The following is a 71,229-nucleotide window of genomic DNA, read 5'->3' on the forward strand; positions in this document are numbered from 1 at the left end:
AAAAACCAACTCTGTTCACTAAGGAGGGCACAGATTAAAGACAGCAGAGTGGCAGCAGAGAGGACCTGAGAAGGTCCCTGTGATGGTCTAGGTGCAAAATGGTGGTGCGTGGACTGGATGTTAGTAGAATTTTAAAAAAAATAATAGCTTTATTGAAATATAATGTGCATAACCATAGTGCTCACCCTTTAAAGGCAGATAATTAAGATGTTCCTATCTGCTCATGGAGCTGTGCAACCATCACCATGATCTATTCCAGAACATCTTCATCACCCCAGAAGAAACCCCAGACCCCTTAGCAGGCACTCCCCACCCCCACCCCAGCCTCGGGCAACCACTGGTCTACTTTCTGTATGTTCGGACTTACCTCTTGTGGACACTGCATACGGATGGAATTACACGGTACGCGGTCCTCTGCAGCTGGCTTCATTCGCCCAGCATCATGTTTGCAAGGGGCATCTGTGCTGTGGCCCGTGTTCCTTTTCATCGCCAAGCAGTATTCCACTCCAAGCAAACATTTTGTTGCTTATCCATTCATCAGTTGATGGGCTTTTGGGTTGCTTCCACCTTGGGCTGCCGTGAATACAGCTGCGGAGAGCATCCATACTCAGGTTTCCGTGTGCTTATCTGTTTCCCGAGCTCTCGGGGATACATCTAGGCGTGGAATCGCCGGATCCTGTAACCCTGTGCTGAATTTTTAAAAAAATATTTTATTTATTTATTTATTCATGAGACAGAGAGAGAGAGAGAGAGAGAAAGAGAGAGAGAGAGAAGGGCAGAGACACAGGCAGAGGGAGAAGCAGGCTCCATGCAGGGAGCCCGACGTAGGACTCGATCCCAGGTCTCCAGGATCATACCCCGGGCTGCAGGCGTTGCTAAACTGCTGAGCCATCCGGGCTGCCCCCTGTGCTGAATTTTTTGAGGAAACCCGAGACTGTTTTCCAAAGTGGCTGCGCCACTTCACGTTCCCACCAGGAATGTCTGAGGCTTCCCATTTCTCCAGCTCCTCACCGACACTTGCTATTGTCTGATCTTTTTGCAGACAGCCGTCCTCCTGGGTGGGAAGTCGTACCTCCTTGTGGTCTGGATTTGCATTTCCCCAGCAACGAATGATGGGGAACATCTTTTCATGTGCTCATCACTTGATGGCTTCCTCGGAGAAATGTGTCTTCTCTCCCTTCACTGGCTTGCCAGGCTGCTGGTTTTCACAGCTGCTGGGTCTGTGTTGTTTTTCAAGGCTCCCCCCAAGCTGCGGAGAGGGAGATGGGGTTAGGACAAGTTAAAATTGCACGAAGCTTGCTGTTCTTCCTAAGAGTCGGTCATTTTTCTTGCACAAACACTCCTATAGTTGTGAGCGTTCAGTTTCTCCCCAGAGTTCTAGACAGGCTGGTTTTGACAGTTTGTCAGTGTTCTCACTGCTTTTATGGAGGAGTCGATTTTTGGAGGTACTTACGCTGCCATTCCAGAATTGCTTCTAATTGAAGTATCACTGGGATCTTAAGGGCTTACTAGGTGTCAGGCACCTACTGAAGTATGGCATCTATGTAATGTCCCTATAGCCCAAGGAGGGAGGGATTATTACCTCCGTTTTAGACATGGGGAAGCTAAAGCATCAGGTGATAAAGGGTTGTGTGACTTGCTAGACTTGCTAAATCTCTCGCAGCAGGTGGGCTGGTGGGAGTGGGGGCAGGAGAGACGCCAGGCCCACTTCCCTCCTCTGGGCCCCTCCTAACCCTGGCACCAAGGCCAGCTCTTCCCTAGGGGGACATGTGCAGCTGGGAAAGAGAGCAGGATACTCCCCTTGGAGCATCCCTCACTCTGCTGGCTGGGCCACAGGCTCCCTTCCCACCCCACCCCCACCCATCACATCAGTTGCCAGCAAACCAGCCACTCCAGCCTCTGCCACAGCCCCAGGAGCACCCAGCACTGGGTTTGTTGAGATGCTGGGAGGGTCTGAGCCAGAAAGCGTGAAGTTTTGAAGCCTTGTCAAACTTTAATTTTTATAGAGATTTTCCTGGGGCCATTGGTCCGCTTATGGGTATCTCACACTGGCCACCTTGCAATTTGCAGAACATCTCAAGCACTGGACAAGTGGATGGATAGATGGATGGATAGACAGGTGGATGGAAGGATGAATAGATAAATGGACAGAAGGATATATGTATGGATATATGGATTTCTGGATAGATGGACGGATGGGTGGATGGAAGGATGGATAGATGGACAGAAGGATGTATGTACGAATATATGGATTTCTGGATAGATGGACAGATGGATGGATGGATGGTACCTCATTATGCGATTACTGGTCGTATGAAAGAGTTTACCAGACTCTTCCCTCACAACAGGCCTTGTGAGTAGAGCTGGAAGGCAATGTGCAGACCTTTAGCACCAGGGCCAGGAAGGACATCGGGCGACCACAGCCCTGCCGTCAGCTGGAATTCCCTCAGGAGCAGTGGCAGATGAGCCCAAGGAAAATCCTGCCCCAGAAACACGTGTCCTGGAGTTGCTTTCAGGAAAAGTGACATGGACACACCCAGATTCCTGCAGAATCTGGCAAGCTGCTGACTTTTGGGGGCCTCTTTCTCCAAATGAGGTTCATAACAATGGCCAGTCCTGCTCCTAGACTAGGAGTACAGCCACAGGTGAGGATGGAGGTCTGGTCTCCGTGGCCAGGCGGTTGGGCTTCAGATCCCTGCTGTGCCTCTTGGTTTCATAGCCTGGGGCAGGTACTTCACCACTCTGCCCCTCAGAGAGGCTCTGGGGAGGATTCCAGGAATGAATAATGATGGAAAACTCAGCCCAGGTCTTGCATGGCATGTGGTCAGCTCCCAGTAAACATTCACTCTCATTCTTAAGTGCTTGGAGCCGACACTAGCATGCAGTAGGTACTCAATAAGTGTTTCTAGAATGAATTAATTGAATGGATGCTCACAAATTTAGTAATATCATTATTTCTATTTTCTAAACGGGAATCTAGGGCCCGGAGAAAGCAAGGAGCTTGTCTTTCCAGTGGGAAGAGGGCCCCAACCTCCCACTGTCTGCCCAGCTCACTCACAGTGACAATCTCATACACGACATCCAACTCAAACTGGATCAGAAACCAGAGATTTCCAAATTCAGGGCCTGGGGGCATCCCATACCAGCTTCTTTCAAATTCCCCTTAAATACCCTTCCTTTGAGAACCCCTGCGGCCTTTCTGGAGGTGGAAGATAGATTTTATGCAGATAGCTCCAGGCTGGAAGGATTCTCAGAATAGCTGCGCCCCTGCCCACCCCAGACCCCTCCAGCTTCTCACCATCTGGTCCCAACCAAGAACCGGCACCATCCCCAGCTGTGCTCTTCCCTCTGGTCTGGAGAGATTGATGGCTCCCAGGCCTCCACTGTCTGGCCTCACAGACGTGGTTTTGCTGCAGCCCCTACGCCCCATCCCTCCCTCCTTCTGCCTCATGGCTCCCAGAAGGCCACTTAACCAATGTCCATAATAATGGTCTCTCAGCTTCACCGGCCAATTCTCTGATATCTCATAAAACTGTCTGGAATTTGGCCTCAACAACAGTGTTGGAGAAAGGGGTGCAGGTCGTGGGAAAATACTTGGGAGCCAGAGCCCACATCAGCTGCCCCACCTCCCAAGCCGTGGGCTCACAGCCCACCCCCCCCACCCCCCACCCCCGCCACTACTCCCACCCACTCCCACCTGCTGCAGCAGCCTCCAGTCATACCTCGGGGTCACAATCCAGTTCACTCCCACCTCAGGGCCTTTTGCCCTGCTGCTTCCTCTGCCCCTTGGGGTGCAGTTCAAATGCCAACTGTCTTAGTCCACTTGTGCTGCTATAATGAACTAGCTTGGACTGAGTGGCTTATAAACAACAGAAATTTATTTTTCACAGCTCTGTGGGCCAGGAAGTCCAAGATCAAGGCTTCAGCCCACTTTCTGGTTCATAGGTCTTCTTTATCTTATGTCCTCACCTGCTGGAAGGGGTGACGGACCTCTCTGAGGCTTTGCATAAGGGCACTAATCACGTTCACGAGAGCTCCATCCTCACGACCCAAACACCTATCTCCCCAAAGCCCCGTCTCCTTATACCATCACATTGGGGAATAGGTTTCAACATATGAATTTAGGGATGAAAATATTCAGTTCATAGCACCACCTCTCTGGGACCCCTTCCTCAAGCACCCTTCTGAGCACAGCCACATGACCATATCATCTCATCCTGAGTGATCTTCAGACGTCTCACGGCTTGGCTTGCTGGGTCTGAATGTCAGATCTGGGAGGTCAGCCCACCGTGGGATCCCCTTTACCTGGAACCACCTGCATGGCACACAGCATGTCCCCAGTGACCATTTAAAAGGTGGGAGAATTGCTCCATTCACTTAGAATTAGTTTGTTAAGAATAGGCTCACCCAAGACAATAATGTTTTAACAAGGGAATAATAATAATAAAATAATAATAATCACAACCAAAACCCACAGAACGTTCACAGAGTGCAAGGCTTTGCATCTATCATTCATTTAATCCTCCAATGATGTGTTACTTTTACATATTATTATGCCCATTTCACACCTGACTCCTTGGTGTGAGATGGGCATAATAATGAGCATTGGTGTTTTGAATTCCTGTGGAAAGAGCCAGGCGGTGCTTTCATCCTTGGTGTGAGAGCCACTCCCTTAGTTTGCTCCCCTAAGCCCTCGCTGCAGCGTGAGGTGCCATGGAGGTTTCTCCTGTAGAGGCCCAGAACCAGCACACCCGCTCCTTCTACCACTGGCTCCCAATCTGCCTTTCCGTTTGCAGGAAGACTGAGACCCGCCCTGGGGAGGGTCTGCTTCTGATGGCTAAGGGCTCTTTAAAGCACAGGACAGAGGGACCTGGGTGGCTCAGTGCTTGACGGTCTGCCTTGGACTTAGGTCGTGATCCTGGGGTCCTGGGAATGAGTCCTGTACTGGGCTCCCCCCAGAGAGCCTGCTTCTCCCTCTGCCTATGTCTCTGCCTCTTTCTGGGTCTCTCATGAATAAATAAATAAAACCACAAAACCATAAATAAATAAATAAATAAATAAATAAATAAATAAATAAATAAATAAAGCACAGGACACTGACAAGGGCCCCAGCTTGTGCTAAGTGCTTTCAATGCATTCACTCATTCCTTCACAGAAACCCTGCGGAGTCGGTACTATGATCCCTGTTTCTTTAGACCAGGAAGCCGAGGCATAGAGCAGATGAATGTCTTGTCCAAGGTTACCCAGCAGACAGTCTGCCTTGCTGGTCTGCGCTCTGCACCATGCTCCACTGAGGCTGACTCTCGCCCAGAATGTGACAGGGCTGGACAGAGCGACAGGCTACAGTGTGTCGGTGAAGCCATCCCCCATCGGCTTCGGCTAAACAGAAATGCCAGCAATCCTGCGACTTCAGCTATCTTCCTTCCGCCAAATCCAGAACCCCAAGCAATGGTATGAGGACTAGGGCTCTTCCATCGTCCAGTTCTGATTGTCTTTGTGTTGGCTGCAGTCTGCAGGCTCCACGTGGTTGCAGGAAGGATGCCAATGGTTCCCAACCAACTAACCATTGTTAGTTCCATCTTGAAACCCAGCAGGAAGGAGAGAGCCTTGTATCCACTCCCTCCAGTGAAGGGACTGGAATAGCCTCTCCTGCAATCTGATTGGATAGACTTGACCCATGTGCCCACCTGTCAACCAGTCACCGCAGCTAAGGGCATGATGCACGTTCACTGATTGGCCAGTCAGAGGTGTTCTGTCAACACCTGGGGGGTCACCTCCTCCCAAGGCAGAGAGAAGAGCTGGTCTCTGGGTTGACACTCATGCCCTGGTCAGGAGGAAGGGAGGTGGCATGGGGCACCCCGTCTTCACTGCAGTGCCACGGCCCACACGATGCTCACACTAATGGAACGGGAGTGCCCTCTCTGCTGCATGTGCAGGTATGGCAAATGCTATATTGCTTGAATTTCATGAAGTTTACAGAGTTATGGTGACACAGACTTTTATTTTTCTCTATTCTCCATAGTTGTCTCTTGAATGAATTCCAAAACAGGGCATTTGTGGTCTTACTGGTAGATGTGTGACTAATGGGGACTTCAGGCATCATGACAAGGGGCCAGGGGAGGAGAAGTTCTACAGGAATACTAGGGTTACAATCATGTGAGTCCATCGGACCAGGGGTCCCTGTAGGAACAAGAATATATTAGCTGACAGTGATGAGGCTTCACCTGTGCCAGACCCTATTCTAGCCCTTTAGGTGGATCTTCTCATTTAAATGTTCCCACAGCTCTCCATGCCATTACCCAGCTTTTAGGGACAGTGAAACCCAGGCACAGCAATTTGTGCACCCGTGGCCTCACGCTGGGGTGCGCTTATGACCAGCATGGGTTGTCACCTCCCACAATCCTGCTTCCTGCTACCAACACTCCAGTTTCCCCCCTATATTCCTGAAGCCGGCCCAGGGATGAATAATGGGGACTCTAAGGCCAGCCATGGGACTCTTTCCCTTTGCTTATGATTGGTGGACGATGACCCACTTCTGACCAATGAGGTGCAAAGCCTCTGCTCTAGAGTATTCTGGAAAAATCTTTTCTCCCCGAAGTGAGGGAGCTCATGAGGAACATTTCCTTTCTCCCTGTGCCCTTCCTTCCTGCTCTGGATATTGGACACTAGGATACGTCACTCTACTGCTGCTGTCACCCTGGTCCAAACCATCATCCTCTCCCTAGAATATTCTATGCTCTCCACTGGTTTCCCTGCTCCCACCCTCTTCCCTGCATGCCATGTTCAGCTCTTCTGCCTTTCTGCCCAGACGTTCTGATGCTTTCGGGGGGGGGGGGGGGACTAGTGTCCCAGGTCACCCCCTCCTGGGTGGGCCTCAGCCAGCCTCTGCCCAGCATGCAGGGAGGCCACTGCCCAGTCCTCCTGCTGTCCTATTTCCCTTCCAGTACTTTCCACGTCCATGTTTCCAGTGCAGGGCTGCTCCAGCGTCCCCACCATGCAGCCCGTCCCTGCTACCCTGGGTTCAGCCTCCAGATCTTTCCAGATCCTTCCTGCCCATTCACCCTCTCTCCAGTCAAAGCCTACCCATCCTCTGTCCCCCTCCCTCTGGCCCTGCTCCCTGTGGAGGGACATAGGCCTCACAGTGCCGCCGGAGTAATGGGGAGACATCCCCTAGTTACCTATTTGTGCTTGGCCAGGACCTCCCTGAGCCAGGGCGGGGTGAGGGGGTTCAGACACCATGACGATGGAGGGGGACGAACTGTTCCAGGAACGGCACTCCACAGGCCAACAGGCTGGAGGAGGGCAGCCCCGCGGGGGCAGCACACACTTGCCACTCTCCTTTCTGGCTTGGGTTCAAACAGCTCTTTGGCAAAGACCACGGGAATGGCCCTGGCAGGTGGGACTTGCTCCCACGGGGTGTGGCCAACATCAGGGACAATGGGGAACAGCCCGCAGAGGTACCAGGGAGGCTTGGGTGTGGGTGGCAGAGCTGCCCCCCATCCCTCACACCCCTTGCTGTCAGAGAGCTGCCGGGGGGCCCAGGGGATGTTGCCCCGGGGGTGGGGGCAGCCCAGGGAGGGGCCCCCACGTCTGTGCCCAGGCGGCAGCCAAGCCAGACTTGGCTCTGTCCGCAGAGACTCAGCCGTAGCCCGGGGGCCAGGAACACTCTGCCACCCTGACCCCCAGCCCTCTTCTGCTTCAACGGGTCCGGCTTGGTGGCAGCTCAGAACGTCCGACTCTGCCTCGTGGTGGAGCCCAGCGTGTCTGACGGCCTGAGCCGGCCCGAGGGGCATAAACGGACCCCCAGCCTCCTCCGAACTGACAGATGGGAGGGATCCCAGTGCCCCCCTGGGACCGAAGAGTCAATCTGATGTGTGTTCACTGAACACCTCCCGAGTGCCAGCCCCGTGTTCGCGTGAGCATGTCACCTCCCTCACCCTACAGCAGCCCTGGGGGGCCCCGGATGCACCGCCTCCCCCAATGCAGAGACGAGGGAGGCAAAGAGGTGAGGGGCTCACCCAGGGTCCCGTGGGGAGGGCGTCAGAGCCGGGATTGGAGAGCGTGACGCCTGGTCCCAGGTGCTCACCCCAGCCCTCAGGCCTGCCCGCTGCTCATGGGATGGGAGAGGCCTCCGCCGAGGGCGGGTCAGAGAGGGGAGCCCCGGGAGGCTTCCCCCTTGGGGGGCTGCTGGTATACCAAAAACGGGGGACATGCCAAGACGGGGTGACGAGGCCCCCGGGCTGGCTGAACGTGAAGCGGCCAACGCCTGGTCACGGTGCTGCGCCAAAACCCGGACCGCATGGATCTAACGAGAGGCTAAGTCCAGTGCACTGAGGCATGAGCACAGGGTGGGGGGCGGGGGGTAGGGGATGCGGCCTCGTGGCCAAGTACTGAGCTTTGTGGCCAGACTCCCTGGGTTCGAATGGCTTCTCCCGTGCCTCAGTCTCCCCGTGGGCAGCAGGGCTCTCGGCAGTGGGCTCCTCACGGGGCTGGAGTGGGGCTGGGGGGTGAGCCCGGATGCCTGTGCTGGGCACTGGGCCTCGGGGGGGGCTCAGGAGGCCGCGGGGGCGGAGGGGGCGCCCAGACCAGGGTTCCTCTTCCACTCTCCGGGCGCCTCATTCAGAGAGAGTTCCAGAAGTCTAAGAGTCAGGCCTTTTGTGCAAGTGAGGCCCGGGGCCTGTGTAGCCCGGGCCCTGGGGACGGATTGCATCCATTTATTTTACAAAGCGCTGTGTTTATCTGCATTTTCCACCTGAATGCTCCAGGGAAACGTTCATTTGTGAGGATGCTGCTCCCAAAATAACCGGTGATTTCATTTGAAGAGCTAATTAGGCAGAATCAATGTGGTTTACTCTAAAGAGGGTCCATTTCAGACGGAGAGGCGGGGAGGTCGGCCTGGATACCCTGGGCTGGACGCAAAGCGGGTGGAGGGTCGGGGCCGACCCAGAAGCTCCCTGGGGATGTCACCGCGGCCACCAGGAGCTGCAGGATCAGGGCCTGGGCCCCGCTGGCACCGGCGCTCCTGGCCGGACCCTCAGGGGCGGGGTGGCACCTGCGCTCCCCATCTTGCCCCCGGCCCTCGGGGTCCCCACCAGTGCCCCGAGGGGGGCTTCAGCATGAACCCCAAGTCAGGAGTCGGATGGGCCTTGGTTCAAAGCCAGCTGTGCCCTTGACTGGCCGTGTGGGCCGAGGTCCCTGCATGACCCCGCCGAGCCTCAGTGTCCCCATCTGTCCCGTGGAAATAAAGCACAAGACTGCCTTCCCTCGGGACCCGTGAGGCTGCGAGAAGTCGCCGTGAAGCGGGGCCAATGCCCGCCGGGTTCGGGGTGCGCGGGGTTCAATTATTCCTCGCTCCTTCCTGAAATGGGGAGCGTATGGGCCGCCCCGCTCCGCCCAGGTCGTGTTCTTCACACGGAGGGACGCATGCCTGGCACCCGCGGGGCGCCGTGAACAGAGCGGCTCCTCTCTGGGCTGCATCGGTCTGAACCCCCCGACGCACAGTCAGGCGAGGCCGGCGATGCTGCACCGCAAACAGCCCCCCAAGAAGAGGCCCCGCCCCAGAAGGCGGATTTCGGGCTCCAAGTGCAGGTGCACAGAGGGGCGGCCTCACCCCGGGGGCTGTGCTCAGGAGGCTCCTCACCTGCGACCCGGGGACAGGGCAGCCCAGCCCCTGCGTCCCCAGCGCCTAGGCCCTGAGAAGGGAGGGTGGCGGGGGTGGGGGGCCCTGCAGGGCAGTAAGGTGCCCAACCCCGGGTGTGAGGCCACCTCTGTGCTTGCGGCTCATTGGCCAGAAGTGGGCAGTGCAGGGGTGAGCCCGTAGGGGGGATGCGGCCCCGGCCTCCAGAGGGTCCCCAGGAACCCGTCCGCGTAGACGCTGGGTCCTGCGCAGCCGCGCCCTGCTGAGGGCGACACTTGTCCCCGCGGGCCAGCTGGGCTCGGCCGCAGCCCCTCCTTGGAGAGCCGCGGGCTCGGAGCTGGTGCCCCTGGGGGCTCCTTCCCTGGGTCCTTCCCCGGCACCCACTAATTCGTCAGGAGGGACAGATGGGGTCTGTTTGGGTCTGCAGGAACCGTGCGTCTGTCTGTCTGCATGTCAGGTCCCCAAGACGAGAGTCTGCTGCACAAGGGCCTCGGTCTCATCACAGCAGTTCTCAACGACCGGTCTCGCTCGTGGATTGTGTGTGTGTGTGTGTATGTATGTTAATGCATGTGCTTGTGTGTACGCATCTATATGTGTATATATGCATATGTGTGAATGTATGTGTGTGCATATGGATGCATAAGTGTGTGTGTGAATGTGTGTGTGTGCATGTGTACACGTGAGAGGCCTTCTCAAGCCTTCCAGGCTCGCACAAAGCTCCCCGTCAGTGTCCCCGCCCAGGGGCCTGGTTAAGCAAACGCAGGATCCCCCAAGAGCAGTGATGGTAAAGGAGCCCGTGGAGCCCGTGTGAATTCCTGCTCACGCTGGACCGTGTGGACTCTGGAGCCTCCGCTCTGCAGGGGGTGCCGGCTTGGGCGGAGGAGATTCCAGGGCAGTGGTGGTTCAGCCTGGCTCTGGGTGACCCTGTGCTCCTGCCAGGTCTGATGGGGCCCACATTTCAAGCCCCCCGAGAAGTCTACCGGAAGGGTTAGTCTCTGGCCTCGTGCGCCCAAGGGCCCCCATCTTTCTGCTGTTTGCTCCTCTCCCCAGACTTCCAGGCTCCAAGGGCCTTCTCAGAGGCCCAAGTTCCCCGCAGGAGGGGGGCCTGTGCCATTAGCTGGGTCTTGGCTCCTCTACCTGGAGGCCTCACTGACCACCCTGTCTCCTCTGAAGTCGCTTCCTGTTCCCTAACGCCCTACTCTTTCCATTGTGGGGTTTATCAGTCCTCTGATCATCTGGCTCATGTGATCATTGACCGTCTCGCCTCAAGGAAGCCAGGTCCGTGACGGCAGGAACTGTGGTGAGTCCTGGGCCGTGATTCCAGGACCCCACACCGTTGGAGCACATTGGTGCACTTTGCCGGGGTTCTCTGTGTGCACAAGTGTAGGGACAAATGGATGGAAGCTCACCCTGTACCATGCCCGTGATATCTAACACGGGTCCCTATGGACCATGCTTAGTGTTCCTCCCATTATACTCAGAACTTTCGGTGTGCCCCGCAGGCTTCCAGCTGACTGTGCCTGAGGACACCTCCAGAACCCTGGAAGGCTACTCTGCTCTTCAGGCAGCCTGGAAGGTTTGGAGGCTTGCCACCTGCAGGAGCAGCTCCTAACCAGTGACTCTCAACAGCTGGTTAAAGAATGTTCCAAGGCCTCTCACGCTTTAGGGGATAACTCAGAGGTGTGTGTTGTACATGCCTGTTTGTATGTGTATATGTGTTTCCCAGAGATCCCGGCCTGCAGGGATTGAGTGAATGCCAGGTGCCCACAGTGTTTGCCTGCTGGATAACCCCCTGTATTGGTTGCCTCCCTTCTCTCTCTCACTTCCCCACTCTCTTACCTGGGTTGCCTGGATCACCTGCCACATGATCACTTGCCCTTGAATCCTTACCTGTGGTCTCCTGGGGAGCCCGATCTCAGATCATCCTTCCCTTTTGCCAGCACCCTCTGTCACATTCCCTGGTATTAGAACCTTCTAGGTATCTAATCTGGAATTATCTTGTTTATGTGATTGCTGCCTCTGCCTACCAGCTTCATGAGGGCTGGCATGGTGGCTGGTCTTCTGAAGGTCAGAGCATAGTGCCCAGGGCATGGGACACATAGGAAATACCTGTTGGATGAATGAATGAATAAACAAATGAAGACATGAGCTAATGGAAGTGTACTCTGGCACCATGATTAGACTTTACCCAAAATTTACCTGTCCTATTTCTTCCCAATCCTACCACCTCTGAGACCTAATCTGAAGAACTACTTCACGTGGGTGGATGTGTGCTGCTTCTCTCTAGTTGATCCATGCTGATATAACAAGGAATGTCCAGACATAGAGTTGTTTAATCCTGGAAGTCACCCCAATAATGAGAGTGTAAAATGATGGCAATGAGGGGATGTGGATATTTAGGGCATGGAGGCCTGAAAGAGCCATGGATCACAGAATTGAGCAGGCCTCCTGGATGCAGCGTGTGTGATCAGGGAAGCTCCGTAGTGGGATTCAGCCCAGGACCTGGTCCCAGCTCAGCTACCACCAGCGCATCTGACACTGGAAAAGTCACTCTCCCTCCTCCTTGGCCCCAGAGTCCCTATCTGTAAATGGGGATTAGAACCCACACCTCAGATAACAAGAAGGCGTGAATACACAAAATCCTAGCACTTTGTAAATTGCAAAGTCTTGCTCACCAAAGGGGAGGGACTGTGCATAAAGGGGAAAGTGGCAGGTGGAGTGCTTTGGGCTGCAAGTAATAGGAAAAAAATCCAACGAGAATTGGGTTGTATGATAAAGACAATGTACCACCTCACTTTTCATTGTCTGAGCTCATTCAGGCCATGCATTTGCTCCCTGGGGTCTGTTCTTTCTGAGTTCCTGGGGGCAGGGGCCTAGCCTGCCTTTTTTCTCCAGTGTCCGGGGAGCATAGGCCGGGACCTGTCAGAGAGAAGGCACCCAGTCATGATATCATCCAGGACCTCATCTCATCCTTATAACCACATGGTCTATTAAGTTGTGATCTTCCTAATGCCACGTGAAGAAACTAAAGCTCAGAGAAGGTAAATTACCCGCTCAGAGTCACACAGAAATCCTGCAACTCTGCTGTCCTTCCAGAGCCTTCCATCAGCCAATTGCCCCCAGTTCAAGGAGCACGGGGATGGGCCAGATAGCACAGGGGTCTGCAAAGACAGAAGTCCAACATCCTCCTCATCTTGATAATTGCACAAAGGACATAAATTCAGCAACATGTGCCTGGTCAGCTGCCCCCGTTTCCTGCTAAGTAGCAAATTTATGGGGCACACATGCACATGGGTGATTATTTCCTGATAGTTTATAGTATCAGGGCTCCTTTATTTCCCTCCAATAAATCTAATTTATATGGATTGACAGATCAAACAGTGCATTTCCTGGCATCGGGAGGTTGTGAATCATTCACAGTGATTTAGGAAACTTGGGGAGATTAAGGTTTTGCATAATGCAAATAGTGATGGAAACGTATTTGGTTGGACTTGCTGTGGATGCAATTAGAGCAATGAACACCAGGAGAAATTCGTTTTCCCGGGACAGAGAAAGGTCTGCTTGATATGCAAAAGAGCACAGTTATTTGCAACACAGGAGCCCAGAACGTGGTTAGCAAAGCATCCAGTGACTGTTTGATTTGCAGCTTTAAAGAATTCAAGGATGAATAAAACATTGAATTAATTGCCAAAGAACTGTCGCCAGCCTGCATGTGATCTAAGCGGCTTAGAAAGCACAAAATACCCCGAGTCCAGGCCTGTGGTTTCCCTGTTCCTGGCCCCAGAAACTGCGTTTGGCTCACAGTACTTGGTTCTACCTGGAATTTCTCCCTTCAGAACTCTCCCTCTCTCAGTCCAACTGGTCCCACCCCAAGTACCCTCCCTCCAAAAGCCCTCCCTGCTTACCCTGCCCTGAGGTGGGTGCTCTCTTGTCTGATCTCCTATTGCAATGGCCTCATTTGTTGAGTGACTATTTCCTGAGCACTTGCTATGTGCCAGGCATGCTCTGTTCTAGGTGCTGGGGAAACAGTAGTGAGCAAAGCAGAGGGTGACTCCTGCCTGTGGGGAGTGAAAAATGACAAGCAAAAATAGAGAAATTAGTGCATGGGAAATGACAAGTGCTAGAGAGAAAAGCAGAACGCAGGAAGGTGGAAGGGAGGGTAGGAGATGCCAGGAGGGTGGATCTGGTGCAGATCTGGGCAGAGTAGGCAGGGAGGCCCGAGACCCCTGCAGGCGGTAAGGGCAGGAGCCGTGAGAAACATCTAGGGGAGGAATGTGCCAGCCAGAGGGAAGAGCATGAGCAAAGGCCCTGAGGCGAGAAAACTCCCTGGAGTCTGAGACATGGCAAAGGCAGGTGTGGCTGGAATGACCCAGAAGGACGTGCTGGGCAGCGAGTCCAGACAGGTAGCAGGGCCAAGGTCATAGAAGACCCATTCATTCCACTTCCCAGTTTGTTCATTCACTCAACAAATATTTTTGGAAGCCCTACTACGTGCCCGGCACCTGCTCCCCTAGGCCCCGGAATCCAACACTCGATGAGCAGGTCCTGTGCTCTCATGGGGCTCACATTCTGGCAGAAGATAGAGAAGAAGTGAATGAGTAGCTTAAAAAAGGTGATTTCAGAGAGAGATCGGGAGGCATAGGGAGTAAGGCGGTGGAGAGGATGGGCCCGGCAGGGATGAGAGGCGCACCCCGGGGTGGGCAAATAGACTAATTTTGGGGGTGGTAGGGGGTGACTCTCCTGAAGTGGGCAGGACCCCTGTCCCCATTGACACTGTCCAGGCCCATGAGCCCTGCAGAAATTCCTCATTGTTCTTGAGTGACTCTTATCTTCTCCCTAAGCCCATGTAGCAGATGGGAAAACAAAGTCTCCTTCGGGGCTGGGAACTTGGCTTCCACTGTTTGACCTCTCCCCATCCAGTCTGGCAGGTGATGGGGGAGAGAATGGGGTGGGTGGTCCTCATGGAGCCAGCATGAGGGAGGCTCGCAAACCGTGGGTGGGGTCTTACACACGCAGCCTCCTGCAGACCCCCCGCCCTGGGCTGGCCGCCCCAGAGGAGCCACTGGGTTTGGAGAGGGAGGAGCACCCATAGTCAGGAAGGAGGAGCCCCCTCCCCTGCACTGCAGGCACTCTGGGGGCAAGGGGCTCCAGGGCTCTCTGGGTACCAGTGGGCAGGCCCCCCGTCCTGGTTCCAGAGGGCAGGTTCAGGTCAGGAGCAGGGGCCCGGTGTGCAGAGAGGGCAAAGCAGGCTGCGTCTCTCTCTGGCAGCCCGGCTCTGACTCAGGCCCCAGGAAGGTCTCTGCGCAGCTACTCTCCCTTCTATGGGAATCTCCTTCCTGCCTCCGCCTCCACCCACCCTCCATGGAGCCATAGAGATCCCAGCTCAAGACTTCCATGACTCCCACGGGACCCAGGTTGAGAGGACGCCCTAGTGACCAGGCCCTCTGACCAGGCCAGGCCAGACCCTCCCAGCACTTTCGAATTAATCCTCCAACGACCTTGGAGTGAGGACTGCTGTCATCCCTACCTGTTGAGCGGGAGCCCCCTCCCCAGCATTTGTTGAGGGAACAAAGGAACAGGGGGGTGACTCCCCCTCTCTGCTGCCCCAGGGTCTTGGGAGGGCACAGAGGAGGCCTGTGTCACGCAGGGGGAGGGGGAGGAGGTCCTCAGGGGCTGTTCTTCTTGGTCCAGAGGCAACACCTGACTCTGCTCTTCACCACGGGGGCGGGGGGCTGGGTGTCACTTTAAAACAGAAAGTCCTGCTCCCACTCACCAGGCCGCTGGCCCACCAGCTCCGTGTCCCCATCCCTGTGGCCACAGAAGGCCTGGGAGAGGGAGAAAACAGAGGATGGGGGCACCGAGGCACAGGGAGGGGTGCTGACCAGAGGCCATTGGTCCGGGGGCTGCTCCAGGCACCCGGGGTGGACGTGGCCTTGGGTCCACACGCCCGGACAGGGCAGCTTGGGGGACATCTGTCTGGCTGTCTGCCCCCATTTTCATGTGAAAGGCAGGCGGGACATGACACGGGGGACGACGCTGCCATCTGCTCCTGGAAAAGCGCTGTGTTGAGAGCCGTGTGTCCGCGACCAGGGTGGAGAGGCTGGCTGGGGCAGAGGGTCAAGGGGAAGAAAGCCAGCAGCAGGTGCTTGCAGGGCGGCTCATGTGGGGGGTGGGCTCTCGAGGGCAGGGCTGTTCTGGGCTGGGTCACCATCTGTGCCCGTGTCCCTGGAGGCGGTTCTGGGCTCGGCCCGGCTCAGAGGCACCCCTCCCTGCCCAGGGCCCGGCCGATCCGATGCAGCCGGTGCTTGGCCCCTCTCCGCTGCCTGCTGCGGAGCCGACCCCTGAACCGGCTCCATCTGCCTCCAAGGTCTGCCCAGCAGGATCCTGCCTCAGTACCTCGGCTACCAGAATGTTGGGATGGTCCCTAGGCCACACCTGCTCAGTGGTCAGGAGGTTGTCCCCCTGGGAGGTTCCCTCCAGCTCTGACCCTCCGGGTCTGGACACCTGGACACTCCAACCAGAGGTGGCTCGGGATGAGGGAGCAAAGAGAGGCTCTCCCAGGGAGCAAGCAGGCGGGGGAGGAGGAGGGACACCATCCTCTGGCAGTGCCCCTGTACACTTGAATTTCCAGCGAGGAAGACCAACGGTGGTCTCCTCTTTCTGCAGGGACTCTGCACAGGGGGGCAGGCTCTTTGCTGGCTGCAGAAGCCCCCAGGTCAGGACAGCCCGCTGTCTCATTGCAGACACCTCCCTGCAGCCCAAATTCCGTGCCGACCTCAACAGGATCCCTTTGTCTTGTTTTAGTGGAAAGTTGGTGTGTCCCCTTTTGAGCAGTTCTAGGGGTTGGGGAGGAGGCAGGCTGTTGAGAAGAAGGTGTGCTGCCCGCGTGGCCCAGAAGCGGCAGGAGCATCTGCGGGGGTTTGACGGGTGACTGGCGGGAGGGTCACCCAGACGCAGAAGGAGGAAAGGAGGGACCGGTCTCACTGGCCGCGGCGGGGCAGCCCATATGGGGAACGGAAGGGAAATGCAGGCCCGGCCATTCCTGCAGGGCTTTCTCCCCTGCACACCCGCCGCGCTCACCCAGAGGGAATGCACAGGTATTCTGTTTGTAATTAGAAAGTAATTTAATTAGCTGCTGAAAATGAGGTTCCAGAATTAATATTGAAATGAATTTCTAGCTGTGCCATTCAACATCTTCTCTCCTGCCTGTTAGAAAATCAGGAGGTTGGAGGGAGAGGAGGCCCGAGGAGCAAGCGTGAGGCTCCTTCTTTGGTAGATGCCGCGGCAGCCCAGCTCTGGGCTGGGGAAGGGGAGACACAGCCCCCGGTACCCTCAGACCCAGAGCACCTGCGGGGTCTGGGCGAGACAGGGAGGAAGAGTTACAGTCGACTTTGGGGGTTGATGGCTCTGCCACTCAGCGGCTGTGTGACCCTGGGCAAGTCACCGAACCCCTCTGAGCTGAGTGTCCTCACATGGAAAACAGGGATGACCATGGTCTCTCTCTCATTGACTCGGGGGATTTGGACTCCTTGAGCTCTGGACTCTGATGTCACTTGTGAGCAAGGCTGTCCCCGGCCGCCTCACCTGAAGTCTCCACCCAGCGCCTGTCTCCTGGCAGGTAGCACCACCGCCCACGCTGCGTGTTGCCCTTCTCTCTCTTGTTGTCTGGCTTCCACCGCGAAATTTAAAGTCCTTGAACGAAGGGATTTTGATCTTGTGCTCCTTGCTTTACTCCTAGAACCCATGACACTTGCTGGCCTGCAGCAGGTGCTCAGTAAAGGCAGGTTTGGGTGAGACGGTGAGTGGATGAATGGGTGAGTGGGTGAGTGAGTGAACGGGACGTAGGGCCGCGAGCCCTGGCTGCACGGACAGCTCCTGGGAGAGTTAGCCACCCTGTTCCCCTCTCTCCTCCTTTTCTTCCTTCACTCACTCAACAGTCATCCACAGACTCCCGCCACGTGTCGGGTGCCCTCCTAGGCGCTGTGTGAATACAGCCGTCGGGGGAGAAAAGACTTAAACTCCTGTCCTCTTGGAGGCCGCATTTCGGGGGCAGGAGGCAGACACTGAAGCTTTGTGTAAAGGTTAAATACCCAGCAGAGCGTCAGCTGGGGCTGAATCTTAGGGAGGATGTCGGGAAGCGGGTGGAGAGTGATGGTGTGCTAGTCAGCAGGGCGGGTGGAGGGGACCTCTGGGGACGGCGGCCCGTGGGCAGAGCCCCGGGGGGTTGGAGCAGCCCTCGGGTGTGGGCGTGGGTCAGGGGGCCCTGCAGAGGGCAGAGGCAGGGGGAAGGCCCGGTGGGCACCGCGTGGGGGGTCGGGGGGGCTGCAGGGGCGGTGCCAGGTGGGCAGAGAGGAATTGGGGGGAAGGGGCGAGGTTGTTCCTGGGGCGCCTGTGGGCGGGGTGAGGGGTTCGGCTTCTACCCCGAGCGAGATGGGAGCGGGTGTCCCAGCACCGGAGGGCCCTGAGCGGGGTTTTAAGGCTCCCCGGGGCCACGCGTGGAGCCCCCACTGGGCAAGGGCAGAGGCCGGGGAGGGGGCACACGGGCTGGACGACGGTGCGTAGGGAGCAACGGGGGGAGAGGGGCTGGAGGGAAGGCGAAGAGGGCGCGGGGTCTGTGCTGTTTCCTCTGGTCCCCTCTTCCCCCTTGCAAGCCTCTTCCCACAGGACCCCGGGGCCCCGGGGCCCAGGCCACGGTCAGGTGTGCTCACCGCCCGCCCAGGGCAGATCGGGGTGGGTCCTGTCGGGCTCGGCCCCCGGGGGTCCTCTGGGCTGGTAGGTGGCTCCAGGTGGAAAGGGGGTGTCAGCGGGGCGGTAGGGGGCACCGCGGGCAGAGGGGGGTGGCCCCTGGGTGGGCCCAGCCTCAGCAGCGGGAGATCCGGGCCGGGGTGACAGCGCCCAGGCCTCCAGCATTTGTAAATCAGAGTCACCTGCAGCCCCGGTTACTTACACAGGACAGTCGCGGCGTCCGAAGGCCAAGCTCTGAGACCAAGACGGTGGCAGAGCAGAGTCCAGGGCTTGACTCCTCCGGAGCCCCTTCTTCATGTGCCCGCTGCCGCCCGCCTGCCTCCTGCGGAAGCTTCCAGGAGGCTCTACTGGGCCTTGGGAGGACAGGCTCATTGAGCTGAGGTTCACCGAGGTCTTGCAGGAAGCCTGGGCAGCTCGAGGCCCCCATCGATCAATACCGTCAGCCGAAGCTTCCTGGCAGGGGCCCGGTTCCCAGAAATGGGCTCTCAAGACAGGGCTGTGACAGGCAGGGACATGGGGGACCTGGCCTCCTGGATACCCTGGCTGGTGGGTGGACGCAGGTCTCCAGGGGTGGCTCTGACCAGGGTCTCGGCAGTCCCAGCGGGAGGGTCCCGGGATCTGGGGGCAAGTGAGGGCAGGACACGGGGCGGGTGCCAGAGCGGGTGCTCACCTGGAGGGCACTCACCGGGTGGCCCCGCTCATCCAGGAGTGCTGTGCATCCTGGTCACCTGCTGTTGGAGGCATTGAACACCCTCCACCGTATCACACACCGTGGGCTGGATTTGCCGCTAGATGCCCAGCAGTGACCCTGGCAGTTGACCATCAGTAAGTATCTGTAGAATTGGTCATAGAAGCTGAGCCTGGTGACACCTGTCACGGTGCATCATGGACCCTACCAGCTGCTGAAGGACAGCCTTTTCTAGGGCCTCTGAGCATTGTCTGTTTGCTTGTCTTCTCTTTCTCACTCTGCTCCCCTGCCCCATCAGGCACAAGTGACACTTGAGCCCCCAAAGGTCAGGGGACAATGGGGTCTGGGCAGACATGTACCTGGTGCTGAGGAACTACCAGCAGGGTCCCCCCCAGACTGCTGAGGGGTGCTCCTGCTCCTGCCTTGGGGGAAGATGTGCCACACAGAGGCAGCCTATGTTTACCCCAAGCTGGGGCCGTGCTGGGTGCTAGGGACGCAGGGAGGGAACAGACACTGTCCCCACCCTCAGCAATACCCAGTCCAACAAGAGCGAACACAAGTCAGGCAGCGGGCTGAACCCTCATCCCCCCGCTCGGGGGGAGCAGGAAATCCATCCTGCCTTTGCCCCAACTTCAGCCCATGTCAGGGCTCCCGTGAAGGGGTGCAGAGTAGTACAGGTCAGGATCTGTCTAGTGACAAAATGTAAAGTGGGCTTCCCTGCTGCAGGGTGCATCCAAGTCACTCTATGTCCCTCCCGAGTACTGCAGTGGGTCCCTCCATGGTCTGCATCCCCCCCACCCTGCCCCCTGTGGTTCCTTCTCCACATTCAGCTACAGGGGCCCTCCTCGACGGGCATCCCCCTCCAAAGCCAGCATCCTCGCAGCCATCCCAAGGCTGTGCCTGGTCTTTCCCGTTTATATCTCACCCACCCTTGTTACGATGCAAAGCAGATTTATTTGCATGTACAACAATGGGATTAGGAGATAAGATAAAAAGGAAAGCAGTCTTCTGTGGGTAGAAGATCAAGATTCTTAAATAGCTCACTTTGGGCCCAGTAGGATGGGAAGACATAGTCCCCACTCTCCTCACTCGCTCCCCTCAGGCACGCTGGCCTGAGTGCTGGGCCACACACACACACACACACACACACAAGTACACATAACTGAGCCTCAGGACCTTTGCTCTTGTCCTTCCCGCCATCTAGAATGTCCTTTCCCAGATATCCAGCCTACATGGCTTTCTTCCTCAACTAACCCAGTCTTTTCTCAAATGTCATCTGATCAACAAGGCCTTTCTTGGTCACCCACTTTAGAATTGTGCATGCGTGCACATACACACACGCACACATACACACACACACACCCCCATCCTCTTTACCTGCATTATTTTTCTCCTTCGTAATTATCACCATTCTATATGCTATTTTTTTGTACTTGTTTCCTTCACTTACTCTCTGGCTCCCCTGCTAGAGCAGCAGTTCCGCAGGGCAGGGACATTTGTTTATTCAAGCTATGGCCATAGCACCTAGTGCTCATTTTCTCTTGATTGGGTGATGAGTGAATGGATGGATGGGTGGATGGATGGATGGATGGATGGATGGATGGATGGACAGGTGGATGGGTGGGTGGCTTTGTGTTGTCCCTTCCAGCTGATCTGGAGGCCTCTGCTTTCTCTGGGCCCTGTATGAGACACAGAGCACTTAAGGAATCCCCCCTGCCTAATGCCACAGGGAGGTGGCTAGAGTCCCCAGATGGTGTGTGGACTTTGAGCAAAGGCAAGACTTGGGCTACTGGCTGGGGTAGAGCCCAGGGAGGCAGCAAGGCCCAAACACAGAACCACTGTATCCAGGTGTAGGCTTAGCAGAGGCCCAAAGACATTTTATGCTTGACCTATTTGGTGCTTTTTAAATTGCCATTTTGCCAATATTTAAAAATCAGGAGATTTCACACAAAAGCTCAGGCTTCTTTCAAAAGTAAAGAATTAAGCTCCATGAGGTCTCCCTTCTCTCACATAATGATGGGCCAGACCCCATTTATACAGAGCGCGAGCGTTCTGGCTCAGGGTGGGCCCCACCCCCACTCCCGCCCATTCACCACGTAGGTCACCTGCCCGCCCCCTGCAGGTGGCTGAGTGGGTAACCCTTTCCCTGAGCAACTGGATCTTTGAGGATGACAGAGAGTCCCTATCCTGCAGCATAGGAGCTGTGGGGGGACTTCAATGTGCCTCAAGTGGCAAAGAAGAAGCAGAGAGAATGGCCACTGGGAGGGGCATGGGACAGGCACAGAAGCATCTCCATGGTAGTTGTCTGAGTCAACCCGTGGACCCAGCCAGAGAGTGGATGTCTCGGAGAATGCCAGCTCGAGAGAAGGGGCCTGAGGACTCTGTTGCTCCTTCTGTCACCTGGAACCAGGTATATCTTCAGAAAAGGAGAAGGATTGGCACCACACTGTCTGAGGTCAAGTTTCCATCTTCTTGAAAAAAAGTGACTCAAATAGAACCAAAAATAGCTAACATGGCAGGCACTGTTCTAAGCGTTTTCACAGGAAAGTGTTTTTTTATTTTCTCAGGACCCTAAGTAAAGGTTCTGTTATTGCCGATGAGGAAACTGAGACACAGAGTACTCAGGTAGAGGTGGTCAAGGGAGTGGACTCCTGAGAACAGCTGCCTGGGTTCAATTCCTTGCTTCACCCTTTTATTACTGTGTGACCTTGAGTGAACGCCTAACAGCTCCGGTGTTAGTTAGCTCATGGTAAACTGCACCATAATAATCACAGTGGGTTCCCGGGCTGTGCTGAAAGAGCTGCTACCCCTGAGCACCTGGGCCTGAGCTGCCCAGAGTGAACGCATCACTGGACAACAGATCTCATCTAAACCAACCCCCCTGGAACTTCCATGTGACTTCATGTTCTGCCTCTTCCAGGAAGCCCTCTCTGACCACCACAGGTTTCTGGGCTCCCTTGCATAACATGCTGCTGGGCAGTGCCCCAGACCTCCCAGGTCAGCTTGTCAGTCATGTGCCTCTGCAACCGATGATGATGGTAATGAATGATGACAATGGTGGCGATGGTGGCGATGGTGGTGATGGAGGTGATGATGATCGTGATGGTGATGTGGTGATGGTGATGGTGATGATGATGGTGATGATGTGATGGTGGTGATGGTAACAATGGTGGTGACGGTGATGGTGATGGTGGTGATGGTGATGGTGGTGATATTGATGGTGATGATGGTGATGGTGATGGTGATGATGTGATGGCGGTGATGATGGTGATGGTAACAATGGTGGTGATGATGATGGTGATAGTGACAATAATGAACTATTACTGAGCCCTGATGTGGACCAGGAGGTACATTTCATGTTTGTGTATCACCTCATTAAACTGACCAAAGGCAGACATAGACTCTGCTGTCAATCCTGCGCCCATCAGGCCTCCTGGCAGGAAGGAAAGACCAGGATGCACAGCTGTTTCTAAGCCCCTGCCATGTACTCAGCTTTTTTACACACACTGGCTCCCTTAACTCTGCAGGATCATGTGTCCATCATCCCCATTTCATAGATCAGCACAGTGAGGCTCAAGGAAGGTGAGGTGACCTGCCCCGGGTCACACAGCCAGTGAGTGGCAGAGGGTGGTCATGCACGCAGTGTGTTTGGTGCTAAACCCCAGATCTGCCCACATCTCCTCCTGGCATTTCCTCCAGACATGAGTGGGAAGAAGATTCCAGAAGGCAAGGCTTGCCCCCAGGTGGGCCATTGGCTCAGAGAAGGTTGTGATGAGACTGTGAGGTAGCATTTTGGGGTTCCCTCCCCTAACCTCCACTGCACTCACTCCACAAAAGGAGACTGGGCCCCCTGCAGAGGCGATGGCTGACCTCTACACACTGACAGGATGGCTTCAGGCATGGCTACATCCAGGGGCTCCTACAACGTCAGTGAGATGCTGCCGCTCATCTCTCAGGCCTGGTTTCCCTCTGTGTTGGTGTCGTTCTCAGACAGGCTCTTCCAGGTGGGGGCAGACTGGTCACCGGCAGCTCCAGGCTTCCATCCACCAATGTAGCAGCCCAAGCAGAAACCAGAGACCTCCTTCCAGGAGTCCAGCTGAGCCCCAGGGTGCTGCTCATCGGCCAGACCGAGGTCACATGAGGAGGGGATTAGGCCACATGGACTGGGAGTGAGAGGAGCTTCCACTGCTGAGCCCAGAGCTGGGTGTCTGGGTGCAAGCTGGGGTGTCCGTGCCCCGGGCAGCAGCAGTGGGTCCCCGGGAGCTGTCCTGCCAGGGAAGTCGGTCTTGGTTGCTGCTTGTGGAGCCTCCAAACCCGCGTCTCTGGTCCTCGCAGCAGCTCTAAAGCCTGCTGACCCCGAAATCCATTTCTTTCTCTGCTCGAACCAGCTGGAGCAGAGTCTGTGGTTTGCCGTGAAGAGCTCTGATACTCTGACCATAAAGCCTCATTTTGCAGATGGGGAGACTGAGTCCCAGAGAGGGGAGGTGACTCCCCCGGTCACCCAGCTGGCGAGTGTGGAGCTGGGGTCTGAGCTCGGGATGCAGGGAGAGGGTGCCTGCTGCCATCCAGGTGCAGCGGGTCTCCTTCCTGCAGGCAGGGCAGGCCCCAGGGCTGAGCCAGTGGCCCCGCCGCGGTGGCCCTGCAGGAGGACCTGGGCCTGTGGTCCCTCCGGGGTTGGGTGTGGCGCTGTCGCAGCCAGTTCTGATGGATACTCAGGGCAGGGGCGGACGCAAGGGTGAGCTCTGAGGGCACAGTGATTTTCCAGCAGGACGCGGCCTGGCCCCGTGGGTGTCCTCCTACTGGGCGGGGAAGCCCAACCCCGGAGCAGCGCGGCCCCGGTCCAGGGCCTTCCCGGGGCCCTGACGCTCCTGCTGTCGGCTCTTCTGGGGCAGCCGTGGGCTCCTCAGGGGTGGCACAGGCGGGAGACTCTGGGTCACGTCCCTGGCCCTGACCCCACGGTCTCTAGGGCCTGAAATCTCCACTTACCCAGGTGTTCAGGCCGTGTGTGTGCACAGGCACAGCTGTCCCTCGGCGTTCAAGCCACACCTGAGAGCCAGCCCTGTCCCGAGGCCACCTGCAACCTGGCTTTTTGTCCCCCCCAGCTGGAGCCAGGTCACCTATCCCTGGGGCACCTCACATACCTCCCCACTGATCTCCTGCCCCCACTCTGTCCCCGTAGCAGTGATGTGACACTTGAAACTGAAACGTGTAAATCGGTTCTTGTCATCTCTCAGCTCATCGTCCCCTGGGGGTCCTCACCTAACTCAGCATCAGTGCCATAGCCCTGGCCTTGACTGTGGGCCTGTGCCACCTGTTTGCCCTTTGCCCTCCACGACTACTCTCCTCATCTCCCTGCACAGCCCTCCTGTGTAGGGGGGAGTACCTCTGTTCCCCATTAATCTTTAAAAGATTGCCTGGTTATTTTCTCTCATTACCCTTATGTCATCATAAAATTAACTTTATTGGTTATTAGCAGACCGTACTTAGTTTTGTCTGTCTCCTGTTGGCCATTTAAACCACTGGACCTTAAGGGTAGAACACAATCCCAGGTACACAGCAGGTAATTGGTAAATATTCCCTGAATGGATAAATGAATTAGTGAATATATAGAGGGCACAGACAGCCACATCCGTGCACACACACACACACACACATACCCTGGTCTCCCCCTCCTAACAATGGGACCTTTTCCCAATGATGAGACACAGTTCCTGTGAGCTTTCAAGGAACCCCCCGTGGAGCCAGGCCCCACCTTCAATCCCCTGCAGATACCTGCTGGCTTAGAAAAAGATACTTATTTAGACTTTTTCTCCTCTGGGCAGAGGATCCTTAAATCTCTGTGGATTTATGTCCTGTCCTTCTCATTTCTCCGTGAGGGTGTGGGAAAGATTCATGGAGGAAATAAGAAGGCAACCCAACTTCCAAGAGTCCGGGGGGGCCAAGGCAGCATTTTCACAGGGAAGGAAGCTTTTCCACAGTTGCAGCTGCCCCATGGGTAGCGTCACGCGGTCACCCTGGGGAAGCTCTGCCACCAGCTCCTGTGTCCCCTGAGCCCCCACCTGCCAGTCTGGCCTCCTCCCCACTGTCTCCTCTGTGGTTCCTGGTTCGAGGGATGCGTCTTCTCTGAGCCCCGAGCTGCTCCAGCTGCCCGCTCCCTGCGGGTTTATCTCCACGTGGTCAGGACGCTGCTCAAGGCCCCCCCGGCACCCACGGTTCCCCCCAGGGTCGTTCCTCACCACGGGCTTTGCTTGCCAAGTCACAGACAGGACCGTGTTATGTCACAATACACCATGAAAGCCATGCTACAACTTTGAACCTCTGTAAATATTGAAAAGTAATGAAATTATATTCTAAGTCTTATAAAACATTCATTGCATCAAGGGCCCCTGGTATCATAAAAATATACACATATACATTAAAAGATAACTCTCCAGGACCATAAATATGACACGAAATTAATATAAGGGCTGGAACGGACATTAAATCTTCTATTCACATGAATAAATATACTTTTCTTTCTAGAGTTTTGGAGGCTGTTTTGGAATAATTTATTTGGCCCAAGTTTGTGACAAAAGCTGATTCAAAGGCCGGGCTTTGGAGCAAGTCAGGTGGGACCTGGGGTCAAGTCCAGGTTTGATCCTAAGGGCTGTGTGACCTTGGGAAGAACATCAGATCCTCTGCGCATCAAGTTCCTCATCTGTAAAATGGTAATAGCAACAGGACCCCTTGTCACCAGGTTCTCCTGAGGACACAGTGGAGTCCCACACATGGACAGCTGCGATGGGACCTGCTGATTGCTCATTAAGCTGGAAACTTTGCTGTTCACCTAGGCTCTTGGGAACTCTCCAGGGGGCCCCCCAATATACCAGGTGCTGCTGAACTCCTAGAGAGAGAGGCCTTAATGGATCTTCATAAATAGTTAAACAATAAAAATATGCTCCTAGGCATATATATATATGGAAGAGCATAGTGATTACACAATGGGCCCTAATGTAATAAAAGTTACATAGACCAGATTAGAAATACAACTCTCTCTGGCCCATAAATTTGACCTACAGCTTGCACATGAGCTAAGGAAGACATTAAACATTTCATTAATGCTCATTTGTTGGGCCTTTTAGAATTTAGAGCAAGGTCCCCGTAGACGTGTCTGCTGCCCCCACTTTGATCTGCTTTTCTGGGATTTGGAATTCACCCCTGTACCCTGAGCAGGACTTCCCATCTGCTCAAGACTCAAGGGAGTTCATTCATCCAACAGATACTTGTGGAGTGCTGGCTCCATGCTAAGGAAGGTTCTAGGCCCTGGGGATGAAACCCTGAATGACAGCAACCCCCCAGAAAAACAGATAAAAGCCACTGTTCTCTTAGACTCTCTGGGCTAATCAAGTGAAATAAAGACAAGAGGAAGGGAAAACCAGCGGCCATTTGGGAGGGAGGGGGAGAGAGAGGAAGGAAAACAAACACCAGCGCGTTGAAGGTTTGTTCTGTGTTGGGCTCTGACGCGCTGTCCTGCTGGAAGTTCAGGGCGACCCATTGGGTGCAAGGTGCTATGAGGTCCCCCCATTTTACAGATGTGGAGACTGAGGCCCAGAAAGGATAAAGGGACCCAATGGGAAGTGGTAGAGGCATGAACCGAACCAGGCACATCTGGATCCAAAGCCTCTCAAAGGTTTGGAATGAATGAATGGTTTCCAGAATGAACGAATGAGTGGATATATGAGCGCATACACATTACTCTAAGGGCCCCTCCAGCAGGGATCCCTCGAAGACTTTGCAAAACCCGGGGAGAGTCAAGACCTTTCTTTATGTCCTCTTACCTGCTTTCTAATTCCCCGAAATAATCCAGGATCGAGATGGAGACAAGGCACCTGCTCCTCCTCACCTGCTTGCTCTCCCTGCTTTTGCCCTCACCCCCTCCAGTCCGCTGTCCACTCCAGCCAGGGGAATCCTGCGAAAGCCCACGTCAGGCCATGCCGCCCTGCACAGAGCCCTCCATGGCTCCCACCTCATTCAGAAGACAAGCCGCAGGCCTCGAGAGGGAACCGGGCCCTGTGTCCTGCCCTGTCCCTCTGCATCCCTGGGCCCAGCTCCTCCCCAGGCTTCGCTCCCTCTGCTCCTGCCACGCCTCCTCCAACACACCAGATACGCTCCCACTCTGCAACAGGTGTCCCTGCTCTTCCCTCTGCCTGGAAAATTCCTCCTCAGGGTCCCCTGGCTCCCTCCGTTGGCAACCTAGGCCTCCTCTGTGAAGCCCACCCAGACCACCTACTTTCTCACTGGGCCTCACCCCTGCTGTCCTTCCTTCTTCTCCACAGCACATGTCACCAGCTGACAACCTTCTTACAGTATCTCTGCTGCTATATGTCTCTCGCTCCTAGAGGGTGTCTGCTCAAGAGGGCAGGGATTCTTTCCCAGGCCGACCCGTGCTCTCCCTGGCTGGAATTGTTTTCATCTCCATTACAACACATCTCAAACATCAAACATGAAAGCCTTTGCTCGACGTGTTCTTGGTGCCAGGCACCGTGGCCGCCTCTATCCTACTGAGACTGGCTGTCAGTGAAGCCCAGGACAGGCCTTTGCTGATGGACCCAGTCACTGTTTCTCTTTGCTTCATCCAATTTCTGTAAGTGATATTTCCCTGCATGACTTACCCATACCTTATTCTGTAAGAAGTTCATTTGAGTAAACTGAGTCCCCAGTTAGAAACTGAAAGTTTCTTCAGACAAAAGATCTCTTCTCCAACGTGTCTGGTCCCTAGACTGCCAAGGGCAGTGCAAGGGAGGCAGAGAGTTTTTGTCTGTCTCACTCACTTCTGTACTTCCAGCACACAGAGCAGTGGCTGGTATACAGTGGATGCTCCCTAAATGTTTGAGTTGGCATGGATGTGAAAGGGATCGGCAGCAGCTGAGGAGAGGGACTTCAGTCGGTGTGGGGAGTCACATTTGAGCTGAGATCTGAAGGATGAGAAGGAGCTACCAGGAAGAGAGGTGGGGGGATAGCATATGCAAAGGCCCTGGGGCAAGAACGAGCTTGGTGAGTTGGAGGAACAGTAAGGAACTCGAGGCAGCTGCACTGGAGAGGGCTGGGGGAGAGTAGAGAGAGATGAGTCTAAGAGGTCAGCAGGGGCCAGGCCGTGCAAGGTATTGAAGGCCATGACAGGGAATTTGGGTTTTATTTTAAGTGCAATAGGGAGCCACTGAAGGATTCAGAGTAGTGACACAATTGATTTATTTGTTTTTTTTTTCAAGATTTTATTTTTAAGTATTCTCTACCCCCAACAGGGTGCTCAAACTCACAACCCCAAGAATGAGCCAGCTGTCTTGATCCAGGAGTGCCATGGTGGATTATGGGCTCAGGTTAGGAGGCATGTGGGAGGTTCAGACGCTCTTTGGTGACAGGCTTGTGATTCCAGCTGGGCCGTGTGGGGTCTACACTAAAGCTTAGGGAACAAAGCCTCTGTTTATCATAAGATGAGGCTGTGTCTGGAAATTCTCTTGTTCCCTGGACACGTTCACATGTAGACATCATGGGAAGGAGCGGTGGTTGGACAAGTGCCCCATCAAAAATGTCACATACAATCCAAATGGCCTCCCAAACTCCACCCCCCCAGGGGGACCTTCATCCTTGAGCTTCCCCACTCAGCTTCCCTTCCTGGAGCACAGCCTCTGCTGGAGTCTGCATACAGCCATAAGCTCATGTTAGTTTTGCTAATTGATATAAATGGTTTGCCTTTCACAGCTGAGCATAGGCACTGAGCACGTCCACATTAATTGGGTTGGAGGAGGAAAATTAAGTGCTTCAATTTGCCATTTTTCAAGATGAAAAATGGGAAAGGAGAAAGTCATTTGGTTTAGAAAGAGGAGCTCTGAGTAGCTGACACCCCTTTTGGGGAGGGGACAGAGACTGCCCTGCGGAGGGGTCTGGACTCCTGCGGGGGTCAGCCCAGGGGAGAGGAAGTGTGGAGATGAGGTCACACCTTCTAGCACCTCCAGCAGCCCTTCATATGCATAAAGAATTTTAAAATGACCAAGTGCTTTCCAAAGGCAGGTTCATCCGGCCCCCTGGGTGTGACAGGAGCCTAAAGTTGCAAGGATGGGAAACCTAACTTCAAGAGATATAAGCACAAAGGCTATGTATGAATGGGCTCATAGAACTGAAAGATCCCAAGAGTGGTGTGGGCCTCATGTAGGGCTGGATCCAGGCACTCGAGTCATTTTCTTCCAGTTTGTAGCATTTCTCTCTTCCTCTCCCTACGCTGTAAGGAGATGCCACTTACCTGCACAGCAACCCCGAAGGAAAGACTTTTCTTCCTGGTGGCACCTGTGCATTTCACAGGATTCACCTGACTGGACCAACCTGGTCACAAGCCCATCTCTGACCCAACACTAGGGTCGGAATAGGGGATTTATTTGCTCATGGCCAGGGCTGCCTCTGGAGTGTCTTGGTGCCAGTTACAAAAGGTGCCCCTTCCTCTTGGGAAAAGCAGCCTCACACCAGGACACAGGCTTGGTGAACAAAATTTCAGCCCCTTGTTCAGATACAACATGTTTGGTGTACCCAGCGGTTCTGGGTATGTCGATTACGGGCCTGGATGGTGTGCCTGGCATGGAGTTGGGTGTGGGGTCCACCCCCTTCCCCAAAAATGTGAACTGAGAGTGGAGGATGGAGGTTTCCCAAAGGACAATCAAGGCACTGTGCCCAGAGGGAGAATTCATTCATTCACTCAACATATTCTTAAAAAGTGCCCACTAGTACCAGGCAATATGGTAGGTACTAAAGACACAGCAGTGAAGAAAGGAGGACATTCTTCCTGAAGCTCACATCCCAGAGAGGGAGCCAGATAACAAATGAATTAATGATTAATTACATAATAATCATGACAATCATGCTATGGAAAAAAATACAGTGGGATAGGAGGACAGGGTGTGCTGTATCAGATGGGGTGGCTGGGGAGGGCCTCAATGACAAGGTGATGTTTGAATAAAAATTGGAAGAGGGGAGTCAGGTGATATCTCAAGGAAGAGAATTAAGAAAAGAAGAAAAGAAAAGAAAAAAAAAAGAAAAGAAAAGAAAAAAAAAAGGATGACAAGGCTCTGGGGCCAAAGACAAGTTGGCCTGAGCCCAATATAGCTGGACAGATCCTGCAGGGCCTCGTAGGCCATTGTAAGGAATTTAGTTGCCACTCTATGTGAGATAAAAACCCGCCAGAGAGTTCTGAACAGATGAGGGACAGGATCCGACCTGGGTTCTAACAGGATTGCCCAGATTGCTGTACAGAGAGGAGTCTGTCACAGGAGCCGATGGAAGCAGCAGACTAGGAGAAAGAGGGCGGTGCCTTGGATTCAGATGGTGGCAAAGACGCTCATGCGAAGTGGCTGGATCCTGGAAGTAATCTGGAAGCAGAGCGAAAACAGTGTGCATCATGAGTAAGTGAGATGGTGAATGCCGCCTCTGGGGGATGAGCTGACTAGATACTGAATCAGAAGGAGGCAATCTATTTGTTTAAGTGTAATGCGGACCCTGCCTACCTGTCTCCTCCCCTATGCCCCTCAGATCTCACCACATTCTGGAAGCCGCTGCTGGCTCTCCTCCTCTAGAGCACCTGCCAGGGCTTGGCTGAGCCAGCCGGGCGGGACCTGTGTCATCCAGGGAAAGAGGGACCGTGAGCCGGGTCCTGAGGCTCCCCTGGTTGCTGAGGGGGCCATCCTGGGGGTGGACGAGGGGACACAGCACAGCCCCGCCCCACCTGGAGAAGCCCCCAAGCCTGCCGGGTCTCCAGACACCGAGGACACAGCCTTCCTGGAGCAGCCCCCCTGCCACGGTCGGCTGGTGCCACCACTGTGGGGTCCCAGAGGCAAACTCGGCTCTAATAGCTGGGAGTCTCCCAATTGCAAGTGACAGAAATTAAATTCAAAAGAGCAAATGCAACAGCAAATGTATTAGCTGGGGTAATTAAAAGTCAGGTGTTTGGGGTGCCCACCCAGCCACATCCAGGGACTCCCACAGCTTAGTCATGATTGGGTCCCTCTCCCTCTCTGGGCTCTGCTCTCCCCTGGGTTGGCTTCACTCTCAAGCAGGTGGTCTCCGTGGGGTGACCAAGATGCAGCCCCAGGCGACAGAGTCTCTCCCCACCTGATCCAGGAAAAGCCCCAGGGCAGCCTCTCATTGGCCCGTTTCGGGTCACATGTCCTTCCCGTAGCCAATCAGAGCATCCGAGAGGATGGACCGCCCGCTGGTCCGCACCTGGGTCACGAGACCATCCTGGTGTTGGGAGTTGGGGTCACACTGCTCGGTCCACACCATGGCTCAGTGTGAGGGAGGCCGTGTCCCCAGTGGGAAATCAGGGGTGGACAGGGGTGGACACGACTTAGAAATCGTGGGTGCTCCGTGGTTCCTCACCCCAGAGCAGGAGAGCGAGTCAGAGGTGGGACGTGCCTCAGCCAAGGCCGTGGAGCTCAAAGTGGCCAGAGAAGGGTTTTCAGTGCAGGGCCTCACACGCAGCTCCTGAGGGAGCGGGGTCACCGAAGTTTTCCATGTGAAACACCTGCAAAGTTTGCAGGAGGCCCTGGCTCATGGGTGAGGCCTCTCTCCGGGATGGCAGCACTGTCTCCAGAGGGCAAGCCTCATCTGTGCACCCCGAAAAGCAACCTGTGAAGTAGGAGCAACCCCAGGAAGCCCTTCTGTCCATCCCGAATGTTCCCAGGGGCTGCTGATGCCCGCACCAGTGCCGCATCCCCCAGCTTGGAAAACACAAATGAGCAACACCTAATGCAGACTCATCCATCAGGTGGCTTTCCTCCTCCCTGACTGTGGGGACCTGCAGGGACTTCCTTCCTGGGGGGATGGAGGGAGGAGGGAGGAATGTGGGAGGAAGAGGGTGGAGGCTTCCAGGAGGACATCTGCTTCCCTTAGAACTGTAGGGAGCCCTGCAATCCCTTTCCATCACGTCTGGGTGCAAATCCACACCTTGTCCCCAAAAGGGTGTGCATGTCTACATAAGCACACACCCACAGGGACACACATGGGTACACATGTGTGAGCACGTTTACATGTGTGTGCAAAACCTATCTACAGCACACATGTGCCTGCCCACACATACATCATCCAAAATGCACACATGCATGGGGCCATGCACAACCCCCAAAACACAGCATTTCGTACCATCTCACACACACACATGCACGTACTTCCTGAAACAGTTGTGTGCACAATGCCCCACAGTATACACGCAACCTCACACATAGGGGGTGGAATCACTGATTCTGAAGCCAGGCTGCTTGGCTCTAAATCCCAGAGTCTGGGGACAGTCCCAAGGGCTGGGATCCTCTAGCAAAGTACGTGTGCACTGGGTGTGCAGGTGTGCGCTGTAGCAGGACACCCAAGGGCTGGTGTGGGCCTGGGCTGTGTGTGCCATCTGTGTATGTGGGAGTGGAGTATGGATCTTGCATGATCACAGCATGTGCACAGGGATTATAGGCGGCGCCTCACGTTGAGAGGTTTTATCACCTCCCTGCACACCATTCCCTGTGGCATTTTCTTTCCCAGACATGCACAATCTCCAAGGCTGGTAAAATGCCACCAGCTAGATGCTGCCAAGACCTGCCTGGCCCTGGCCTCCTGGGGAGAGACAATGAATTCTCCTCCACTGTTCACTGGCTGCATCTACCCCAGCAGGGCCCGGAATCTCTCATACATCCTGCCTGCTTCCATCGCCTCCTTGACTCAAGAACGGACATCCTTCTTGGAGGATGAAGCCCAGCAACCCCAAGGCAAACAGGGCTGGAGTCCTCCCATCTCTCATTAATTTTTAATAATAACGATGACAGTAAAAGAACTACCATTTATTGAGCAATGACCACATGCTGGCCACTTCTGCCACTACCTCAATTAAGAGCCCAGGATCTCACTCAACCCACCCTCCACAGAACCCAATCCAGTAGTCATCCTTAAGACTTATAGATAAGGAAACTGAGGCACAGGGTGGGCAATGAGTGACCCAGGTTGTAAGTGGTAGAAGCAGGACCTGACTCCGGTAGACCAATTCCAGGGCAAAATTGTCTGGAAATTTGTGTGCAAGATTATATGCTGAAGCAGAGGCTTCCTGATGTGCGATCTTGCTGACACCTGCTTTCTTATCTACTGCTTCAGCCACACTCTGGACCCTTCCTCCCTGCCCCTTCTCGCCGAAGTGTTGTTGAAGTTTCCATACTGTTCCACATGCTGTTCCATCTAACTGGGAGTCTTTTCCTCCCCCCACTCTGCCTGGGAGACTTTGGGTTGTCTCTCAGGCTGTAGCGCCAAGGTCATCACCATCTCTCTTTACAATTTTCTCTGATCCCAGAGTGGAGTTAGTTGTTCAATACTCCGTGTGCCCATCACACTGTGCTCAAAGCTGTGTCAGAGTATCTAACTACAGTGAAAGAGAGAAAAGTTGGTCGACAGGATGAGCAGATTGATGAGAAACTCTAAATATCAGAAGACAGCAATACAACAAATGTGAAGTACAGAGCAAGAAAGTTAGCATAACCCAGTAGTGATCAATCAGTGATGAAGAACCAGGACAAAATAGTTAGGCGTGATATGTATATGTTTTTGGAGAGAGGGTCAGTAATTTATCACATTCTCAAAGGAGTCTGAGAAACAATGTGCTTAGAAAAATATTTATATGCAAAGCGAAAAGGAGTTAACATAGAACATTCTAAAAGAAAGTGAAAAACTCTGTGTATTTCTGTTACCTTATTATTTAATCCCATGTAGATATTGACTCATTAAATGTATCAACAAAGAATAGAAACGGTAAATATAAGTACATCAATTAAGCAGTTTTTAGCCCCAGGAGGAATAATAATAGAAGATAACAGAAGATGTCACCTAATGAACTCTGGTATCAAGTCAGACAAAGCCATGTAAACGACTCAAAATCCAACAGCATATAACTTCATTATTGTTACCTAAAAGACAGGATGTACGTGTTGTATGGTCCTAAGAACATAAAAGGGTACAAGAGTTCTAAAGTGTATAAAATTATATTTTTTAAGATCTTATCAAATTCAAAGATTTAGACACAGAGGGGGAAAGCCAGGTACGTATCATACATTTATCAGCTTAGCGGAGACATGAGCCTTACCTGGTAGACAGAAAAATTAGATAAAGTGTATAATGTGCATACATAGAAGTGAGCCGGGTAATCACTCCCTTCATGAATTCAAAGAATCACTGACGTCACAACATAAGTGAGCACATACCCTCAACGTCACAAACAAGAATCCAGACACCACCCCCCACTACCTACCTAAATCTCTGCTAACCATTATATAAATCACAGCAAACAAGCATCCGTACCATGTGCTGTTCATGGGCAAGGACAGTAGGGTTCAACTCCAGGGGAAGCCAGTTCTTTTCCAGCTGTTTCCTCCAATACCCAGAAGACATAATGCTACCGTTTCCCTTTGAGAGCGTGAGTGCTGCTGGCTGCGGGGCCAACAGCAAAGTTCAGGTCAGCATCCGCAGCCTAGCAGGAAGCACAGCTCCACACAGAGAGTCCGAAGAAAAGACTCTGCATCCAGAAGGATGGTCCTTGAAGAGAGAGCCTCCCTTCTAAGTCAACCGTGCACTCTGCCCAGAGACCCACGGGCCCCAGAACTTACCCACTTGAAAAGTGCCACCAAGGAAAGAGGAGTGGCTCTTCAGCAAATCACAGGGAACCCCCCCCCCCCAACACACACACACACAAAAAAACCCTAGAAGAAAATCCCTAGTTTTCTTTTCCTGGTGGCGCAAAGACAAGAAGGAGAAGAAGACATGCTCAGGAAGAGCCAAGTTGCAGAGCCCTGTGAGCAAGGCAGTGGGTCTCGAATGCGGAGTAATCGTACTGAACCAAGCACGACGGAACGGTGACTCCAGAACAAATCCCAGGAGAGATGAGACAGTAGTGATCTTGCCAGGTGCGGGACTAGGCACTGGGGTATTACACTGGCTTCTCTTCCTTGAGGGGCCCCGGTCCTGGGGAGACAGCTGTGTCAACAGGTCATCTCAGGATGGGTGGTATGTGCCAATCCGTGGAGCGCTAAAAGCCCAGATGGTAAAGACTGTGACCTCCTGGAGAGTGAGGACTGTCACCGTATCCATGAAATCTATCCACAGGCCTGACCCCCCCTCCCCAGGGCATTGAGGACACATCTGAGGTGGAACAGCCTGGTGCAGAAGCCAAAGTAGAACCGTGTCAGTCCCAGGCTCGTCCCTAACTCTGGGACTTGGGAAAAGTGATTCTACGTCTGTGTCTGTTACTTCATTTTTAAGTTGAAAATGCTAATAAGCAGCATCTGCCCCCTATGGCTATAATAGAGAAGATTAAATAATAATTTGGTTGCACCTGGTACATAATAGTAAGAAAATACCAAAAATTGTCAATATTATTATTGTTGTTGTTGCTATTATAAATGAGTGGTGAGTGTCTAACTACCCCAGTGGAAATCAGGGTAGTTACTTCTTACCCTGTACTCTTGGAGAGTGTGGGGCGGGAGCCACCTCTCAAGGCATTGTGGGGATTTTCCTGCTTTGCAGACTTCAACCCAATTTGCAGACTGGAGAATGGAGGTGAGGGGCCTGGGCGTGGGTATCCTAGGGCGACCCAGCGAGACAGAGGCAGGGATGAAGGCTGCAAGGGATGACCCCAGTGCAGGGCACCAGCAGCTGGGTGACGAGGAGCAAAGTAAGGAGAAGCCTCACTGCACGGCCTCCTGCGGGGGGCATCCGGGAGAGCAGTGTCATGGCACACAAGGCTCCCAGAGAGCCCAAAATTGCACCCCTCTTCCTTGCTTTTCTGGAGAAGCAGTGGGCATCGTCTTGGGGATAGGGCCAGTTATTCCAGCAGCTTCGACAGCCATCCCTCACCCGGATGGACCCATGGGCAGTAATTCATGGGGTTAGAGACCTAATGGGCTCCAAGCCTTTCCCAAGAGTCTGTCACCTGTGCAAAGTCTGCCCCTCAGGAAGATGAACTGAATGACAGGACTGTCAGTGAGCAGCCCTGTGTCCCCCGCTGGCCACCCACCGGTTCTTCCCCTCGAGGGCAGCTCAGGACACCTCCCAGACCTTCCTGATGAAAGCATTCCTGCTTCCGGCCCCTACTGCACCCCACAACCAGACCCTTAGCCTGGGCCCTAGCCTCGCACCCATGGTCTTTGTTCCCTGGGCCCCCCCCCAACAAGTGGGTCGTCCATTTGTTTTGTCATGCTTGTATTCGAGAAGCGTCTAATAAATAGACAAGTACAAAGAATATGAATAAATGCACATGTATCAAAATACCCAGAATGGACAATCGCTAACACTTCATCGTACTCATGTCTTTGGTTCTTCTTGCTAATAAAGGCAATGAAATTGAAGATAGAATTAAAGTTTCTTTTATCTCTTGCAGTGGCCCATTTCCTCACCTTATGGACAATCACTGAATTTGATAAACTTTGGAGAAGTTTTAGCTTCATAGGGAAGTTGAGTGGAAGGTGCAGAGAGTTCCCCATAAGTGGCACATTTATTACAACTGACGAGCCCGTGTTGACACATCACAATCGCCCAGGGACTATAGTTTACAGTAGGAGCTCACTCGTGGCTGTGGGGTACGTTCTATGGGTTTGGACAGATGCGTAATGACATGTACCCATCATTATAGTGTCATACAGAGTAGTTTCACTGCCCTAAAAATCCTCAGTGCTTTCACTCCTCCCTCCCCTGCAGGCAGGTGGCTTTAGTTAAGTGTTGTCGATCATGTTTTCCTCTGGGCACCATCTCAGCTCTCTCCTCGTCCTGCACGTCCTGGCTAGCGGCCTTCTCACCCATCATCTTGAGCGCTTGCTGCCCGGGACACCTGCAGGAGGAGCAGGTTCCAGGTGGGGAATATGGGGGCTCAGTTGGGGACCTGCTATGTCTGAGGTGCCCACAGACGTCCTAGTGGGCTCTTCCGGGAGCACCTGGAGACTCACATCTGGAAATTCAGAGAGGGAACAAGCAGACCGTGGGGTAGGGGCTCTATGTCCCAGGCAGTCACATCTCCCATAAGGCTCCGTGTCCCAGGCAGTCACATCGTGGGAGGGGCGGAGGCTTGTTACTGTTTACTCCTCACTCTTTCCAGAAGCTTCCCTGGAGCTCAGCTGGAGTGCTTCCTCCCCTCCCCTCCCGCACCTACTGCTGATATTTACTCTTCCACTGTCTGTTGTGCTAAGTGCACAGCTTGTTTGTGAGATATGCTAATAAAGCCACCAGGTCATCACATTAGCAGTTCCTTGCTGAGACCTCCCTTCTTCGGGGGGCGGCAGGCACCCAAACACAGGCCCCATAGTCAGGCTAGCACAGCTAATGATATGCTTCCAACAGGAAGGCAAGCGGCTTCCTGAGGCTTCCACGGACTTGAAACTGCTGATAGATTCCAGAGGGTAGAACCCACCAGGCTGGCCTGGATGCCGAGAGACACTTTCTGGACCAGCCAGGTTCCCCATCTCCCCGTTTGCCAGAAGGGGATCTGGGGTCCAGAGAGGGGCTGACGTCTCTCATTATGCAGATGAGAAAAGATGATGCATCCATCAGCTCAGGGCTGGAGACCAGGGACCAGGCTTCCTGTCTCCACAGGACAGCTCTCTCTAGGCCCATCTCATCTCTTCCCTGCCAGTAGAGTGACCTTCCTCCCCAGTGTGGAGGGTCATACAGGGACCAGACTCTGTGTGCGACCACAGTGTGCTTAGAAAAGGAGGGCCGTGGCTCTCCCCTCTGTCCACCCAATCCTGCCCACCGACCTACCCTCCTCCTGAAGGAGGTCCACATGCTGCCAGGCCTCGCCCAGAGGCCCATGGTTGGTAGCTTCCAGACTACCTCATGCTTTCCCACCGCCCCATCTCCTTGACCAGCACTCTCTCTGTGTGATCCAGCGCGCACACTCCTGGTGTCTGCGGTTGACAGTTTTCCAGACTGTCCACCCTGTGTGTTCCACTTCCAGCCACAGTGACAGGTCCGACACCGACATCTGCTCAAGTTGGTCCAATGGAAACACACTGGGGATGTCAGCTGGATGGAGAGCGGAAGAGAGGCCCTCCTTCCTCTGGGGTTTCCTGAGAGTGATGCAAGTCTGGAGCATACAGGGAGTTCGAATGGGAAGCCAGCCCAGGTAAAAGGACTACCGGCTAAGATGTGTTGGGTTAAAAGTGACAAACAAATCCACAAAAAAAAAGAATTTATATTAGTTTAATAGAGCTCAGCTCAATCCCCGTACTCTGAGAACTTTGTCAGAATTCTTGCCCCAACTCTCAGCTCGCCTTGCCTCTGCATCAGTTTCTCTATCAAGCCTGACATTTTCTAGAGCGTCAGGGATGGCCTCCCCATCTCGGCCCCTCCAGCCAGACCCTGATGCCAAAGTCCTGGGACTGACTTCATCTGGACCAACCTGGGTCACGTGTGCAACTCTGAATCCATCCTGTAGTCAGGGGAAGGGGCTGCTCTGATTGGTCGGACCTTGATCATGTGATAACTGGGGCTGCCAAGGACCCTGCCCCCCTCTGCCCCCTGAGCCTTTGAACAGTAGGTTGCCTAGCAACCGGGTGCGGGCTCTTTTCCTGCACCCAGGCCTGGGAAAGCCACACCAGGGTCCTGAATGTTGCATTACAGGGATCCTCAGTACTTGCATCTCAGCTGGCTGTGGCTCCTTGGAGCAGAGGACGGCAAGATATCCTTGGTTTAAATCCTGCCAGTGACACTTGCTCACTAAGAGACCTTAGGTAAATGACTCCATGTCTGTCCCCCCTTGGGTAAAATGGAAATAATAATAGCACTTGTCTCAGAGGGTTGTGTGAGGATCGAATCAGGTAATTTGTCATGGGGACTTAGAAGAATACCTCCCTCATAGTTGGAGCTCGGTAAAGAGTTATTATTAACTGGTGTGAGGAGGAGGTGCCCCTTACTACATCTAGTCAGGACCGCCTCCCCACTTTCCCCTTCATTCCCTCCCCTTCCCTCTCTCCTAGGGACCCTGTCCACCCTTCCATTTAGCCTGTGTACCCCTCAATCCCCCTCTCTCCTGTGGCCCCCCACCACCCCTCCATCCCTCCCACCCTGTGATCCCCTCTATTCTCCTCCCCCTCCCCTGTGACCTCCTCTATCCCCCTCCATCTCTCCTCCCCCATCACTCTCTACTCCTCCCTCATCTCCCCTCATCACCCCTTGCTTCCCCATTTCCCTCCCCCACCCCCATCACCCCTTCCATCTTCCAGGTAACAAGAAGGAGCAGATTTCTACTGTGGTTTTCAGGCGCCTGTCACCTACTCACAAAAAGCTCCTTAATGCCTCCTTCGTGGCATCCAGAGTCCAGGTCAGGCTCCCACACTGGTCTACAAGTTCCTCCAGAATCCAGCCCTGCCCATCTCACTTGGGCAACATTGGGCCTTTTATATTTCCAAACATGCCACGCAGAGCTCATCCAACCTCAGGGCCCTTCCTCCTTGCTGCTCCCTCTGCCTGAAGAGTCTCCCTCAGATACCATCATAACTGGCTCCTAGGTTCATATAGGCCCCTTCCCATAGCCACCCCCTCGGAAGGGCCTCTTCTGAGCATCCGATCCAAGGTGGACCACCTCCCTCATTCCCTTTCTGGGCTCGTCAGCCTGTCACTCGAGTCTCTGTGTCTCCTCTCATTATCGAAAATGTTCTTAGTCCCTGTTTGTGTTTTTATTGCCAGTAAGGGGACATTTGGGGCTTGGAGGGCAAAGTCCAGACAAGGCAACTCGAGAAGGAAAGAAGCCGAGGCTTAGGGCCCCTGTTACGGGATGATCGGAGGCTGCTTTCAGAGGGAGAGCTTTGCAGGGCCCCGATGAGCCAGCTGATGGGGTCCGCAGATCCCAGGAGCCGTCTCTGCTTGCTGGCAGCTTTGCTGGTTCATCATGGAGGCTGGATCTGCTCTCCTGCACCTTCATGGTAAACAGGACAAAGCTGGACCCTTCTCCTGGAAAGCAGGAGGCCGCCACCTGGTGCATAATTCACCTGCAGTCAGCAGCCCCAAATGCTGCGCTGGCAAAAAGCAAACAGCCTGCAGAACTGTTTCTTATTTTTAATCTACTCAAAACCAGGGCCTTAAAGCGCTTACTTTTCCATCCTACTAATTTGGGAGGCAATTAGCTGTTGGGTGTTCTTGCCCGCCAGCGCCCGCTCTGCGTGTCTGCTGCTTCAGTGTGTTCATTTCTGCCCAAATAGGCCAGCTGTGAAGAGCTCTGTTAATCTGCTCTTGAACTACAATTTTTAACAAGACTCTTAAATGATAGAGGCATTTGTGCATAAATAGCACATGGTAAGACTCCCCTTGGGACACTAACCTGATTTATTAAAAATTCTGTAACTACCAAGCTTTATATATCAACATCATTAACACAAAAATATATGATCTAATCTCCTCCCGCAGCCCGGCCCTGATGCAGACAGACAGCTCGGATGAAAGGTAAGAACCTGAAAGACACGCCATGAAGGGCAAAAGAAGCCAGTTTTAAATATTTTAAGTGAAGCCCGGCCAGCCAACCAAAATTTGTTTTCTCCGATGTTAGCCCGGGAACATGTGGAGGAAAACAGACACAATTTCTTTCCATGACCAAACGTTCCCACCGTGCCGGGCTCGGGGTGGGGTCACCCTGGCACCTTTCTCTGTCGTTCTCATGGGCAGAAGAGGATCCCCTCCCACCCCCGTGATGGGATTTAAAATTCAGTGCCCAAACCGCCCCGCCTGCCAGATGCTCGGCGTGTCCCGAGTGGCACCCATCACACGGCCCCCTCATGTTTGTCGCTGGGGCCACCTCCCTGCACCACCTGTGCTACTGTTTAATGGGTTTATCTAAATGGACTCACTCATTCAAATTTTAGCCTCAAACCAAGCAATATTGTCTATGAAATCATAGATTTGATGTGCTAGTTATAAATGCTCTTCTTTAAAACTTTAAAAAACAAATAATGAAATAAATTATGCTTGCCAGCATGGAGCACCTGGATGGCTCAGTTGGTTGAGCCTCTGACCCTTGATTTCCGCTCAGGTCATGATCTCAGGGTGGAGGATAGATCAATCACCACCACTCCCATCCCCTCCAGTCCCCCCGCCCCACATTCATCCAGGAGTCTGCTTGCAATTCTCTCTCCTTCTCTCCCTGCCCCTGGCACCCTGATCCCTGTGCTATAAATAAATAAATAAATAAATAAATAAATAAATAAATAAATCCTTTAAAAAAAAATAATGCTTGCCAGCATACCATGCTCTCCTGGTGTGACGGGCAGGGCACCTGGCGTATGCTGAGTTGACTCCATATACCAAGGTTCAGAGCAGACCATGTGGACTAGGACGTGGAGGGTGTCTGTTACTTTGAAAATTCAAAGATGAAGGCTCAGTTTTCCAAGCACAGACACTCAGGTCCAGGAGAGGAGTGTCAGGTGGGAGCAGATGACACACAGTGCCCCCCTCCGGCCACATTCCTCCAGCGCCACCCCTCTGAGAAGACACAAGAGCCAGACCTCAGAAGGATGACTAAGGAGGTGATGTCTTGATGTGTTTTCTTTGTTCTGTTTCTGATGATAGGTTAATCATCTCTGTGTCCCGGAGCCTTTATCAGAGGGAGGGAGAGACACATGCTCCAGACTGAACCGCCAGGCCCACCCTCAGCTTTGGACTGACTGCTCTGCTACCAGGTAATTTCCTCTCCAGCAAATTCCTTACTTTTTCTCATCTGCAGGTATATATGGCATGTCTTTATAGTTACAGGATTTCTTCTAACTGTAAAATTCTGGGACAATTCCAGCATATTCTAAGCCACCAAACCCAGGATGGTGAGGAGGTTAGAGCACGGGCTCTCAGGGTGGAGGTCCTGGCCTTGGGTCCTGACCTTGCTACTCTCTGTGTGACCTTGGGCAAAGGATCCAATGGCTCAGTTTCCCCATCTGCGATACAGGAAGAATCACATGGTTACCGCTTTGGAAGTTGTTCTATTGATTCAGAAAATATATGTAAAGCCTACATGTCAACAGTGCCAGGCGTATGTTAAGCACTTAATCCATGGTCTTGTTTTAGCATCTTTAATGTTGCAGCTCGCAAGTAGAGCATAATCCAGCAATCACAGGCTAAATGTTTTCTACAAACCAGTTTGTTTGGGGTTCATCCTTCCCCCAAAGTATTAGAATACACACACACACACACACACACACACACACATTTAAATTAACTATCACTTGTTTTTTAATTGAAGGATTGTGCATCAGAGCAAACCTCCAGCTGTGCTGAAAAGGTTGGAAGACCTGTCTCTTCTGTCCCTCTTTCTGCATGGAGACAGGGGGAGTATGCAGCGAGGGCTGCCCTGGATGGGACGTTGTCACTAGCGCCCCTCAGGCCCCTCTCTGCCAGTTCTCTAGTCCACGTGACCCCAGCTTGGCCCCTAAAGATGCTGAGTTCACAACTTCAGCCCCAGCTCAATGATTCTGTGAATAGAGCACTCTGCTGTGGCCCAAGGGACATTCCAGATGAGACCCATGGGTGTTTGTCGGGGGAGAGAAGCTGCAGGTCTGGGGTGGTTTCAGAACTGGGGCAGGGCCATCAGTGCAGCCCAGGGATGGGAAAGCACCTGCGTCCTGCTCCGCCCTCCAAACACCAGCGTGGGCCCACCAGGCTGGAATTCCTATGGCAACCCTTGTCTGGCCTTCATCTGATCCTGGAATGTCCCTGGAATGTCCACAGTGTCACCAGATCAGATTGTGAGCCACCTGCCCCATCAATCCGACTGCCCCGTCCCCAGCAGGGGAGGCGAGAGGAAGATCTGGGGATGAGCCGCAGAAGTGGAGGCCACATCTGGGCAGAAGGACTCCATTGTTTCCCGAACAATGACATTTGATTCCTCTCCTGGTGCTGGAATGTGCTCACTGCAGTCAGCTGGCAATGACTAGTCACCCTGGGTGCCCGGGACCTGCTGCTCAGACCACTTTTCCTCCCGATGGAGCAGAGGGGGAGCCACTCCTGGCTCTCGGATGTTACAAAATAAAATCAAATGCTATTGCTGGTTTTAGCTACAAGAAGCCAAGGCTCAAAATTGGTTCCTAAACCCGGTATCAATTAAGCAGATGTCGAAGAGGCAGTGTTGGAATTTCATTAATGAACCTTGAATGGAAAAATCAGAAAAATTATGCAGTAATGTTTTCCCTCTGCCTTCTGCTGGTTCTGGCTGCAGAAGCTTCAGAGAGAACACTGGGATGCGATCGTTCTGAGTGGAGGGTAGATGGCAGAGGGCCTGGGAAAGGGCAGGTCGCGGGCATCACAACGGCCCTGAGCAACCGTTGGGCATTTCTGTTTTCTCTCTGAGAAGCTCTGCCCACAAGTTGTCCTTTCCTGATTGTGTCACTTGTGACTTAATAAGGCTCTGTCTTCAGCAGCAGGATTTTTATCTAATGAGGTGTAGCCTACAAGGCGTGTTTCCAAGTTCGGGGTGTCAGCCCCACAAGAGCCAGTGGACCAGAAACTGCTGCTGGACCGTGTCTGCAGAGCAGCTTAATGTCCACCCTCCCTCCTGCCCCCCCATCTGTTCCTCCTCCCCTGGTCTCCCCATCTCTAACAGGCACCACCATCTGCCCAGCTGCTCAGCCAAAACCTAGGCTTCTCCCCCACTCCCCTGCCACCACTCGTAATCCATCAACAAGCCCTGCAGACCTTCAAACCAGACCTGATCCACCCACGCCCAGACTCCGCGGCACCCCTGTCCTGCCCTTGCCACCATCATCTCCCCCGTGGACCAGGAGTCTCCCTCATTCTTATCTGGCCCTCAGGTCCCTTTATAACCGCAGCCAGAGTGAGCCTTTGAAAACACCAAGCAGATGTTAACTCATCTTGGAACGAGTCAGTAGCTTTCTCTTCTTACAATCAAATCCAAATGCTCTTTCATGGCCTCCTGGGCCCTGCTTGACCTGTCTCCATGCCAGTCCACCCTGGTCTCTCACCTGTCCTCCCCTGCCCCGCGGCATGAATGAGGGAGCAGCAATTGGCCTGGCCTGGGTCACAAACTTAGTATGCGGTCCTTCAGTGTGACATTTAAGAAAATCCTCAAAGGCAAAAAAAAAAAAAAAAATGTTTTTTGCCTTTACATTAGTTTTGGGGTCATCCTTAAGGTCAGCAATCTAAGGGGATCTCTGAGAGGCACCTTATTTCTGCCTGGTGTCGACACTCAGGAAAGTAAGTCATGGAGAAGCAATGCCCGAAATCCTAGGGTTTGGGGACTGTCTACTTAGCTCCAGACAAAAAAGCCACTACTTTGCTGACCCATGGACGTGTGGCCCCAGCATTAGAAGCCCATGACTCACCCTGGAGAAATGTTTTCCCTTTCCTAGTCTCCTTCCTGCTAAGCCATCAAGTAGAAAGTCTCCAGGAGGTACGACTTTATCTTAAACACCTCTCTTCTCACTCTCATTGAATTAAGACGTATCAGCCATCATAGGAAGCAATAACTTGCTAAAGATTAATATGTTTTCACTGTACTTGGTTTTACAACAAACTTCTACTTATTTTTGTGAATATTGGTTTCCTGCTCACAGGACATAAATTTTATTTTAAAACAAAATTAAGCCTAAAAATAAAAAGTCCAATTCAGACAAGTCTCAATAGCAGAGATGGCACTGGGTTATTGCAAAACCGGTGCAATTGCAGGCGGCTGGCTGTTCGTGGAGAACTCTGAGCTACATCGGATGCTCTGCAAGGCAAGGGCTATGAATTATTATCTGAGTGTCCCCAGGCCTGGCCAACTACTAGCCCTGGGGATTTGTCCAGATTGAATAAAGTCAGTACCACCTGTCCACAGATATCTCTGGAAAAGGCCACTATTGCCACAGCCGCTCTTCCAAAGGACACGATGCAAACAAGGGCTGGACCTTCCTGTGTGTGTCTCTCTCTCTGCAGAGAAAGGAAGACTCTACCTATTGAAGGCACCACCCCTATGCCTCCCTCATCATTAGGAAGCAGGATGATTCCCTTTCCTTGCTGTGTCCCATGCCAGCTATCCCAACCAGCCCCAAGGAAAGGGGCACAGCTGTTCACCCACCCTGGGACTGGAAGGAAGCCTGGGATGATCTCAGTCAAGAAGCCTCTGGCCCTGAGAACCATCAAAACTGCCACACAGCTGAACAGAAAACAGCAGATGGCACATTTTCCCCCGACCCCCACCTCTGCATGCAGGCTGTACCCAGCTGTGAGAAAATGTGTTGTTGAACTTTGGGGGGAAGAGCATCATTGACCTGGGTCTGTTTGCAGGCTCAGACGTCCCATCCTCTTGCCCATTCCCCCTGTCTCAGAAGGAGCTTGGCCACCTTCAGAGCCTGGTTCAGCAGCTAGAAAGGAAGTCCTGGCTCTTTGTAATAGGAAAGGCTTTGAGGCACTGATCTAAGAGGGTGGGCTGTAGGGTGGGGGCTGACAGATGCCACAGATGGGAGGGACTTTCAGACACATCCTCTCCCTGAATTCATCTTCAGAAACCCTCAGAGTGCAGAGATCTGTGTGTGCAGACATTGCCAGCAACGCTATTTATAACAGTTGAAAAATAACCTTTCAAATTGGAACCACTCAATATCCTCTACCAGACTGGTTGAACAGTGCAGTGGTTAAGAACATGTGTTCAAATCGTGGCTCTGCTACTCCAATATATCCATAAAATATGCACATATAAATTAATATGTATATATACCTGCCATGTATAAATACACACACACACATACACACACACACACACACACACACAGATACCTTTTCAACCTTCCATGATTTTCCTTGCTCTGCGACCCCATCACACCCAATGCTCCCTTTTTTACTCCAGTATATTCTGCTGGTTTCCATTGAGTCACGAACATAAGATCATAATCCAAGCCTGATATTTAGCTTATTTGAAGCACCGATTGTACAGCAGACATTTGTTGATCCCAAGAGAAAAGTTCTGGTGTTCAGTCACCAACCTAAGTGATTCAGGTAAAAATTCTAAGAGATGTCCCTGCTCCTTTTCTGGGCCTCAACCTCCCAAGCCCACGCTGGGTCCTGCAATTTCTCAATGCCACCGGGCTCTGGCCAGCCCCCATCACCTCTCACCTGATTATCACACTGCCATACTCCACCATCTTCCTGCTTCCCCCCTCACCCTCCACCATTCGTTCTCCACCTGAACACGAAGGGATCTTGCTGGGATTTGAGGCAAGCTGTATCCTCCTCTGTTTAAAACCCCCTAACTCGTGTCTCTCTCTTGGAATAAAGCCTGGCACCTCAGCACAGCCCATGGGCCCCCACATTATGGCATTGCCACCCTCTCTAAGCACAAATCCACTTAGCAAAGTTCTGCCTGGACACAAAAGTCCACCACAGTATCCATGGTCCGGCAGGTGGCTCCAGGTGGCCTATTCTAAACACAACCGTGTTCTTATGTATCAAATTGTCAGTGCAAGTCTGGGGCTCTGATTGCTTCCTGACTGCATATTCTTTTTGAAAACTGCCTTAAAAAATCTATATGCGTGATCATTAATACATATTGTCACATGAGGAGTACCTTGGTTTCATACTAATCATCTATTCTTGGCAGCTAAAAGACTGATTCATGCTTTTAAATAATGAATTCAAAAAGGCTACAGATTTGCAGTTGTATTATCACCACAATTTAAGAGTTGATTGCAAAATCTCACCTAGAAAATCTTAAAAATTTCTGCTAGCAACAATATTCCAAACTCTGTTGTCCTTGACAGTGGACAGGCTAAAGACCCAACCCTCAGCTTATCGATGGCTAGCACTTCTTGCCATGCCCAGAGAGCCTCCAGGATCTGTCTCCTACCTTTCCCTCCAGTCTCATGATCTACCTGCCTTCCCCAGCCTCAGTCAGTTCCAGCCATACCTGCCCTCCTAGTTCTCCTTCAGGATATTTGCACATGCAAAGAGAGTCCCTCTGAAACCTGCCTTTCAGGTGGTGATGTGACAAAAAACATAGAACTTCTTTTTAGGTTTTTTAGGGTTGTTGTTTTTTTTTTTTTTTTTTTTAAGTAGGCTTCATGCTGGGTGTGGAGCCCAGCGTGGGGCTCGAATTCATGACCCCGAGATCAAGACCTGAGCTGAGATCTAAAGTCGGATGCTTAATCAAGCCTGAGCCACCCTTTAGCAGAGAGAAAGCAGTTGTGGAAAGTTGGCAAAGTAGGAGCTAGGGGGCTGATCTCTTGTTTCTTTCAGGATGCAGGAGTAGCATTTTGTTGTTTTATTTCTTTTTCTCCTTGCCTTTACATTCATGGGTCTAAAGGAAAAGAATCATGTGGATATTTACACAAAGGCAGGCCCAACACCAGCACTCAGATAACGATTTGTATAATGTCTCCTGGCATGAACAATGAGTTTCTTTGAACAGTTGAAGCTATAGCAGAGCAAAAATTTAACTTTGCTAAAGTCAAAAGAAAAATATTTGCAATTTGCTTGGTCAATAGACTGGCAGAAAAGCCTTTTGAGATCACTTCTGCAGGTAGAATTTCTCCCCTGGGCCCAGAAGGATGTGCTAGTGGCAGCCTAAGACCCAAGTCAGAAAACCAGCCTGTCTCTGAACCATCCAACCAATTCAACAGACAAATCAGCCCCAGAGAAAGAAAAGCTAAAAGCCCAAACTGGGGGTGGGTGGGTGGTGGGTGGATATTTTTGCTCGTCCTTTTCTCTGTCTGCTCTGTGCATTAGGAGAGTCCCACATCTACAGCCAGGTCATCTGGGCTCCCTTCCCTGTGGCTTTCTGTGTTTGTTCCATAGTAGGAGGCAGAACAAATTATATAGGAGGAGAACGGGGTCAGCAGGTCCCCCTCCCTTGAGGGTTCATGATGTGACAGTGGCCATGATTCTCTCCCAGTGGCCTCAGCTCCTCACCAGCAGCCCTGCCTTAGAGGTATAGCTCTCCCTGGGCTCCCCCGCCCCAGGCCTGGAGCTGGTGAGGGCCCCTCTCTGTTTCTAGTCCCCATGATCCTAGAAAAGTCCCCACTCCCCACTATGCCTCACAGTCCTGATCTATATACTGGGCACAATAATGGCACCTTCCTTGTTGGGTTATTGTAATGATTAAATGAGTGAATGCATAGGAGGTGCCTAGAACAGTGTCTGGTATGTAATAAACCTTCAATAAGGGTTGGCTATTGCTCTTATTCTTTTACTACTGCCATTCCTGTGTTAAGTGCTCTATGTGGTATCTTACTAGAGCCTATGAAGTATACTCTTTACTCAAACTGGTAAAGTGATGACACTCATATATTGTGGTAAATTATGTGTATACCAAAAACAATCACTAAAAAAAAACCTATACAAGGAGATATACTTAAAAACACCACAGATAGGGGCACCTGGGTGACTCAGTGGTTGAGCATCTGCCTTTGTCTCAGGATGTGATCCTGGGGTCCTGATGTTGAGCCCCACATCAGGTTCCCTGCATGGACCTGCTTCTCCCTCTGCCTGTGTCTCTGCCTCTCTCTGTGTGTCTCTCGTGGGAGAATAAATAAAATCTTTAAAAAACAAACAAACAAAAATCAAACAAACAAACAAAAAAACCTCCAACACCATAGATAAATCAAAATGGAATGTTAAAAATTGTTCAAATAACCTACAGAAAGCCAAGACAAAACAAAACACCAGAAAGAACAAAAAAAAATAAAATGACAGACTTAAACCCTAACATACCATTAATTACATTAAATGCAGATGGTCTAAATACACCAAGGGAAACACAGAATTTGGCAGACTGAATTTAAGAACATGTCCAATTACATGCTGTCTACAAGAAACTCATTTCTGCACAGGCAGAAAGAAACCAGTATCAGAAGAAAGCTCTCGGAATTTGAGAAAGGAAAAACAAATACTGGATTGTGCAAAATTAGGTGTGAGTTTAAAAGACTGTTCTTCACTTCATGAGCTTCTTAAACTGTATAGGATGGCGGAAGCAAACATAATTGCATCGTGTGATGGGATGCTTGAGGTGTGAAGGGTAACACTTCAGGGAATCAGTTGCATTTTTTAAAAGATTTATTTATTTGAAGGGGGGTGTTCAGGGGGAGAAAATCTCAAGCAGACTCCCTGCTGAGCACAGAGCCGGACTCGGGGCTCGATCTCATGACCCTAAGATCACGAACTCAGTTGAACTCAGGAGTTGCACACTTAACCAACTGACCCACCCAGGCCCCCCTGGCCAATTGCCCTTGACAAGTGGGAAGGATCAAGGACCTTAAATATCAGGAAGACTTCAATACTTCCCTCTAAGTGTTAAAACATGGTAGCAGTCGTGTTGATCAGTTATATGCATACCAAACACTAAATTACCACTGAGAAAAAGATATAAAACAATGTGCTCTAAAATGTTATAAGTAATCACAACAGAATTACAAAAAGGACTCGGAAACCACAGGAGGGGAAGAGAAACAGAGGGAGTAAATTGAGAATAATAATAAAATTGCAGTCTTTAGCCCTAACTGATCAATAATTATTTTAAAATGCCAATGGTCTAAATAGACTAATTAAAAGAGAGAGACTGGCAGGTTGGATTGAAAAAAACAACCCAATTATATGTTGTCTGTAAGAAACTCACTTCACTCACTCACTCACTTCAAACATAATGACACAGGTGAGCCGCAGGTAAAAGAATGGATGAGGGCAGCCCGGGTGGTTCAGCAGGTTTAGCGCTGCCTTCGGTCCAGGACCTGATTCTAGAGACCCGGGATCGAGTCCCACGTCAGGCTCCCTGCATGGAGCCTGCTTCTCCCTCTGCCTGTGTCTCTGCCTCTGTGTGTGTGTGTGTCTCATGAATAAATAAATAAAATCTTTAAAAAAAATAAAAGAAAAGAATGGATGAAATTGTGTCGTGCAAACATTAACTTAATAAAAGCAGGAGGGGATGTATTGATATCAGATTAAGTATACTTGATTGCAAAGAAAATGACTAGGGACAACGAGGGCCATTGTGTAATCATAGAAGGACCATTCTCCCAAGAAGATATAGCGAACCTAAACATGTGCGCACCAAACAACAGAGCCTCAAATCACAGGAGGCAGAAACTGATGGAGCTGAAAGAAGAAACAGATAAATCCACAATTATAGGTGGAGACTTCAGCGCCTAACTTATCAGGATTTGACACCTTCTATCAGTAATTGACACACCTGGAAGCCTGATCTTGCAGCCAGGAATCAGTTAAGGATACAGTTAAACTGAACATCACCATAAATCAACCGGATCTAACTGACATTTATAGACTACTTCATCATCAACAACAGAATACACATCCTTCCCCAGCTCATAATGGAACATTTGCCAAGAGAGACCATATCCTGGTTCATAAAGCAAACGCTAACAAGTGGAAAATAATTCAGATCACGAAGAGGATGTTCTTTCACCATAATGAAATCAAACTAAAAATCAGTAACAGAAAGACAGCAGGAAACTCTTCAAACACATGAATATTACACAGCACACCTCTATGTAACCCACGAGTCAAAGAGGAAATCTCAAAGGACATTTTAAAAATACATAGAATTGAATGAAAATGAAAATAAAACATATCAACACATGTGAGATGCAGCTGAAGTCATGCCGGAGAGGAATTTAGAGTGCTAAAATGCTCACGCTGGGGGAAAAAAGGTGAGATATCAAATCAGTAATCTCAGCTTCTACCTATGAAACTAGATAAAGAAGAGCAAAGTAAATCCAAAGTGAGCAGAAGGAGGGACCAAATGAAGATAAAAGCAGGAATCAGTGAAATTGAAAACAGACAGAATAGAAAAAAATCAATGAAACAAAGAACAGTTTCTTTGAAAAAGATCAATAAAATCGACAAGATTCTAGCAAGACTGACAAAGATAAAAAGAGAGAAAAAAAATCAAATCACCATGCCCTGAATAAAACACTACAGATCATATAGCCAGTAAAAGCATAATAAAGGACTGCTGTGAATGACTTTACACTCGTAGATTCCATATATTAGAAAAAAACAGACCAATTCTTCAAAAACCAAAAACTACCAAACTCAATCAAGATGAAGTAGACAACATGAACAGTCCTGAACTATGTAAGAAATTACATTTGTCATTTGAAAGCTCCTGAAGAAGCTCCCGAAGAAGTCGCCAGACGCAGAATTTTCCACTGGAGAATTTTATCCAACACTTAAAATATTTAAAACATCCAACATTTAAAAAAAATTAACAGCAACTTTATACAATCTCTTCTAGAAAACAGATAAAGGAACACTTCCAAGCAGAGGCTTTGTTCTTTGCTTCTTGGGTTTTTCATTTTTCTATTACACACTTGTTAACTTTTAAAAAAGTAAATTTAATTTTAAAAACCTAAAAAAAATGATCAGCTTCATGAAATGATACTGATACCAAAGCCCGACAAAAACAGTACAAAAATAGGAAACTGCAGACCTCTTTTGTGAATTTAGACACAAGAATTTTCCAATTTATTAGCAAACTGAATCCAATAACGTATAAGGGAATTATATAACGTGACTCAGTGGGATTTAACTCCAGATATGCAAGACTGGTTCAATATTAAAAAATCCATCAATATAATCCACCATATCAACAGGCTAAGAAAGAAAAAGAAAATCATTTTAACGGATGCAGAAAAAAGTATCCATTCATGAAAAAATGCTCAGCAAACTAGGAACAGAGGGTAACTTTCTTTGTCTCACAGAGAACATCTACAAAAAAGCTACAGCTAACAATGTACTTAATGGTGAAAGACTGAATGCTTTGTCTCTAAGACCAGGAAGAAGGCAAGAATGTCCATTTTCACCACTTTTATATACCTTAATACTGGAACTTCTAGACAGTGCCATAAAATAAAGAGAAAGAAAGAAGAAAGAAGAAAGAAAAAAAGAAAGAAAGAAAGAAAGAAAACAGAAGAAATGAAAATGTCTGTATTTGAAAATAACACAATTGCTTACAGAGAAAATCCCAAAGAACCTACCCCCAGAAGTTCCTAGAACTAGTGAGTTCAGCAAGGTTGCAGGATGCAAGATCAAAACACAAAAGCCAATCGATCGCATTTCCTTATACCTAACAATGAACAAATGGGAACTGAAATTTAAATTGCAATGCCACTTATAATTGCTCCAAATACAATGAAGTACTTAGATGCAAAAATTAACAAAACATGTACAAGATCTATATGCTGAAAACGACAAAATGCTAATGAAAGAAATTCAAGAGCTAAATAGAAAGACCTTGTTGGTGGATTGGAAAACTCAACAGAGCAAAATGTCAGTTCTCTCCCAACAGATCTTCATGTTAAAATTTTTTTTTAAAGATTTATTTATTTTATTTATTTATGAGAGAGAGAGAGAGAGAGAGAGAGAGAGAGGCAGAGACACAGGAGGAGGGAGAAGCAGGCTCCATGCCGGCCCGACGTGGGACTCGATCCCGGGACTCCAGGACCGCGCCGTGGGCCAAAGGCAGGCGCTAAACCACTGAGTCACCCAGGGATCCCCTGATCTTCACGTTAAACACATCTTGAGTTAAAATCCCAAGGTCTCCGTAGGCACAGACAAGCCACTGCCGATGCCGCCAGGGGAGGGAAGCTCCCACCTGGCTTCCTCCTGGTAGGGGCCAGAGTAGCTCTCTGCCATGGGGGAAGTGTCGGAAGACCGTGGGCCTCGTTCACCTTCTACTGCTGGATGCAGATTGGGGGGGATACCTGGTCTAAGTTACCCTCTGCTCTTGGGTGGAGGGTCACGAGATGCCAGGCTGGCTGGTGCTCCCAGGGTGAGCTGAAGGGCCTGCAGGCTGCAGGTGAGTATGGGGTTTGGAGTGGGTCAACCCCCACCCCACTGGGGGTGCTGCCGCTGACAGAATTAACCCACCCCTGCCACTTGGTGGGTCTCCACCCGGCCTTCCATTTCCTATTCCATTGATTGGATTGTTTTGTTTCTGTCTATGCCTTTGGTGGCTTTGGGTCGCAGGCCTCTGCAGAGCCCCACGAAGGACACACGTGAAGTAAAGGAAAACTCTGGTAACTCACACGAGGTTCTGTTATTCCAGTCCTGAGGTTGCTAGCTGGTTCCTCTTCTTTCTGAGTCTTTTAGGATTGTAGGATTATAGCGTTGTTTGCACAGGATTGTCGAATTTAAGATACAAATTATTTCCAGGGTATTTTGTTGGATTTAGAGGGGGAGAGGAGGGGAAAATGACTCTACACCATCTTGTCCCAGAACTGCAGGACAGTTTCTTTTAAAACTAAAAGTGGAGTTGCCACAGCCCCAACCATCACATCCTTGAGCATTTATCCAGATGGTATTCACATGAACAATTTGTACCTGAAATTTCACAGCAACTTGATTTATAACAGCCTCAAACTACCCAAAAGTCCTTCAGCGGGTGAGTGGTTTAGACGTAGGATATCCACACCACAGAATATGCCAACAATATGAAGGAGAAGCTATTGAGAAACACAACTTGGATGAACCTCGAGGGAATTTTACAGTGAAAAAAAAAAAAAAACCAGTCTCGAAATGCTGCAGGTTGTATTTACACAGCATTGTTGAAATAAAAGAATTATAGAGATGGCAATCCGTTAGGGGTTGCCAGGGGTTAGGGGTGGGTGGGTGTAGCTACACTGGGTAGCACAAGGGTCCTTCTGGCAACCGAGCACTTCCATACCTTGAGTGTGGTAGTGGTTGCACAAAGCCACACGCGTGATAAAATTGCATGGAACCACAGACACGCACGTACACACACAAATGAGTGTGTACATAACCGGTGAAGTCTGAATAAACCTTGTGGATTGTATCAATATCAATTTCCTGATTCAAGATGTTACCCTCAGGGGAGGCTCACAGAAGCCCCTTAAGCAATTCTCTGCCCGCTGCCCGTAAATCTAAAGTATTTCAAAGTAAAAAGTTGCTAAAAACAAACAAAATTATGAATTTCTAACTAATAATATTTCCTTGAAAGTCCTCTCTCTCTCTCCAGGTCACTGTAAAGGCCTATTAGCACCAGCCTGAAACCATCTAACCATCTGAGGTTCTACAAGAGCTAGCAGAGGGTGGAAAAACATAACTTCTCAGCTGCCTCATTCACCGGTGTTTAATGTGGTCGCTCAACTACCCCAACTAATGGAGAGGATCCTCTAGGGGCTTCGTTTATCAGTATCCCTGCCCCACCCTCTGGGAATCATTGTGGGGTGCTTGGCACTTCAAACAGATACAAAGGAACCACCGCAAAGTGGGGATTCCTGATGCCTTCAAACATAAGCCATTTTCATTTTGTCGAATAATGAGATGCTATGGAGGTAATTTTCCCAAATGCTCTACAATTGGCAACCAAACCAGCCACCGGGAATCCTCTGTGGTGGCTTCGCAGCTCCGCACCACCCAGATCGCTGGGTAAGGGTTCCATGTGCCTCACACCCGGGTAGATGCACAAACACACGTTTATGCGCACACACAGGACACAGAGACACTGTCCTCCAGACTAGGCATTTTACAGTTAACTCGTGGATCTGCTATTATGTTTAAGGAAAAGTCCTGAATTCAAATAAAACATGTCCATGTGTGTATGTATATATGTATATGCCCGTGGGTGTATATACACACCCTTACCCACTCACTCCTCGGCATTGGCAGTTATGCCAACACTGTGTATTTTTGTACGTGAGCTTGGCCCCAGGAAGCCAGATCCTTCATGTGCAAACAAATGTGCAATGAGCCTGGTATCAGCCAAGCCTGCCAGGGGTGCCCTTCGAGATGCTTAGTAGAACCCTAAGTCACACCCCCAGACAGGCTGTTTTGAGGAGTGTTCTCTCCTCCAGGATTAGGACAAGCAAAGCTGGGAGAACCTGTCTGACAAGGTGAGTGGCCTCTGTCCTCCCACCCCCTTTACACAGGTAGGAATGGCTTTCATTTAATTAAAGCCCTCCAGTGGTTCTGTGATGGGTAGCGGAGATGCAGTAAGAAACCCCCTTCACTATTAACCACGAGATGAGAGTGACTCTTGCTGCTCTGGGGAGAGACGCTGGTGTCCTCCAGGGAAAGCCCATCCTACCTGCTTCTCTGTCCCCAGAGCACCCACTTAAGAGCAGCCTCCCCTTTACTGCCCCAAAGGAAGGGAGGCTGGCACTGAGGGGCAGAGGCTGGGACAGATGGAGGGGGCCGGGGTGGACACCCGGGCATGCACAGATGTGCAAATACCCAGATTCAAGCGTAAGCTGAATGTAATTACTTGGTTAATTAAATATTGACTTTTAACTCAAAAAGTCATTAAAACAAGCTGCAGAAAAGACTGTCCTGAGCATAGAGGGGGCAGGGAAAGAATCAGAACTTTCAGGAAGGGAAAGAGGTAGAAGGCAATTGTCAGCAGGAAAGTCTGCACTTGTCCTACTCTGCACAGGTGCCTACTGTATGCGGGGCAGGGGGGGCGGTCTTCAATCTCCAGGCGGGTTGGACAGAGGCCACTGTCCAAAACTAGGATATTCAGGGAGGGATCTCCTTACATTCTTCCACCCTAAGATCCCATTGCTTTTCCCAGCTGTCCTCCAAGTGGACCAAGAGTTTCTGGTATATAGGAACTGGACACTGTTCATATGAGTTTTCCCGAATCACAATACAACATCCGGCAAGGGGAGGCGCTCCAGAAATGCTTACAGAAGGAACACATGAGCTCTTGTTCAAGCATTGACACGTGAGCATGGATTTGTACGTAGGTGCCTTTGTGCACGTGTGTGTGCAAGCACATGTGCGTGTCCTCACTATAGGCAGACGCTATGGATCCGGTTTCAGGTGAGGACTTCACTCACCAGCTCAGAGGCTCCCAGAGTCAAAGGTCTGCAAAGCGCCCTCTGGCCACATCTCACTCCCCTAATTCACAACAAACTCCCTGGTCCTCTGGGTCTGAGGCCTCAGCCTGACTTTTCCAGCTCCCTTCCAGGCAGGAGGGGGCTCAGTGTGTGCCTGGGAGACGAGGGGGGACTCAGGGGCTCAGATGTCCCCCAGCCTGGGAAGTCGCTCAGCCACTGAGCCAGGGCCCCAGTGGGGTCCCAGTGTGATTTTCGGGACCCTCTGGCCTCCTGACAGTCCAGCCCCGGCCCGTCTCCAACCCCATGGCCCGGGACAGCCTCTCCTCTCCTGTCCCTCGCCACCCTGATGGCACCCCTCTCTGTGAGCGTCCTGGCTGGATAATCGGGCTTTTCAGGCTCCTCCTGCCAGTCCTGACTCCCCCCGCCTCGCTGGTCTAACCTCGCGGGGACCTTTCTGTTGACACCCACACGCCTCATTTCATCCTTCCGGGAGTTCCTTGGCGGCCCTCTGCGCACAAGGCCTGGCCGGCTCTACCCCCCTCGCAAAGCCAGAATGCTGCTTTATTTCCGGAACTCCTATACAACAATTAAAAAAAAGAAGAATCATTCCTGCTGTGTTTATCTCCATCAAGAGCTGAAATATAACCTGAACCATTTTTATCTGAGCACTTTCTGGCTGAGTTTGGGTTGAAGCTGAGGGGATTTATGAGATTGTAAAAGTCATGCTTTCAGCAAGTCGAACAAATCAGTGTGTGAAGGAGAAACCATTGAAAGTGGGGAAAATGACTGCGGCTTGGCCTGGGCTTGGAAGATCCAGAAAAGGCGGCACAGAGCTGGAGCAAGGGGACTTTAAGAGTCACAACGTCGGGCCAAAACTTGCAAAAGACAGCACAGTCACTCTCAGGGGTAGGGGCCAAACACCTCACCTCTGGAGCAGGAAAAGCGATGCACGTGTTCTCGAATAGAAATTCCAGCAGCATCCAGAACCCTGCACTCTCGCGGCTAGCTCCGCCTGAACTTTCTTAGACACAAGCCATCTTGTATGTAGGATTGTAATTGCATTAGGGGGAAAAAAAAGGTTTGTACGTCTTGAGAAGTTATGATACTGAAACATAGCACCATAAACCCCCATTAAGTCAGAAGAAAGATAATTGCGTTTCCTGCAGCCTCCCTGGGCTGGCCCGCTGACACGGAGATAGATTCACCCCGGCGAAGCGGGGCTCATCTCTGTAGCTCGGTACCCATTTCCCCTCTTAATTACACGTAACTGCGGAAGTCTAATTTATCCGGGCGCCCGGAGCCCAACAGAGCATCCCCGCGGAGGGAGGGTGACGCTGGGAAGCAGGAGATTGCAAACCGCGAGCTGTTTTATGTGTGACCTCCCACGGCGGCGGTGGCGACACTAAATTCTCACTCTTAGGATCTCAGGGCCATGACCAGTTAGGACACTGCTCTGAGAACACAGATAAAGGTGGCAATTTGTCTGTCTGCTTTATGGTCCATCAGTAATTCTCTTTTGGGGGAGCGATGGAGGCAGATTGAACACGCAGCTCTCAGCTTGTGATGGAACAGGTGCCCCCAAGGAGCATTTGTGCGCATGGGGTCGTGTGTCACCCCGTGCACGCCCTGGGCAGCCCCACTGCAAATCTCTGTGGGTCCTCGCTGGGGGACTGTGTTCTAAAGGTTTGAGAAGCGGGTCCACTTGACAATAAGTGTGATTCAACTTAGGTCTCTCTGTGACTGCGGAGCTTGTTTGACCATCACCTTTCAGAAAACTCACTTGCGAGCTCATTAACGTGGCTGCTGATTTAATAAAAGAACAGAGCAGCCCCGAAGCTGGGGCTCTAACCAACCCGGCTCTGTGTCCCTGGCCGGCGACTCCTTTGCCGACCTCCCCGGGCCTCAGCGTCCTCATCTCAAGAACGGGAATGGTATCAAGGCTATTGCGCGGCTGTCATGTGCATTAAGTGAAGTTGACGTGAGTGCAGATGTACCGCAGAGGCCAGTTCTGATCCTCCGATGTCGCTTCAGAGCAGGAAGACGGATCTCCCCCGTGGGGACACATTGAAAGGGAAGCCACATGTAAGATCTTTCAGAGGATGCTTTGATTTGGGGTTCTCAGAACTCAAAGCTGCCTTGGAGATCTCTGATGAGACTCCCGCTCATGGATTCATTCGTCTGACAGATATTACTAAGTTAAGCACCAAGTCATAAACAAACACAGGGACTGTAAATAGGACATGGCCTCTGCCTCGAGGCTAGTGCTGAAGCAGGTATAACAAGTGAGCACGGCCAAGTTGGTGTCGGACTGCTGGCTGCTTACCTCTCCTTTGCTGATAGAAATGGGATCTGTTTGGGAAGCAAAGCGTCCAACTCAAGGGGACAGATCAACCCTGCCAATCATGACAATCCCACCAGTGGGCATTTAACCACTTCTGGCCAATGAGCTGGGAGGGCCCCTCGGCTGGGGGCTTCTGGGAAATGTTTTTCTCCCAGAAAACTAGAGGGCCCCCTTCTGGTTTCTATTCAGAGCCACAGCTGGAAAGAACATAACCCCGAAGCTTGCAAAGGACAGAAGCCAGAGTAGCAGCAAGTGCATGACTTTTCTAGATCCCAACAGGGCAGTTAACAGTCTCAAAGCCTAAGGAGAGAGAGGCGCCTGCAGGGAGAGAGGACTGTCTTACCTGGGCTGGATGTAGCCAGAACTAGCAGGAAGCGTTCAGCTGGGGCAGTGGTTCTAACCAGGGGGTGATTTTGTCCCCCAGGGGGCATCTGGCCTTGTCTGAGAACATTATTGTCACAACAGGACTGGAAGAGCTACTGTCACGTAGGGGGTGGAGGCCAGGGAGGCTGCTAAACATCCCACGATGCACTAGACAGCTCCCACAGCAGACGGTGAGCCAGCTTGGATTGCCACTAGTGTCAAGGTCGAGAAAAGTTGAAATGAACCACCATTGCCTCTCGGCCAGGTAACAGTATTAGGGCCCTAACTGGTCCCCTGGGCTTCTACAGCCTCTTCTCCATACAGCAGCCAGAAGTGAATGATAACCCGATCATACCATTGCTCTACTTGAAACCCTCCAATGGTGCTCATCTCCAGGCTTCATGTGTCTACACAAACCCTGGAGTTGGCTCCCCCTCGTTCTCCAATCCAGCCTTACTGGTCTCACTGCAAGAACATTCCCACCCCAGGGCCTTTGCACTTGCTTCCTCTGCCCAGGATGTTCTTTTCCCTCCCAAGTCTTATCACCACATTTCATCCCTGTCTCTGTTCAAGTGTCTCATCTTCAGAGAGGAGATACAAAATCCCCAAATCCCAACCTCAGCACCAGTAAAACTCACTGGAATGTTTTAAGCAGAGATGTAAAAATATTTAAGTAATGGTTTTTAAAAAGACTGGCCTCTGTAAGGCAAAGATGCAAGAGTGGAAGCAGGAAGAGCAGTTAGGAGGCCATGGGCATAGACAGTGGCTTGGACTGGGATGGTAGGGCTGGAGGTCATACGCAGAGGTAGAACCTGGACATCTTTAAATGATTTCTTTAAAAAACATAAACAGAATTTTCTGATGAAGTAAAAGATTTTTCTCAATTCCCCTCCCACAGACAATAGAAGATGTGGCCTTGGAGGACTTTGATCTGCCCTCCCAGACTCCTCATAGCCTCTGAATAAACCACCCCCGAATACAAGTAAAAGCTAAGCAAAATCCGTGTGCCTTAGCAGCCTCACCGTCCCAACCAGCCCTTCAGCTCACTGCACCGAGACATAGACACACACATAATAATGGATAAAAACTCGATTTACCAATAATCAAAAGATAAGGTAAAAGCAAGGACACTTAGAACCATGAAGCTGGAATTTGAAATAACAACACAGAGAGGCTGTCTTCCGAGTAGGAAGAGTGAACATGCTCAGAAGCCGGAGATTGGGAGGGTTTGGGGGGCAAAGTCACTTCGCTGGCATCCTGGGCCGTGCACGCAGACTGTAAGAAGTTCACGGGCAAGCCTCTGCATCCTCCTTCTGCTCATCCTGAGATCAAACCAGGCAGCCTTCGGCTCTGGCTTTGATTAGCTATGTGTGGCTCGGCTGGCTGGGACTCATGCAATAGAGATGAATGGAAAATGAGGCTCTTAATTATTTTCCAAAGACACACAGCCTGGCTTCATCCCAGGATGAGTTTCAGGCCCCTGGAAGCCACTCCGGCTACATATACAACCTAGGCAGGGTCGCAGGACCTGTTTAGGAGGGTTCCCGCTTGATTCAATGCTCTGCTGGATTGAAATCCTTCATAATTTTTTAACAAGAGGCCCCATGTTTTCATTTTGTGCTGGGAAACTGTCTGCCTCATTTCCATTCCAATTACTGAAACCCTTCTGTCAAATCTTTCAGAGGGAAGGATGACCTGGGATGGGGGGCATTCCTGGGACTGTGATTAGGGAGTGGTATGGGTTCTTGCAACACCTCCTGGGTGGTCGAGGACAGGGGCCTTGGGGACATGAGAGGGACCTCAGCTGAGTGAGCCTGCAGGACAAGCCAACCAAAGGAGGGGGGCATCGTCCTACCCAAGCATAGACAATCCAGGGCACAGAACACAAACTACCCCAGCCCCAAACGTATCAACAGAGCAGCTGGAGCTCAGTGACATCCTAATCAAACCTCTCCTGAGGCAGGGAGGACAGAGCCAAGAAATGAGAAGGGAAGAAACTAACCAGGGGCCTCCTGGCCACACTCCAGTGACGCTCCATCTCTGGCCAGGCTCAGATATTAAAATCATGACTTGGCTCTCGGGGTATGAGCTGAGCAATGGTAAGACCTATGTTGTTTAGCCAACTCAGTGACATTGATGAATCTCAATGAGCACAATCTTTTCTGAAGGGGACCTCTGATGACACACCCATTGATCAGACACTTGGGGATTTCTCTCAGGAAGGGAGTTGCCTTTATTCTGGAATCCCTGCTTCTCAACGCCCAAGAAGGGCAAACTGGTAGTAGGTCCAAATATATAATGTTTGGGGCCCAATGCAAAATAATGCAGAGTCCTATGTCCAAAAATTCTTAAGAATTTCAGGTCAGCTGGGGCACCTGGGTGGCTCAGTCAGTTGAGCATCCGATTCTTGATTTTGGCTTAGGTCAGGATCTCAGGGTCGTGGGTAGGATTGAGCCCCACATCGGTCTCTGTGCTCAGCACAGAATCTGCTTGTCCCTCTCCCTCCGCTCCTGCCTCCAATATTGCTCTCTCTCAAATAAGTAAATAAATAAAATCTTTAAAAAGGAAAAAGAAAGAATTCCAAGTCAGCCATGGCAAAGGATTAAATCAGGTACAGTCCCTTCTGAGGCACCTAGGGTTCTGTGTAACTGTGCAGGTCACATGCCCACCTCGCTGGCCCTGGAGAGTGAGGTTGACATTTAGACATGTCTGGAGGTGACTCAGGTTTGATGTTAATGGTAAGAAAATGTGCTGCTGCTCAGAGTACTGTCGGAGGGCCAGGCGAGGTGTGACTGTGCACTAACGGGCCAGATTTCTCTGTGGTTCCCACCCCAGCTCCTCCTCCTGGTGGAGGCCATGATCGCCTTGACAACGACTCCATTGTTGGAATAAGCATGATTCCTCCTGGGGACCACTCGGTGAGGACCGAGGTTGATGGGGTATGTGATACATCCTAGTCCATTTTCCATTCATCTCTATGGTTGCAGTTCCCTGGGGTCTGGAGGGATGTAAGGGACCATCACTGAGGCCTGGGGAAAAGACCCGGGGAGGAGGGAATGGTGGGAAATCTGCTCCTGAGAAGTCTGTGAAGAAGCTGGGCAGCGTGCCTCAGTTTCCCCACCTGTGCCATGTGCATGATAATAGCACCTACGTCCGGGACTGCTGCGAGGTGCTAATGAGCTGGCAAATGAACCACAGAGCCTGGTGGTTTATAAGGCAAATAGATGTCACTGCTTTTGCTGTTTCCACCCACTCTTCTCCCGCCGAGGAGAGCACAAAAGCTGTTCAATAAACAATCCAAGAGCCTAATACACACAGGCACCTACCTCCACACGCGTGTGACTCCCATCACCTCAGGAAGGACCGAGTCTTTCAAGGCTCTGAATTTCCGACAGCGCTTTGCATAAAATAGTCCTTGGGGGAAGATATCTGGATTCCTGTGAAGTTGGTGTTAAAAATATCTTCTAGGTCACCCGATCCAGAGCCCCGGACCACAAACAAGGCTCAGAAGGTGGAGAAACTTCCTGGCCGATGTCAGACAGCCAGTTGCTGATGGAGCCAGGACTTGAACTTGGCCTTGGCACTCCAAGGGCTCTGCTCCCTCACCGTCCTCACTGGCTGCTCAGATCCCACCAGAGCAGCGTGAGGTGGACGGTGGGCTGGAGGCATCACTCTTCCCAGGACAGAGACCGGGCTTGGGGCTTCTGTACTCAGGGCCTCCTGTGACGTTAGCACAGAGCAGTGGAGCAGACAGGACGGACTGCCATGTACCTGCCACAGCCCACCCAGGGGCCCTGGTCCCGCTATCCACATCACACCCATCCATCCATGTGGAGACCCCACCAGTGGCCCTGTCCAGGCCCTGCCAGTGGGTCCAGCATATCATTTTTAAGCTGTCCTTCCCCACCCAGCATGTCATTCACATTTGGCCACATGCTCACAGCCCTCCCAGGACACCTGGGTTTTGGTTTTTTTTTCCCCCATTTGTTTTTTCCTTCAACAAAAACTGGATTCTAGACAAAGATGTTGAATCCTAGGGAGGTGACAAGAAGCAGGACACACAGGCTTGGCCCTGCAACATAAAAATTTCCATTTTATTATTGGTTTGAAACTCTCTAGAGATAATGCACCCCCTTCCTGCCTGTACCTGGGGTAGACCGCTCCTGCCGCTCCTCGCTGACTGTATCTCCTTGAGTGGAACTCCACGCAGTACATATACAGTGACCTGCCATTGCTCCAACATGTGAGACACAGTCCTGCCCCAGGGCCCTTGCCCCTGCTGTGTCCTCTTCCTACAGCTCTCTTTCCTCATTTAGAAGCTTGGTTCATGCCTTCATGTCCTTCAGATCTGCACTTGGCTGTCACTTTCCTACCTTATAAAAAGGGATACCACTCCCAAGGATACCCTCTATTCTCTTTTACTTTTCCCCACAGCCACAATTGCTGCCTGGTGGACTGTGTGTTGCTCCTTGTCTGTCTTCCTCAACTCAGCCCACTATGGATTTTGCTGATTGTGTTCATTGCTCTTTCTCCAGTTACTATCCCCTAAATGAAGCTCAACATCATCGAATGACTAGATGGATAAGAGGGTTCTTGTGTGCAAATTCTGCTCTTGCCCTATGCCAGCTGTGTGACCTTGAGTGAGTTACTGCCCCTCTCTGAGCTTCCATTTCTTCTTCTGAAAACAGAAACAAGACCAACCCCCAAGAGGCTGAGCCAATTAACCAGGCAAGAGGTGAGAACACCTGCTCTCCTCAGGGGAGATGATAAGCATCACCTTCCTCCATCCTGTCTCCTCCACAGCCGCTGATGTGATGCTGGGGAGGGAGGCGGGGGACCCTCCGAGCCTGTCCAGGCAGGAGCAGGATTCCTCTCCACTCACCCCACCTCAGCCCGACCTCGGAGAATGTCATGCTGCCAAACAGCAGGGCCGGGAAGTAGGCTGGATTTATACCTGCCTTCCCAGCAAAGTGTTCTAAGAATGTGCACATCTATAACTCCATTTCCCTCATGAAGACCCAGTGACAACCGGATGGACAAAGATATGTGAGCCTCTCCCCTTGTGTGAAAAGGCAGGAAGAAATGCTCACATCTGAGTGACCCCAAAGGCAAACACCTGCTGGCAGCTAATGCAAGCACACCCACAGCCACTGCCTGGCACCTCCAGTCTCAGTGGGGATGACGACACCTCGAATATTGGGCTGCTGACCCTGGGGTTTGCAGCAGGATTCAGGGATGGGAAGCAGGAGATCAGCACCCCAGCCCCGTTGCCTGCTGCACCGCACTCCCCCCACCCCACCCCCCGCCAGCCCCCACCCCTGGCTCTGTTAGCAGGTGGATTCAGGACACATTTTACTTCTAATTCCAACTTAAACAGCAGCTGCCGTCCTGGCCTGGGGACCCCTATCTCTTTACGCGTTACTGCAGATCGGCTGCCCGCCACTGCAATAAAGAACTCTCAATGGGTTGTCTGGAATTTCTAAATCAGCACTGCAGAGAGCCTGGCGGGTAAAGAAACAAGACAGGCTGCCCTACAAGACTGATAAGTGCTCAGCTCAAGCAGGTGACCCTGGAGGCCTGGCCTCCTGGGGTCAATCCCTCTCAAACATCAGCTCAAGGAGGGACTTGGCTTCCCTGCTATGAGAGCAATGGGGGTGTCACTCATCCTGACTACCTGGGATCTCTCTGCATCCTTTAGCCTGGATGCTAAACACCTCACTAGCTTTCTTAATGACATTCTGGTTCCCAGCACTGCTTCTGCAATTATGGGGCAGAGAGAGAGAGAGAGAGAGAGAGAAGGGCAGATGGTCAGGTATTAGATCAGCGATCGTCAAATCGAAGCACTCAGACCCCTGGAGGTACGTGGGGACTTCCTAAAGGCTCCCGGTCGCAGACAGCTTTAAGAGAATCAATTTCTAGATCCTTGACTGACATGTGCGCTCGGTGGGTTCTTCTTTTCCACATCCTCCTTTACAAATGCCCTTCTCGCAGTTGATAAAAGAAAGATTGATCCGTCAGGATTCCAACAGGGAACAGATGGCACACTCCTGTGGGCTAACTTGAGGATCATTTCACAAAGGTACTATTTCAAACGAGTGGGCGGAGGACGAAGGGAAAGTACAAAGGATAGTGTAGACCTCAGCTAGTACGGGGTGCGAGGGGGTGGTGAGGAGAGGGGAGGGATGTTTCTGGAACCCGGAGACAGAGGGGTGGTACACAGTGAGCCTCGAGACAGGCAGTGACCTGGAGAGGACAGGCCGCAGCAGCTACCTGTGGGAGCCAGGGGCATGAGGTGGGAGCCAGGGGCATGAGGTGGGAGCCAGGGGCATGAGGACCCACTTCTCTCATCTCCCACCGCTTCTCCTCACCCAGTGGCCAACACAATCAGGAGGCAGAAAACAAGGCAGCCCATGTTGGCGGAAGGTCATTCAAAGGGCTGAGTGACATTGGACAGATACTCTTCAATTGTCGTCTGTTTATTTATGTGAACAAGGTTCAGCAGGCTTACATCAGCCCAACCAAAAAAAAAAAAAAAGAAAAATGAGCGGGATGCATTGATGCCGTAACTTCTCATTATAACAGTAAGCCATATTCATTCATGAATACGTGAATTAATCGAAAAACAGTCTCACAACAGCGACATGGCTTTGATCAATTGTGTACTATTCACAATTGTGATAACCGAACACAGAGTCATGTGTTTAACATTTAAAGTGTTACGGTCACAGACATCTGTAAATTTTCAATTATGATGTATACATGTTTTCCTTGGAACATACATGCTTTGTTGCTTTTGTTGGAATAAAAGACTTGCCAGCGTAAAAATATGATACCTTTGCATCAAATCTTGCCAGGGGAGTAGCTCCAGGAGACAAAGAAATAATGCAAAATTTCCAACAATCAGAGAAGAGCTGCTCATGTATTTTTAAGACTGACGATGGCAGATATCGAATGACTGTGGTATTTGAGTTTCCACTTGACCACACAGTTTTTAAAAACGAAAGAACAGTTTTCTTTCATTATATAAATATTAAATACTTCGGGTGCAATGATTCGAACTTGTGATAAAAATTTAGGTGTCGGGGCGCCTGGGTGGCTCAGCGGTTGAGTGTCTCTGCCTTTGGCTCAGGGCATGATCCCGGGTCCGGGGATCGAGTCCCACATGGGGCTCCCTGAGTGCAGCCTGTTTCCCTCTCTGCCTAGGTCTCTGCCTCTCTCTTCCTTTCTTCATGAATAAATAAATAAATCTTTTAAAAAAATTGTTAACAATGTGAGAAGGGGTACATGGATTTTTACATGTGGGAGGAAACGGAAGGGATTAGTCTGGAGAATTGAGAATTCGGTGGTCCGATATTTGGCCCCTCACGTGGCTGAGAAACCAGGGGAGGGAACAAGAGAAGAATCTACAAGATGTCGAGGACAGCCTTCCTCGGGTACCCGACGACAGGGCAGTAATGATGTCAGGAAGAGAAAAGGCTGCAGATTTCCTAGAGAGGAACGGAGACTCGCCTAGAAGGACGGATGAGATTTGAATACATGGGGGGAAGGCTGCCAGGACATCTTAGGAAGGAAATGAGCTTAAAGACCCTGAGATCCTCTTGTTCACAACCATTAACAATAATGACGTTACAATTCTGCATTTATCGACCGCTGATGTTTTCCAGGCACTGAGCTGAGCAAAGCATATCTATTTCTGTGCCTGTATGTGTATATCCCACTCAACCCAGTCCCCCAAAGGAGAGGCTTTAGCAGCAGCAGCACCAACTTCCACATGAGGGACCTGGCTAAGTACCTTGCCCACATCACCCAGCAACAGCCAAATGGTAAAGCCAGAATTTAAACATTTAAATCCCTGTCCTCAGGTTCTAGAACCCATCCTTTGTTTGCCTCTCTGCTGTCTGGTTGATCGATCATTCACAGTTACTCGATCCTACCTTCATATGACAAAAGGTTACTGAGCACCAGCGGTGTGCTGGGCACTATGCGTATTAGATACATTTATCAATACATGTCAGTTGGCTGGTGGGTCTTCATCGACACGATTTCCTGCAGAAATCTGCTCTGGTGTGGGTTAAGTCTCCCCTTCTGACTTGGCAAGGAGGGACGACTGCCCTTCTGAGCCTCGGAAGGGAAGCCCGCTCTCTGCTCTCCCGTCTCTCATTCTCCAATCTTAGGGCCTGGCTCCCATGCTCCACCTGCCTGCCCAGTCCCTGAGTTGGGGCTCCATGCAGCCCGATCCCCAGGCCCTGGAGTATTGTACTGCCTTTAGAATCAGACTTTTTTTTTTTTTTTAAACTAAAATTCCCTATCAACCTGGTCTTCAATGCCTCCTTCCTCTGCTCAAAGTTTCTAGTTAGTGATGAGCAGAGTGGTCTATGTGTTGATTGAGACCAGTCTGCTGTGAATTTCTAAAAACCCAAATGGCAGCGCCTTAAACAGGATTTTTTAAAAATGTATTTCTGTCTCATCTACGTGTGGATGGTCCAGGGCCAGGACAGCGGCTCCCGAGACATCAAGGACCCAGGCGCCCTCTGTCCCACTACGCTGCCATGCTCAGCCTGTGGCATCTCACTGATGAGCCCGGATCCTGCTCCGGATCGGACACCCTAGTCTGTGCTCCTGCCAGCAGGAAGCAGGACAGAGTGATGGAGGCAGGGAATGCTCTCTCTCCTTAAGATACTTCTCAGAATTAGAACACAGCACTGAGGCTTATCATTCCACTAACTGGAGTTTAGGAGCAGCCAAGAGTACCTTTAAGGGTAGCAAAAGTGTGTTCTGAGTGGCCAGATACAGATCTGGGATTCTCTGACTGGAGAAGAAGGAGATCTTGGACACTGATGGACCAGTAGGTCTGCCAGAGTGGCCTACGGCCTTTCAACTTGGCCATGACCGTTCTCCTCCTCCTGGCCCCCAACCCTCTGTCTCACTTCTCGTGGACTTCAGGGACCAGAGAGCACTCAGTTTCCCTGTCTGTGACCAGCCCTCCTCCCCAACCCCCCTCCCACTCAAGAAAATCCTACCTTACTAGTTTCCAATATCGACACTGAGTCATCTCCAGGGACGTGGTGTCCTCCAGCTTGTAACATTTAGAATTTGTGAGAACATGTTCGCAGATGGGCTCTCCATTGATTTACAATCCAATTTTCATATTTTGAAGCAAAAAGAAATGTTTTCTGCTCTGTTAGTCTGTCAGCTGCTGCGGGGAGGTGACAAGGAGAAGCTCTTTCACATCAGACACTTGGGGTGGCCGTGCAGGGCCACCAGCTGTTCAAACACGGAGAGGATAAGCACATAAAGTGGGAAGTTTTAGTGGCACGTCAGTCAGGGTGGGGTGCTCACTCGCTAGTGTCCATTCCAGCTGTTGGAGCAGGAAAGGGATTTAGTAAGTAGTGCTGGGGAGCCCCCAGACTCTGGGGGAGACAAGAAGTCAGGCATCTCAGAGTTTGCGCAGCTGGAATAATGTCTGAATTATACTGTGGAACTCTCCAGTGAGGACCATGAGCACCCCAGAACCCTGTTTCTTTACATGCCAAGCCTTTTAGCAGAAGTCCACACGTGGGTGCCCACTGGCCAAGTCCAGGGCATCTGTCTGTGTTCTGCCTTCAAGGGAAGAGGAGGAAGCAAGTCTCCCACATCTGTGGTGAAGATGGGGTGTTTGCTAAGAGGGGAAATTCTCCCAAACGCAGGAAGGGTGTTTAGATAGGGCGGTCAAAACCAAGCCAAGAGTCTCCTACCAACGGGAAAGGCTTTACCCTCCTCTCCCCAATGTTCTGATCGCAATTTTGTTTCCAGTTCTTCTGAGGACAGTCTTATTAGGGTGAATTCTTTATGATTTCTCAAACACACTCTCAACTGTGTCTGTTGGGCTCTTTGGTTATAAATGGGAGAAGCTGCCTCTAGTTAAGCCAAAAAAATGAGCTTTATTGGAAAGGTATGAGGAAAGCCATCAAGTGAAGCAAATCTTGTGAGTTGGGTTTTAGGAATGAGAAGAGCCATGGAAGCTTCAGGACGGGGCGGGGGGGTGGGGGGGCGGGGAGATGCACTCTCCCCTCTTACCGTGCAGCACAATGTTCAGACCTATATGCTTTGTGGCACTTGTCATCACCTGACATGATCTTGTTAACATGTTTGCTGGTCCTTCCCCCCACCCCCACCCTTCTGTCTCCTCAAATTGACCGGACAGAGACCACAGGGCCAGGATCCAGGCCAGGTGCAGGGAAAACACTCAGGAAATGTGTGATAAAAACGCACACAAGTGATTGAATGAATAATGACTTGATTTCCAGAATTTCTAATTCTCTCCCAACTCTAGAATTCTATGGCTTCTAAGAGCAATATGTGGAGACCCAACAGGGAAGCAAGTGGGAGAGATTTGGAAGCTGGCAAAATCACCAACCCCTCTGACTTCTAGGTTCAGACTCAGTCCACCATCCCTTTCCCAGAAGACATCCATCAGCTTTTCTCGAAGATGTGTGCCTCCTGCTCCCCAGGACATATTTTCAAAGTGCCAGCAGGAGATTATTCGATGGGAAGTCTCAGATCTTTGAGGATATTGGGCTGTATCCTTCACTCCACAGGGAATGGTCATTTCTCTTCTGTACAGAGGAGCAGAAAATCCTGAGAAATTGTGAATTTGAAACACACACACAGGGAACTTAGGTAGAGGTATCTGAATTAGAACAAATTTTGCCCCTGGAGTCCAATTTGAAAGCATGCGTAAGCAGCCTTGTGTTTTAATGATCTCAAATATTTGGTTAAAGAAATGGTATAAATACCTGCGTTAAATCCAACCACTGCCACTATTAAAAATGCCATAAGGTTGTTTATTCCCATGGCTTGCTCCGAAAGCAACCTGTGCTTGACAAGCCTGGATGAGCTATTTGTTAGAAGGTGCACAGAAATGAACACTATTAAATTAGGTGCCCGTTTATTCCTCCAAGCTACCCATATTCTTGGCTTTACACTGAAATTCTTTCCCCATGTTTATCCATATTGTTTCATTCCAAGTAAAATTTATTACCCAGATTCCTCAGGGCATTTTTTTCCCTTTTTTTTCTTTTCTTGACTCCAGTTAAATAAACTATTGATTTTATTTTCAAGGTAATTTAAGGGGGTTGTACAGTTCTGATTTGATAAGTACAACATTAATGCATTCAGAGTAAACACATTTTAGGGGTTCAATTAAGGCTTCTAATTTGTTTTAAAAAATCAAGTCAACCAAACAATGACTGACCACCATGGGGATTTCTGCACGGGCTGGATAGGCACCGAGCTGCATGCGACATTAATAATGTAGAGAGAAATTTTCAAAAGGAAAATTGATATTAGTGGCTGGGGAGGCTCTTCCAAAGACACGTGCTCGTCAAGGATGGATTAACAGTGGGTTTCTCAGAGCTGGCTGAAGTAAAATGCAATTTTTTGAGGCACCGAGATAACCTACTCAAGTGAGCCAAGAAATCCCGTAGAGTGGGCAGTCGGCTTGTCCTCTCTAATAAGACAGTGACCATCAGTCATCAAGGAGACATTCCATCTATCAGGGGACATTTAGTTGCAAGTGACAGAAAACGCAGGTCCAACCGATTTAGGGTTTTGGACAGAGTTTGTTGGCTCATGCCAAGGAGAGGTCAGGGATAGATGGGCTCGGGCGTGTCCAATTCTGACTCCATCTGTCGGCTTGGTCTGACATCACACCGAGGCGCACCGTCCCCATGGGGACCTCTGCAGCCACCTCCACCTCCTCCCGCCCGGGGGGCCCTCGGCATCCCCATCTCTCACCTGTTCTTCCCGCCCGGGCCCAGGGTGAGCTCTGATTGGCTGAGGCTGCAGTCACGTGCTGCTCCTGGGCCAATCGCTGGCGCGGGCCCGCCACCTGCAGAGCAGCCCTGGGGCCCCGCTGGCGGGAGGAGCTGCCAAGCGGGCGCCCACCGCGGGCTGGTACCAGGCTGCGGCCTCGGCCCGGGGGCGGGAAGGCTCGGACACAATCAGGCTTCTCACACAAATACAAGGAAACAGGTGGTTTGCATGTATATTTTATCATATTATATTTATCATATTGCATTACTTTATATGCACACGCATGTGCTGAAATTGTGGAATATGATGGAAGATGATTATTCTTTATGCTAGCGCTGAAAATTGAGCCACAGGTAAATTACAGAACCTGAGGATTTCACTCTGAAGCACACAATATTATACTCACAGGCGGAAATCATCATCACCTCCAGCACCGTGGGCAGCACCAGAGCTCGCTCGGCTGAGCACAGCTCCCAGCACTTCACGCGTATGATCTCATTTACTCTCTCTTTGTAAGATTTTATGTCTTTATTTGAGAGAGTGAGAGAGAGAACGAGCGGTGGGGAGGGGCAGAGGGAGAGAGAGAGAGAGAAGCAGACTCCCTGCTGAGCAGGAAGGCCTTGGGGGCCTTGATCCCAGGACCTGGACATCATGACTTGAGCTGAAGGCAGACACTCAACCCGCAGAGCCACCCAGGAACCCCTCGTTTGCTCCTTTTATCCAGGCTTTGAGATAAGCCCTACACTTGTGTTCAACTTGTATATTTGTTTCACAAGTGAGGAAACCAAGGCACGGGGAAGTTAAGCAGCTTTGTCTGCGCTAAGTGGTGGAGTCCCGTAGCTGCTGGGATTGACCT

General features: G+C 51.4%; 2 long non-coding RNA genes across 7 annotated transcripts; one reads left to right on the forward strand and one right to left on the reverse strand.

Annotated features, from left to right (window-relative positions):
- Positions 1-29,892: 29,892 nt before the first annotated feature.
- On the reverse strand, positions 29,893-34,266 carry LOC144298852 (uncharacterized). 2 transcript variants are annotated; one of them, XR_013365724.1, is made up of 3 exons: positions 34,198-34,266; positions 31,470-31,718; positions 29,893-30,463 (listed from the first exon to the last, which is right to left on the reverse strand). It is a non-coding gene; the product is annotated as an uncharacterized LOC144298852 (long non-coding RNA). The 2 variants fall into 2 exon arrangements; XR_013365725.1 differs by lacking the exon at positions 29,893-30,463 and adding an exon at positions 30,479-30,706.
- Positions 34,267-38,635: 4,369 nt separating this feature from the next.
- On the forward strand, positions 38,636-59,634 carry LOC144298480 (uncharacterized). 5 transcript variants are annotated; one of them, XR_013365420.1, is made up of 8 exons: positions 38,636-38,830; positions 40,503-40,538; positions 41,658-41,767; positions 54,037-54,164; positions 54,893-54,931; positions 55,609-55,761; positions 58,683-58,845; positions 59,479-59,634. It is a non-coding gene; the product is annotated as an uncharacterized LOC144298480 (long non-coding RNA). The 5 variants fall into 5 exon arrangements; XR_013365417.1 differs by having other exon boundaries at positions 54,037-54,467; positions 59,479-59,633; XR_013365418.1 differs by lacking the exon at positions 54,893-54,931 and having other exon boundaries at positions 54,037-54,467; positions 59,479-59,633.
- Positions 59,635-71,229: the final 11,595 nt, after the last annotated feature.

The sequence above is a fragment of the Canis aureus genome, chromosome 26, assembly GCF_053574225.1.
Source record: "Canis aureus isolate CA01 chromosome 26, VMU_Caureus_v.1.0, whole genome shotgun sequence".
In the NCBI taxonomy this organism is placed as follows: Eukaryota; Metazoa; Chordata; class Mammalia; order Carnivora; family Canidae; genus Canis; species Canis aureus.